General features: G+C 41.9%; 4 protein-coding genes and 2 long non-coding RNA genes across 13 annotated transcripts in view; 3 read left to right on the top strand and 3 right to left on the bottom strand.

The window, feature by feature from the left end:
• The window catches only part of LOC112846008 (uncharacterized), a 3,467-nt gene extending 1,339 nt beyond the window's left edge, over positions 1-2,128 (top strand). Inside the window, exons 2-3 of the mRNA XM_025905207.1 lie at positions 1,601-2,004; positions 2,087-2,128. Of these exons, the coding sequence (XP_025760992.1) occupies positions 1,601-2,004; positions 2,087-2,128 (446 nt within the window). The remainder of the gene's footprint in view (positions 1-1,600; positions 2,005-2,086) is intronic.
• Positions 2,129-2,412: 284 nt separating this feature from the next.
• LOC112846055 (uncharacterized) lies at positions 2,413-8,347 on the top strand. 2 transcript variants are annotated; one of them, XM_025905304.1, is made up of 3 exons: positions 2,413-2,554; positions 5,165-5,553; positions 5,720-8,347. In XM_025905304.1, the coding sequence occupies exon 3, from the start codon at positions 5,964-5,966 to the stop codon at positions 7,713-7,715; it is 1,752 nt and encodes a 583-aa protein (XP_025761089.1). In that variant the 5' UTR covers positions 2,413-2,554; positions 5,165-5,553; positions 5,720-5,963; the 3' UTR covers positions 7,716-8,347. The 2 variants fall into 2 exon arrangements, 1 of the variants encoding a protein (XP_025761089.1); XR_003218841.1 differs by lacking the exons at positions 5,165-5,553; positions 5,720-8,347 and adding an exon at positions 2,754-2,767.
• Positions 8,348-12,234: 3,887 nt separating this feature from the next.
• LOC102079456 (butyrophilin-like protein 2) lies at positions 12,235-21,174 on the bottom strand. 7 transcript variants are annotated; one of them, XR_003218869.1, is made up of 5 exons: positions 21,156-21,174; positions 20,696-20,865; positions 20,429-20,488; positions 18,496-18,837; positions 12,235-15,932 (listed from the first exon to the last, which is right to left on the bottom strand). It is a non-coding gene; the product is annotated as a butyrophilin-like protein 2 (long non-coding RNA). The 7 variants fall into 7 exon arrangements; XR_003218871.1 differs by lacking the exons at positions 20,696-20,865; positions 21,156-21,174 and adding exons at positions 19,111-19,250; positions 20,919-21,130; XR_003218868.1 differs by lacking the exon at positions 21,156-21,174 and adding an exon at positions 20,968-21,018.
• A 5,861-nt stretch (positions 21,175-27,035) lies between these two features.
• LOC112846007 (selection and upkeep of intraepithelial T-cells protein 7-like) lies at positions 27,036-28,556 on the bottom strand. The gene is made up of 3 exons (XM_025905206.1): positions 28,496-28,556; positions 27,613-27,625; positions 27,036-27,465 (listed from the first exon to the last, which is right to left on the bottom strand). The coding sequence occupies exons 1-3, from the start codon at positions 28,554-28,556 to the stop codon at positions 27,138-27,140; spliced, it is 402 nt and encodes a 133-aa protein (XP_025760991.1). The 3' UTR covers positions 27,036-27,137.
• An 11,713-nt stretch (positions 28,557-40,269) lies between these two features.
• LOC112846061 (uncharacterized) lies at positions 40,270-41,124 on the bottom strand (the record flags this gene model as incomplete). Its single annotated transcript, XM_025905315.1, has 1 exon — positions 40,270-41,124. A coding segment is annotated over exon 1 (855 nt), but the record flags the coding sequence as incomplete, so codon positions are not given.
• Positions 41,125-49,314: 8,190 nt separating this feature from the next.
• Positions 49,315-63,641, top strand: LOC109201233 (uncharacterized). The gene is made up of 3 exons (XR_002061252.2): positions 49,315-49,326; positions 54,425-54,426; positions 63,491-63,641. It is a non-coding gene; the product is annotated as an uncharacterized LOC109201233 (long non-coding RNA).
• Positions 63,642-72,089: the final 8,448 nt, after the last annotated feature.

The following is a 72,089-nucleotide window of genomic DNA, read 5'->3' as shown; positions in this document are numbered from 1 at the left end:
GTGTGATTCAGAGTCCAGGAGGGGATGAAGATGACTCAAGAAGACGCCACGCGTTTGAATCTAGAAAAGAGCGAGAGGAGATGCAGGAGCAATGGCTTCAAAGTGGAGGAGAGCGTGGAGAACATTCGATGGTGAGAAGAAGTCAAATGAAAGTAGCGGAAAACCCCCAGAAGGGGGTCATGGGACATTCCAATTATGCATTAGAAATGCCCCTAGTGGTCACAGCAGGGGGTGAGAGAAGATATAAACCATATGGAGTAGGGGATGTTACAGCTCTAGTGGAGATGCTCCCACCCATCATTGATGGAGGGGCGGGTTGGCTGAGACAACTTGATAAAGTGACATCAGGCACACAGCTCGCCCTGGGGGATTTTCGAGCCATAGCTGGCCGGTGTATGACAGTCACTGCGCTGGAGGAAATCCAGGTACTGGCAGCTGTCATCACTAGACCAGACTCTACACCTTTTTTTAGAGTGCAGGAGCAGATTGGGAATGCTGTGCGTCAACAATATCCAACCCCAAATGCGGCTGCCATTACAAAGTTGCAATGGAAGCCTGATCAAAACCCTAGAGATTATGTAGAGCAGGTGAAAGAGAAGTGGATGCAGAACACAGGTTACAATCCTTCTGCACGTGGTCTTCACCAGGTGTGGTTTAGAAAGGCAGTATTAGAAGGGATACCAGAACAGGTAAAAGAAAAAATTTTAGATGTCCCTGATTTAGAAGGAGCAGACGCACATCGCTGGGAGAGACATTTGGTGCATTATTTGGATAAATACAAGCGAGGTGAAGATAAGAAAAAAGGGGAGTTGGAGGAGATTCAGGGACAATTGCTTAAGCTGAACTTGGGAGAAGCGAAACAGAAGGTAAGTGAAAAGAAAAAAGAGAACAAATTAACTGATTCATCAAAGGTGATGGTAGCTCAAGGCTGCCCACCTGAGTCTAATAGACCTGAATTTAATCCAAATGTTTATCCAATGAATCCCTGGACACATTATGATGGTTTGCAGAGTCCACCCATGGCCAGCTGGGGAGGTAATGTGTGGGCCGGTAGAGGAAGGGCAAGAGGCCGTGGTGGCTCGGTGAGTGCGAGGGGCGCCTGGGGCTATGGAAGGGGTGCGCCTGGAGCGGGTCGTGGGCCTAGAGGTGTCTGTTGGGTGTGTTATCAGCCTGGGCACTGGGCAAAAGACTGTCCACAGCAGCCACAAATTCAACAGCAAATGGGCCCGCCTCAAGCAAGAAGTACTACCAGGCTCCAAACCCACACATGATCCCTGGACCAAGACCTCAAATGCCGACCTGGGAGGCCGGCTGGAACAGCCAGGACTGGCAGCAGTGACACACCCACAGGGAGGCCGAGGAGAGGGGGGAAAGGCAGACCCCTTACTCTCACTGACGGTGAATGGACTGACTCTGCCGTTCCTTGTTGATACGGGAGCTACTTATTCAACCATCCAAGAAGTTCCTGATAACACTAAATTATCTGGGGACGAGGTCAGCGTGGTCGGCTTCTCTGGGGTTTCAATGACATTGCCAGTGACTGTTCCTTTAAAGACTGAAATTGGAAAGCAAGGAATGGCACATCCATATGTCATTTCAGCGCAGGTGCCTGTGAACTTGATGGGGCGAGACCTGCTCATCAAACTGGGAGCTGTGATCATGTGTGGGCCTGATGGTTTAACAGTGACTCTGAAGGATGGCACACAGCTTCCATGTGTGGCCACAGGTACGAGAGGACAGTGGCTGCTGTCTGAGGACATTGATCGTACAGCAGAAATCTACTGGGCCCGGCTGACGACCTCTAACGGCATCCTGGCACACTTCCAACTCTGGCGGCCCTGGATCATGGCCCTCGACGTGTATGCTCCACCCATTGACCCATACCACGTGGCACTCTTTTATGATCGCGAAAACACTGAGTGGTATGAAGATCTGTTCCATGAATTCCTGGAGGGGAAGGCATGGCAGGTCTCTACCAGAGATATTTATGTTGGACCGCAGGGGGTAGCAGCCCTGGTCCATTTGTCGGAGGAACAAAAGAGCTGGTTCCGAATGGGTGATGAATCTGTGCCTCATGTGTCTCTAGCGGTTCATTCTGGACATCAAGCGAAGGACTTGGGTCCCATGATGCGTGTGGCTTCACGAGCAATTGATTGGCAACTCACACAGATTCCTGATGTTTCCTTCTCCCCAAGTACTAAAACATATAGAATTTCAGCATCTCACACAGATGACACTATGTTGGAACATCGTCACATTCGTAGGACACATGGCAGGGAACTGACAGATCATCCAGAGGCCGTTAAAGGCCTCTCACAGTTGCCTCACACACTGTGGTCACAGGGGCCTACGGATGTTGGCTTAACCACCTGTTCGCCTGTGACCTTTGAACTTAAATCTGACATTCCAATATGGCGTCTGCAGTACCGACATTCACCACAGGCAGAGGAAGGCATTGCAGAGACTATTGAAGGGCTGTTAAAGGTGGGGGTGTTGGAGCCTTCCACGTCTCAATGGAACACGCCTATTTTGCCAGTGGAAAAGCATGGCACAGGTAAATATCGTATGGCTCATGATTTGCGGGCCATTAATGCTATTTTGAAAACTAAAACTGTGCCAGTTCCTAATCCATTTACTGCATTGACAAATCTCTCCCCAGATCAGCGTTGGTTTACATGCATTGACCTGGCAAATGTCTTCTTTTGTTTACCTTTGCACCACTCTCTGCGTGATGTGTTTTCTTTCTCTTACAGGGGTCAACAGTTAAGGTATACTCGGTTGCCACAGGGATTTGCTCTGTCACCGGGGATTTTAACCAGGTGTTGAAGCAGACGTTGGAACCGTGTGTGATGCCGGCTGGCTGCACTCTGGTTCAATATGTTGATGACCTCCTGATTGCCGCTCCCACGGCAGACGCTTGCTTTCAGGCCACCATGACCGTGCTTAGGAGACTGGCAGAGGCGGGCTTTAAAGTGAGTAAAGACAAATTACAGTTGGTGAGACCACAGGTGACTTTTTTAGGGAGAGAGGTGAAACAGCATATGGTGGGGATGATGGCTGCTCATAGAAGTGCCATTCTCTCCCACCCGCGGCCGGAGACTGTGAAAGAGATGCTTTCCTTTTTAGGTCTCACAGGCTACGGCCGGCAGTACATTCCAGACTATGTGGGCCGCACTAAGCCTTTGCGTGACTTGGTGAAGCAGCATGGAATGAGAGACCTGACTGCTAAGTTGAACTGGACTACTGAAGCTGAACAATGCTTTATTTCTCTGAAACAGGATCTTTCTCGAGCAGTAGATTTAGCTGTGCCAGATTACAACAGGGACTTTTTCTTAGAAGTTTCTGAAACAAAAGGGGTGGTGAATGGCGTTTTGTTTCAGAAAAAAGGGGGAGGTAGACAGGTTTTGATGTACATCAGTGTATGCTTAGACAACATGGAGAAAAGGCACCCTACATGCACTCAGCATGTAGCTGGAGTGGCAAAGGCCATCCAGAAAGTAGCACATATAGTTAGAGGACACCCACTGAGAGCGTTAACAACACACAGTGTGGTGGCTTATGTTAACTCACAGGCCTTCACCATGACCCCACTTAGACAACAGAGGCTCAGCAAAGTGCTGGAGGCCCCAAATTTGACTTTTACACATGAAGGGATAAATATGGCAGACCAAATGGGGTCAGGGGAACCGCACGACTGCGCTCAGGCGGTCTGGAAAGAAGAGAAGACAAGACCAGATCTCAAAGCGGAAGCCATGGAAGGAGCAGAGGATCTCTTCACAGATGGCTGTTGCTTTAGGGACGAGAAGGAGGGGCTCAAGGCAGGCTATGCAGTGGTAAGTAAGAGAGGGGAGCAGCTGGAGGTGATCAAAGCAGCAAAGTTGGAAGGGCAGCAGTCAGCGCAGAGAGCAGAGGTGATTGCACTGATTGAAGCCCTTAAATATGCTCAAGGAAAGAAGATAAACATTTACACTGATTCAGCCTATGCCTTTGGAGCCGCACATGTGGAGCTGGGTCAGTGGAAAAGAGTTGGATTCCTCACTACCAATCAACAACCAATCAAACATGAGAAGGAGATGAGGGCGCTGGAAGAGGCGCTGGAAGGACCCCTGGAGGTGGCAATAATAAAGTGCAAGGGACACGACGATTCGGCCACCTGGGTTGCTCGAGGTAATCGAGCAGCAGATGAAGCAGCCAAAAAGGTGGTTGGTTACACAGGGATCAGACAAATGGTAAGTATGGGAATAGATTGGGAAGAAAATCCAGGGCTGGAACGCGAAGAGATCATAAAAGAACAGGGGAAGGCCTCTCCAGAAGAAAAGTCACTCTGGAAGGAGAGAGGAGCCATAAAGGTAAGCAACATTTGGAGGGGGCCAGATGGAAGACCAGTGTTGATGGCAGATATGGCAGAGAAAAAGATCAGAGAAGCTCATGGCCTTGGGCATGTGGGTGTGGCCCAGATGGAGAGGAATCTCTGTCATTGGTGGCACCCATTCCTGAAGGACATGTTAAGGGAGCATGTGCGAACCTGCCTTATCTGTGGCCAACACAATCCTAAACCCACAGTGAAACCAGAGATGGGTAAGTTTCCCCTGGTCCAGAGGCCGGGGCAGGAAATAGTGATTGATTACACAGACATGGTGACACCAGCGAGGGGCTTTAGATACCTGCTGGTATGTGTGGATAGTTTGACAGGGTGGCCAGAGGCGTGGCCAGCCCGGAGAGAAGACAGCACAACAGTCATTAAGTGTTTGATAAATCATTACATTCCCTGGCATGGATTCCCAGAGAGAATTAGATCAGATAATGGGACGCATTTTAAGAATAAACATTTGCAGGAAGTGGAATCCATGCTAGGGTTGCAACACAGGTTTGGGACCGTTTATCATCCACAGTCTCAAGGTAAGGTTGAGCGAATGAATCAAAACTTAAAAAATAAATTGGCTAAGATCTGTGCACAGACCAAAATGGATTGGGTTGAGGCGTTACCAATAGCGCTCATGAGCATTAGATGCTCAGTAAATCAGTCTACCGGGTTCACTCCTTATGAGCTGTTCACCGGGAGACAATTTCCTGGACCCACTGCAGGGATACCAGCCTTAAGACAAGAAATCCCTACATTTGAACATTTAAAGCAGTTTAAAGCACTAAAAGCTCTTGTCTTAAGTTTTACATCACAGGTGACTGCGGGCCAAGGACAGGAGCAGACGGTGCCAGACGCGAAGTGGGTGTGGCTGAAGGTTTACAAACGGAAGTGGAACGAGCCCAGGTGGACAGGTCCGTTTGAGGTGGGGACCAGGACCTCACACGCAGTTCAGCTGAAGGGGAAAGGTGAAACCTGGTACCACTGGAGCCAGTGTGCTGTAGCTGAAGAGCCTAAGCGGTCGGAGAGGCTCTTGGCAAAAGAAAAGAGGGGGAACTCGGCTGAGACCCCTCACATGGATCCCAGCCCAGGGACAGAATAAATCCCTGATCCATGCAACGACTGAAGGGTAGTCTACCCCGGAAGTCGAAGAAAGAAGAGCAACAGAGGATCGCATAACCCAGAAGATAAAGGTGGTTTTATAAAAATAAGTGAAAAGTGAAAAACTATATTGGATAAAGAGGGATAAGACAAGAAAAAACAAAACAAAAACAAGATGGGGTTATGGGGAAATTGGAAAGAAATGGTAGTGTTAGGAGTGATGGCTGTTGTTATTGTAACTGTGATTTTTCTTTTAAGTGAATTGCCCAGAGACAGACCCGAATCCACTCTGGCGACTCCACCATCACAGGCCACGGCGAAGCGAACCAAACGCAGTGAAACAGGTAAATCAGATGAGTGTTTGGATTATTATGGCGGTATAGAGTTGGACTACATTAAAGGGTCCACTACCTCGTATACATTCGACCTTTGTGCTGTCATTAAATGTAAAGGCTTAAACAGTTCATGGCGGGGATATGATGTCTGGGTAGGTTACAATCCAATGGTAGATATAGAGTGTAATAATCAGAAGCTTAGCTACCCCTATCACACTTATTGGAAGGGCCCGTGTGACTACTGGTCTACCATAGTGGAGTATTCTGGCACGTGGCGCCCGTACAAGGACACCACGTGGCAGAAGCTTGGGTTTCAGCGGGACTTCTCAGCTGGGCAGAACCCGTTGACCCTCTCACTGAATCGTTGGTATGACACTGTGTGGCCCGCCCGATCTGTGGTGTATTTATTTATAGGGGCAGATGTCTCAGGGAAGGATCCATACGGTTTGGTTAAAATTAATTTTAGAGATTTTGCACACGGTGTGGTTGAAATAACTGTATCAACACCTCCCCCACCATTGCCACTTTCTGAATCGGGCCCACAAATAATCGAGGTAGATTATACAAGACTAAAACCTAAACAGCTCATTTCAATGGCTACTGGCTATCGTGAAAGCAATTTATGGCTAGACTGGCTTATCCAAAATGCTAGGGAACAGAATGTTTCAGATTGTGTGGCGTGCACAGCTGCCCGCCCACATCTTTTCACAGAACCGGCTCCTTTACATCCCGAAGACCAGTGGGGATTTGAGTGCATGCTCAGACTCACTAGAGAAGCGGTTTCTGAAGGTAATTGTACTACATTAGCAAGTTTGTTTCCACCAATAGGTAATGATACTGTACTTGGTCCCTTCACGCCAAGAAGAGCCAACTACACGTGTTTTAACTTTACTGTGTTCTTCCCTGACAGACATGAGCATGAGGCCGGGGAGATTAACGCTGATTGGTGCACTGTGACGTACCTGGCCAGAGGAAAGTTATCAAGAGACACCGGCACCGAAATAGGCCTGTGGGCACGTGCTGGTTTGTATTATTATTGTGGTGGGTATAGATTGTATGTTAGAATTCCTAGTGGGACTTCTGGTCTCTGTGCCATGGTACGTTTAGGTGCACCTCTTGTTTTAGTAGGTGAAAAGGGGGTGCGGCTGGCTAAGCCCGGCACCGCTCAATTGACAGCCAGGCAGAGACGTCATGTGTTGGCCAAACGGTCACCAGGATCGTTTGACCTTACAATAGGATCACCAACGTATATAGATGCTATTGGAGTGCCTAGGGGTGTGCCTAATGAATTTAAGTTAGCGGACCAAATTGCTGGAGGATTTGAAAATCTCCCAATAAATTCTGCATTTTTTCCAGTAACTCCAAATAAGAATGTGGATCATATTAATTATGTGCATTATAATGTCCTGAGACTGGCGAACCTTACCAGGGACGCGGTTGAAGGGCTTGCTGAACAGTTGGGTCCAACATCTTTAATGGCAGTACAAAATCGGATGGCGTTAGACATGTTGTTGGGAGAAAAAGGGGGCGTTTGCGCGATGTTTGGGGATATGTGTTGCACCTTTATTCCAAATAACACAGCTCCGGATGGCTCTGTGACCCGAGCGCTGGAAGGCCTGAGGACGTTGTCCATCACAATGCATGAGCATTCAGGAGTGGATAACTTGCTGGAAGAGTGGATGACCTCTGTCTTTGGGCAATGGAAAGGTTTTATTATGTCAATTATGGTTTCTTTGTCTGTTTTTACTGCAATATTAGCAACGTGTGGGTGTTGTTGTGTGCCTTGTATCAGAGCTTTGCTTGTAAGACTCATCAATCGTGCTGTGGGAGAATCTGATACAAAGGCAGACACCATGTTGCCACTTTTGGGAAATGGGGAGTCACAGTATGAAAACATTATGGTGAAAGATTTAGTTTAGTTTTATCTGCCATAGGGCAGATAAAAAAGGGGGTTTGTAGGGATGTTTAGCTTATTTTAGAGTTTAGACATGTAGGAATGTTTAGTTTGCTTTAGAGTTTAGAAATGTGTTAAGATAGAATGTAGAATTATTGTAGAGACACTGACACTGCCCTCAATATAATAAAGGCCTAATTGTGTCGTGAGCTTAGAAGTAGATTTGTAACTGGATAACTGTGGTCTGGAGGGGAGATGGTATTTATGGCCCCTAGGAAGAGACATACCCACAGTGCTTAACTGATATACTCCCACACCTATATGCACACTCACACACGTGCACGCATATATCAGGTATGCACACACCGTCACTCACGAGCACTCACATAGACACGCGGGAACGCGCACATGTAGGCATTCACGTGCTCGCACACACACAAGTAAAAGTAGGTAAACATAGCACTTAGTTTATGGCACCTCGTAGAGGGATTAGAAGGGGGGTCACTTATACAAAACTGCATGTAACGGACAAAGGGGTTGAGATCTGCAGAGAAAGTCCGGGGTTCTGTACATCTCCCTTCTAGAAGGTATAATCAATAAGTGTGTATGAATAAAGGTATGGTTAATTGACTACTGAGTCCCGGTGTTCTTTCTGGAAGTCTGACGAATATACGAACCGGGGTGAAACTGCTTTTCGCAACACTGTACATTGTCTTGAACATTTCTGATCAAGTGTACCACAGTGGTTTCTACAAATAACTTGACAGAGGATTCACTAGCAGTTCAGTTGCCATGTCAGCAACATTCCCACATTCGGCCATGCCATTAGGCACGTAAGCACCAAGAGCAGGACCCAGTGACATCAAAGCGAATGCTGATATGCACAGTTTTGGTCTACACTGTCAGTCCTGATGCCATGTCTGGGGACATTTCTGGATCTTTCTGGGTCTGCTAAATCACCTTCAAATTCAAAGATGTGTCCTTGGTTATTCAATCACTGGGGGGAGCAGGAGAATTCTAATCTAGGCGCCAGGTCATCATACAACAGCTGTAGGGAAAAAAAGTACATCTCTGCTACCCTCTCCAACCCATTGTGGGAATTCTTCAATACTGCAGCAGGAAACTCCTTATTTGTTGATAGGGGATGCTGTTCATAAGGCCGATGGGTGACAGAATAATCGTCTAACTAGGGTGGTGGATTTCCTTCGCTTTGAGTAGCACATTTGCAGAGAAGTTGAACTGGCTATGCATGATTGCTTTTAGCGAGAGCAACTTCCACAGTTTTGGCACAGACTTGTTCTGAACTGCTGGTGAATCCTCTGTCAAGAAATTATAGAAACCACTGTGGTGTATTTGATCAGAAATGCTCAAGACAATGTACATTTCTGTAGTGGGTTTACCAAAGACAGCACACAAGAATATATAGATGCATGATGAGTGGTATCTGGAATATATTTATGCTTGTCTGCATGTGTGGTTATACATCTGAACATAAACTCCCGAAATCCTGGAAGTTTATCACTAGACACAGTTTATATCTATCAAACCGTTTCCGACTTGAGTTGGTGGCTCTGCTCTCCCAGCCACAGGATGCCCATGTCGGCAACATTCCCACACACACTGAATGGTGCCTTTAGGCATGCAGTGGTCTACACGGTCAGTGCTTCATAAAAGTTAGTTTCTTTTTTGAAGTTTTATATGTGAGCTCCATAGTGAAACATGAACCCAATCAGGTCATATCAGTGAGCATTTATCAGGTTTAAACTGTGACAGAAGAAGGTTACTGACCTTGGTTTGTTGTGCAGCTCAGCAGTGAGATCAGAACTAAAGAGAAATGACACCCAGGTTGATTTGAGGTGAACATAAAGAACAACTCCACACAAACAGCTGACAAACACACAAACTCGTCTCTCTGATATATCTGCAGATTTTTTTAGTTGAAAAAAAAAACAGCTGGTAGAAGAGTAAAAGTAAGTCTTTAATTAAGTTTTTATCCATTTATTCACTGCCTACTGCGTTTCCTCGACTCCTGAGCAAAGATAAAGAGTCAGTTCAGACCTGCAGTTGGTCCTCGTGGTGTTTTGAACTTGAATTCAGCCTGATTTGTTTTTCATGTCTTCTCCTCCATCATCAGTTATCAGGAGAGATGGGCAGTAACGCGTTACTGTAATCCGATTACTTTTTTCAAGTAACGAGTAATGTAAGGGATTACTATTGCAAAAACGGTAATTAGATTACCGTTACTTTCCCGTAGGAACGCTGCGTTACTGCGTTACTAAAACCGTGAGTTTTTTGCGAAAATGTCTCATGATAGTGACGTAAGCGAGTGCGACGTTCGTGGCAACAGCTGTGTGCAGATCAACAATGGATAATATATCAAGTGTGGGAGAGAGTATGAGCGTGCAGTGTTTAAAGTGTGGAAGTACTGACCTTACTTTGAGTTTGATTCCATAAAAAGTGACAGAAACATTAGCATCCGTTGTGCGTGGGAAGAAAACTTCTTTTTACAGCGAAAAAACCCCTAAACTTCCAAGCAAGCAGCGAGTGCGCTACGACTGTAATGGGAAATTCACAGAGAAACTCGCGGATTCTTCAACTGACCGCCGCGGCACACCTGCACCAGGGCAAACCTCCGCCTACCCCCGTCCTGCTTTACAGGTGAAAATAGAGCAACAGGACCGCTAGTCTTTGATTTTATTTATTTTCTGCTGTGTTTTACTTGCATCTATTTGAAAGAGTGAGTGTAAACACAAAAAAATATTTTATTTTATGTGCTGGAATGTGCAGAAAATAGGTTTAAATGTTAAACAAATTTCTTCCAGTCAGAGAATGTTGCATATAATTTAATTTTTGCTTGATGCATAAAGTTAAAAGATTAAAACTAATAAAACAAGTTTTAAAAAGACACTTTTTCATTTGATTACATTTTGTATGATGGATTATGCAGAAAAAGTAGAATTGGGCTGAAAGATCTATCGCTTTATCACCTATTCAGGTTGTAAATCGTGTTTTTAAAAAGTAACTAACTAAGTAATTAATTACTTTTGAAAATAAGTAATTAGTTGTCAATAGAAAATTGTATTTTTTAGTCAGTATAAGCTTTTAATGATATAAGTTTGCTTGTGATAGAATGCTGCATGATGATCATTTCCTTGCTTAGAACTGGTTGTTCTTTTCATTGTTCAGGACTGATTGTTCTTTATAAAACATGTTCTGATATTTGTATCTGAGTCTTCTCACAGCGATAGTAAGAAGTCAAACAAGCAGTTCTGACCTCGCACACACACACACAATCACATATGCACATGCTCACGTCAAATGTATTCATTTTTCTTATGTATAAATAAAGACAAGTGCAAGAACAGAGCGCGCATCACAGGGCCCCCACTCTGATGTGAGCGTTCTGTGATCGCCCTTGTATACAAGTAAATGCTGCAGCGCCTGTGTGTGTTTCTCCTCTTAGACTCTTAGCTGAAGAAGTGTCTTTGGAATAAATCTCTTGACATTAGTAAAGTAACGGGATTACTTTTGGGGGGAAGTAATCAGTAATTAGTAACTGATTACTTTTTTCAAGTAACTTGACCAACACTGGTTATCAGGAGAGCAGACAGTCAAAGTACAAGAATTCAAACAAACACAGAGATTCTACTTACAGAGCAGACACAGCACAGATGTTTCCTTCATCGTCCTTCTCACTCATTTGAGCTTTTTTTCATTTCTCTCACTGACACCAAGTAAAGCCCGCCCTCTTCCTCTGAGTACCAGCTTTTCTATTGGTTCAAACACAGAGGTAGAACACAAACATTTTCCTTTGTTTAAAAAACCCTGAAATTAAAAGATAGTGGCTTAAAGCTTCTATGCAAATAAAGACCAGGAAAACACAAGTATATACAGAAAATCCACTGTTGTCTATAAGGTATAACATATATACTAATGTTTGCACATAATCTGATTATATTTAATATCAGTGATGCTCTCTATCATTCATTATTTCACATAAATGAATATAAAGAATTTCAAAAAGGAAAGAGAATGAAGTCATTTCTGCTCTCAATGATCTGTAGTTTGGTTGATGAACGAATCCATGTCCATGTAGTGGACGTCCTCCTCAGTGAGAGAGGCAGATATGAGCTGAAACACAGGAATCAAACCAGGGACGCTGCTGTTATGGAGCTGAACTGGAACCATTCAGACACTGAGGCCCTCTGAACACATTTTAATTAAAGCTGTGCAGAGACACACTGATGACTGACTGGAACACTATGATTCACATTTTACGTATGTGACGTTGTCCATCACAATGCATGAGCATTCAGGAGTGGATAACTCGCATTAATGGTTTATATATGGCCACTAGAGGGAGATGTTGGACTTTAAACACTAACATGGATACAAGCAGATCACCAGTGATGCTTTCAGTTTCTTTTGGCATGCTGAGCATGTACTGTTCCTAATAAAATGGCTGTTTACTTTATTTCAAATATAGTCAGAGTAACAATGAGATCTGGACTCTTTGACTGAGTTCAGTCTACTTTCTGATCAGGTTAGAATACTTCTACTATAAACTGTTTATTCCGTAGTACAGTGAAGATATTTCATAAACACAGTCAGCATTAAAAAGTACTTTCTGCTTCCAGTCTGTACTTTGCTGATCCACACATGTGCTGTTAAAAAGAAAAGATTGAGAGCTGACATACAAAGTAAGAAATGGAGTTTATCTGACATGTACAGTCTACAGTCTGTGGGTGGAGGATGATAAACAAAGATAATTAGCATTAGCTGATAAATTAGCAGTCCACACGCTATGCTCATTCTCATCCCATGGGGACAATCTCAAAAGGATTTGAATGTTTTTCTTGGTTACCTCTGTTCTTCCTGCCTGCTCAGCAGTTTATTTGGGCTGATTCTAGATCACAAAGCATCTGGATCAGCTGGTTGAACAGGTCTGAAAACTTTTTACAGCCACATAAAACAAATGAATAATGACTACAAACATTCTGTGCCAATATATGCAAATCTTAAGTATATTTAAGTAATGGACAAAGTCATGGATGAAAAAAAAATAAATCATCAGAGTGTAAACAGCTCTTGAAATGTTCTAGTTAAATTAGCAGACTGAAGATCCTTTCTCATGCAAGGAAGAGTTACAAAAGTTAGTGGGATCAGGCTAATTGGTGAATTTAAATTGCTCATAGTTGTAAATGTGAGCGTGAATGGTTGTCTGTCTGTGTTGGCCCTGCATCAGGGTGGCAACCTGTCCAGTGTGTATGCTTCCCCTCACCCAATGGTAGCTGGGGACAGGATCCAGCCCCACCTCATGTGGCCACGACAAGAATAAGTAGAAGAGGATGGATGGTGTGTGGAAAATGTAATGATAACCTGCAACACACCCAGTGAGCTTGATTTGAAGTGGGTTTAATAAACACATAGCAATGTGGAGAGAGCATCCCAGTGAAACACCAGGACCATCTCTGGATTGTGGCCAGCGCACTTACATCTTATATACAGACACACAGACAAAGAACATTCCTCAAACTCTAACATGTTGGCCCACTATGTTTTTAGCATCTCCCATTACAATGGCCTCACTGTGTGTGTAGAGCATAAAGCCCCTCTGTAGTAAACATGCATACAACTAAGTGAGAAAGTGAAATTACTGTTAATAATGTGAAATGATTAAATACATGATTAATACAACAGAAAAGAAATCTGCTTCCACAATGGAAGGAAGATTTAAATAAAGCTTCAAGGATCGAGGGAGGAAACGTCTGACTCTGCAGCTACATTTAACACATTTTCCCTTTAGTTTAATGACAGTGTAACACTCAGTCATTGAGTTACAACTGACAAAGGGATCCTGAACACTATCAGATTATTGATGAGCTATAATTCATAGTATTTTATATGTTCATAATCACATAAAATGTTTCTGTTGTCAGTTGGCTCAGTTAGTATTTGTAAATATTCTGTAACAGCTGATTTCTACATGAGGTTTGTGTGTTTCAAGCCTCACAGAAGAAGCTTAATGTTATAAACAGCTGCTGAACATGAAGTTAATTCAATTTTATATGTATAGTGTCAAATCACAAGTCACCTCAAGGTGCTTTATATGGTATCATTGTGGGTAAAGGTAATACAAAAAAAAATATCAAACACACACACTGATTCTGATTTCATGAATCATTGGGTGAGAACACTGAACATGTGAGTTCATGCAAAACAGTTTTGTTCTTCCTTTAAACAAATTTAATGAAATTTTCACAGACGAACACACACAGTAGTTCACAGAGTCACACTAACACAGTCTGAATATGTTTCATGATAATGTTAAAGAGAGCAAGCACCACACAGGCTCAAGAGCCAGTTCTGTGAAAGTGTGGATTAACAGAGAGAATCGGACTCAAACTGTGCTTTGGATGACAGATGGCAGAGGAACCACAACAAGACCTGAAAGAAAGACAGACTAGAGGGAGGGAAAGACAGGGACAGTGCTGTATAGCTCTAATTTCAGAGAGTGTTGCATAACTTTAATATTATTTCTAGCAGTTAGTAATGAATCCATTCACTCATTAACCTCACTCATAATTTCCTCAGGGATTAATAAAGTATTCTGATTCTGATCTACACAAACATAATACAAATCAAATAAACCAAAACATTTCCCAAACAAAAATAATGAAGTTACATAAAACATTATTTAAAAAGTGCAAATGATTTCAAAATAAATGAACATATCTTTACAGAGTTTGGCTGAAACACAGTTTGGCACAGGTTATGATCAAGTTTTCACAGATCATAACCAGCTTGTGTTTCTTTTGCGAATGCAAAACTCCAATCAGTGACTCATGCGCTGGTCCCTCCTTTTACAAGACTTCAACATACAAATTAGTCATAAAAAGGGCCTCGATAATGTCGCCGCTGATGCCCTATCCAGAGCAGTCTAAACAGACAGGAATTAAACAAGCAAGGAATTTTTTAATTCTTATGGTGGGGGGGTGTTATGTGCGCGTGTTGTTGGTTTGTTTGTTTATTAATGTGTGTATGCTAATTCACCTGTGCAGGGGCTCGGCTGTGATTGGTGGACGGAAGGCACGGCCTGATGTAACTGGCTCCGGCTGTGGACGTAATCAATAAAAGGACGACGGAAGAGCCGCGGGGTGTGGAAAACTTCCCGTGTGCTTGCCGCAGGTCCAGATGGAGCGGCTACAGTTATAGCTACCTAGTTGAATTCAGCCGTGTGTGTGAAGTGTGGAGCAAGTAAGGTTGAGCTGCCGATTATTTTGGGAAGCCTCGTTTTCTCCTGTGTTGCTAGACCAGGGAGGTCAGACTGTGTCATTTCTTTCTTTATTTTCTTGAAGAGGTCAAAGGGGAACCGAAGCCTAGGTTGGGTTTTGTTTGTTGTGTTGGCCTTAGCTCACCCTGAAATCATACACTCCCGCTACCGCTGTATTGAGTGCCATTGCTGTGAATAAATTATTCTTAAAAGTCCGATGCTGTGGCTGTGTCTGTTTGGGCATGGGAAGTCGCGGGACACCCCGCTCTTGTTACGGTCATTTCGAGCCGGGTCGTAACACCTTAACATAGCGGCTACCATGAATGCCATGTTAGTCATAACACAGGAATCTTTTTAACTTATGTACTTTATACTGTTTGGTTAACACACTCTGAAACCTCAGGATGCAGAGAACACAATTGTTTTTCAGCTGATATCTGTTTTTGAACCAGTTTGGCAGCATAACAGTAACTTTTGGAGTTTTGCACCTGTGGATTAATACATATTTGTAATGCTAAAATTTCAATTATTGTTGCTATGCATGAATTTTCAAATGCACTATTTTACAACAAAAGCAGAAATTTAAAAAAAACGAACTAAATCATATTATTTTTTTTGGTTGATTAAGATGCTAAATTATAGTGATTTACTTGTATTCCTGAGCAAAGAAAAATTATTTCAGTAGTTTATTGTTATGGTTAATTAATTTCTGATTTCCCTGTGAAGTGTGTTTGTTTCAATATAAATAGGATGTCTGTCTGTACCTGAATGTTCACTGACAACACAGAGAGTCTGAACAGCAGCAGGAGACACAGAGTTCATTTCAAACAGGCTGCAGTTCATCAGGACACTGGTATAAATCCTGATTCTGTTGTTGTTTATGTCTTCTGTAGATCAAAAATCCAACAACAGCAACAACAAGAAGAAGCACAGCAGAAACTGACAGACCGACTTTCCATCCTGATTGACCTGCCAGTAAGAAACAGAGGGGAGGTGTTCAGAAAAAATAAGCATTATTGTTGTTGTTCATGTAACAAAATTGTGGGTGCTACACACCAATTGTGCTGGAATAAAATATAAATAGCAGACCGTAGGAATATATACAACAATAAGAGAAAGGAACATATTAGAGAACAAAATAGTTGCAAAGTGCTTGAAAGAATTGCAAAGAAAAGACTGTCTGAATAGAGTTCATGTGTGAGTGGCTGAGTTATGGGGGTTAGACCGCTCACATTGGTGAGGTGGGTCAGCAGGACTGGGGTGTGGGGGGACAGTGTGATAGGCCCAGAGGAAGAAGCTGTTAGTGAGGCTAGAGGTGTGTGACCTGACTGAGCTGAAGTGCCGACCAAAGGGCAGCAGGTCGAACAGGTGGTGAGCAGGGACAAGGGGTCACCTGTGATGGCCCGGGTTTCCTGAGACAAGGCGATCTGGTGATGGTCTCCAGAGGTGGCAGAGGGCAGCCAATGATTTTTTGGCAGTAATAACAACCCTCTGCACAAACTTCCTGTTCTTCCTGTGGGTCCAGGTGGGATCAGCTGAGATGTGGGTGCCCAGAGACCTGAAGGTGGAGACCGATTCCACCCATCCATCCATTTTCTTCTGCTTATCAGGGGTCGTGGGGGCAGCAGCTTAAGCAGAGAGGCCCCAACCTTTTTCTCGCTGGCTGCTTCCTCCAGCCTTTCCAGGGAAACACCAAGGAGTTCCCAGACCAGCCGAGAGATATAATCTTTCCAACATGTTCTGGGTGCCCCAGGGCCTCCTCCCGGTGGGACATGTGGTGTACACGTGAAAAGTGGAACGAAAATCATACATGATTCCAAACAGTTTTTACAAATAAACTACTGCAAAGTGGGGTGTGCGTAATTATTCAGCCCCCTGAGTCAAGACTTTGTAGAACCACCTTTTGATGCAATTACAGCTGCCAGTCTTTTAGGGTATGTCTCTTACTCCCAATATTCTCTAAGGCTACGTTCACACTGCAGGTCTTAATGCTCAATTCCGATTTTTTGATCAAAGCTGATTTTTTTGTCTGCTTGTTCACACTACAAATAAAATGCGACAGCAAACGCGCTCTAGTGTGAACGCTCAAAGCGGCCCGCATGCGCAGAAGAAGACGTCACACACAACGCGCTCTGTTTAGACCCAGAGCAAACAATATTGTTTGATGATGGCCCTTAATATAAAGACTTGTTTCACACTTTACGTTAACTTAAAGCAAAATTGGGAAAAGTTATTTTGTTATTTACATATGGCCTAATAATGATCCTTATTGCTGTTTTAGAGGAGCGGTGCTTCAAAGGATAGTTGCAGATTTCTGTCAGAATCTGCAGATTATACAGTACAAATAAAATGTTCACGTTTCTCCAACGTTGTCTTCCAAACAGTTTCACTGACATCTACACTGGATGGCCAGGAAGCGTTCACAATGTCTTCTCCGGCGCTGATAATTGGCGTCTGTCTTGTGTCAGTGACGTAAAAGACGGATTTAATGCGACATGACCGTTCACACAGCAGTCGCTTTCTAAAACATCGGATATGTATCGGATTCAGTACCACATACGAAAGTGACCCAGATCGGATTTGAAAATATCGGATTTGTGCCGTTCACACTGCCATACCATGATTGGATATGGGTCGCATGGGGGCGAAAAAAATCGGATTTGATGCGCTTTCGCCTGCAGTGTGAACGTAGCCTTAGACAACCTCTGAGGCCGTCACAGAGTAGCTGTATTTGTACTGACATTAGATTACACACAGCTGCACTCTATTTAGTCATTAGCACTCATCAGGCAATGTCTATGGGCAACTGACTGCACTCAGACCAAAGGGGGCTGAATAATTATACACACCCCACTTTTCAGTTATTTATTTGTAAAAAATGTTTGGAATCATGTATGATTTCCGTTCCACTTCTCACGTGTACACCACTTTGTATTGGTCTTTCACGTGGAATTCCAATAAAATTGATTCATGTTTGTGGCTGTAATGTGACAAAATGTGGAAAAGTTCAAGGGGGCCGAATACTTTTGCAAGCCACTGTACTCTGAAAGCAAAATTCAGGCCCTAACTTCACAGAGGCACAGTGCTCCCAACTACAGTGCACCTTTCTGTGTTTTTGTTTCTTTATACCTTTTTATTGCATCTTCCTGCAACACACTGATCACTCTCAGTTGTCAGGAACTAATAGACATCGACCTCAGCCTGAACCTAGATTTTGAATTGGACAGACAGCATCGCACCTGTATCCCCTCTTGGTAAGGAAAGTAGTGGTGTGTTTTCTTCTTATGTGCTTCAGATTCATAACAGTAGAATTATAGACAGTCACTGTTCACCAAGCTTACACACTTAAGAGGTCAGTGCAGGCCCTTCTATCTACCTTGCAAGGTAGCGGTAGCAATAAGTACCATTTTTTACATTCCCCCAACTCTAGCATTATCTCAGCACTCAATAACCTCCACTTTAAAATCAGTCAACAGCAACCAGGAAGCAGCTTCACCTCTGATCACAGACACACTGAACTCTACTCACTCACCTGGAGGAACAACATGAAGGTAGACACTGGTGATGAGACTTAAACTTTCTCTTTGTCTCTGAACTCGACACTCGTATGTTCCAGTGTCATTAATCATCACATTCTTCAGAATCAAAGACACGTCTCCATCCTTTGTCTCTCTGTCCCGCAGATCCACCCGGTTCTTAAAAGATGGATGTTGCCCTTCTTGATCAAACTGCCCATTCTGCTGCAAAAGAACATGTTGTGGCTCCAGGTCAGCTCTGCTCCACTCTACAACTATGATCTTGTTGTTGTTGTTGTTTGGAGCTCGACATGTCAGAGTGACGTCCTGTCCACACTCAGCTGTGATGTTTTTCTGGTCTGAAACAAGAAACAACACAGGAGAAAGGTGAAAGGTCAAAGTACAAGTGTCTACAGCAGCCAAACAAATAAAAACACACCAACACATCACTTTTAATTTAAACCCTTGATGAGCTGGGACAACATCCTCATTTAGATTTGACAATGCTGGATGGATTTCTCAGTTTAGATCATGCTTCATAATAAGTGCCCAAATGCAGGACTTGTTTCTAGAAGGATGTTAGTTAGAGTCATCAGTTCAAGCAGATGATGTTCTTTAGCATCATTTGTCACCTTTGTAGCAGCTTCATGTTTGTTACAGTTCAGCCATGATTGTTTGTGTAACTCCTGCTTATATGTTGTAGATTGCAGCTGCTTTAATCCACAAAGAGCAGAAAAGCATCAGAAGCAGCAGCAGGTCAGCTGATCACAGCCTGAACACAAAGAAAACAAATCTACTGGGGCTCACAACACTGGTTATTATGGGACTCTTTTAGAGGACACTTTCCCCACACTGCACAGCTACACCTGAACTCCAGCTTCCTCCACCTAAAACTCCAAATTTAACCCTTATTATTCATAAACAAACATAATGTGTGAGAGAAAGCAGCCTCTCATTATAAGACACTGTGAGTCTCTGCATGCTGCCTTTATGGAGCTACAGCTGTTTGTATACACTGAACAAAAAGCTTTGTAGCTGTATACTGACTCCTGACACTACAACACATCACACTGACACACACAGCCTCCTGTTTCCTTCTCACACACAAAGAAACAGTCAGTATGAAAACTGGTCTCAGGGAAATATGTATAATATGCAGCCATTACTTCCTGGTTTATGCCAGAGTTAAATCTCACCTGCAGAGACGAACACGGCAAACATCAAAGTGGAGCAGAGTGACGTAATTACAGCAAACATTTCCATGTTCTCGATCTGACTCTTAGCTTTTTCTAAATGTCTCAGTCTGTCATGAGATTAAAATTTAGGCTTAAAGAAAGCCACTGTATCAGTAACGTTTGTTTTCAGGAAGTTGTGTCATTGTGACGTTTGGTACGCTGCACTGCGGGGTCGAGCAGAAACAAGTGCGTCACAACAGAAGAGGTGAAGTCGAAAGAAAGTTTTATTGCTTCAGTTCTTGAACCATCCTGGCAGGAAAGATCTGAACCTGTTTCATGTGTCAGTCGTCATGTATGAACAGTTTGTGTCTTTGAAGCAGACGTTTGTTTTGTCTCTGCACCGAGTTTGTTTCGCACAGCAAGTTTCAAGCTCACATCCTGCTCCACCTCTTCCTGCTACGATTTAGCTTCAGCTCCGAGGTCGGAGGTCTGTGTCTGCCGAGCAGCTTATCAAACAACACCGCGACATAACTCTGACTAACCTGAGAACCAGCAGCAGCTGCACCAGTTTACAAAACCAGTAGCCTGTGTAAATCACCAGTTCATCCAGTGCTGTCCAATTTAAAGAACAAAGACTCACCAGTTTCAGAATTTGAGGTTTTCTGCTAAATTTCCTCCTTTTCTATGGAGGTGAATTGTAAACTGAAACCTTCAAACAGATTTTTTTAGCTTAAAAGAGTGAAAGTGAGTTTTAGAAACAGAAAGAAAAACTTACTGTTGTTCTGAAGGACGCCTGGAACCCTCAAAGGCCTCTGTGGTCATCAGGGTGGAAAATCTGAAAGAAAATAAAACACACATTAGATTTCTGTGTCTCTGTCACAGCTGCATCACAGACACGGACGTCCACACAGACCCACCCAGCCTCGTGTCTCCTTCACACACACAGACAAACTGAATCAATATGAAAATAATTCTTTAAAAAATATTATTAATAATTTAACCAGAGTGACACTCAGTTTGTTTTCTAACAGTTAAATCTCACCTGCAGAGACAAACATGAAGACTCCATCAAACATCAGCAAAGTGGAGCAGAGTGACGCAGTTACAGCAGACATGTCCGTGTTCTCTGTTTCTGCTGATCTGACTCTTAGTTTGTCCTAAATGTCTGAGTCTGTTGGTATTTTCACTCAATAACTGAACCTGAGTTTAAATCTGACCACACAAGATTAAATTTAAGGTTTAAAATAAAGCTGAAAGTCACTGACTGTTAGAACAGATCTGTCGTTCAGCCGCTCGGTCAAACTCCACACTTACAGGATGCAACGTCTCGTACGGAAGTGACGTTGGAGTGACGTTTGATATCTTGGACCAATAAAATGTGAGTTTTCTAGAAATGACGTAATGTTTCAAACGTTACACGGTTAACATCCACTATAAATGAACTGAATCTTTTTACCTAAAAGACTTAAAATGATTTTTAGAAAAAGACAGCAAACACTTACTGTTGTTCTTATGAGATCTGTTAAACCCTCAAACGCTCTTCTGGTCATCAGGATGGAACAAAAATCCATATAAAGATAAAAAGTGTGAGGTTGGTATAATCCATCTGCTCTTTCTGTAGGTTAAAATGAATCTGATTAAGGTTTGTTCAACACAATCAATTGTGAACAAAAACACTTTGTAGGTGAGCTCAACTCTACCACAAAGCTGAACCAAATGACTCTTGTTTCGCTTTGACATCCTGTTTTACAGACACGTCTCAGATGTTTCTGCTTAGCAAAACCAACACACCTACATTTGACATATGCAATGTGACAAAGGGTATTACAGTAACAGGAAATGAACATGAAAATAGGTCAAGGTGTAGAGAAAACCTTCCACTCTGTCTGTCAGTAAATTGAGATAAACTTGTTCTAATGAATAAAGTCAAAGGTCATGACCTCCTGCACAGCTGTTTTGCAGAACTTTGTCCACCTTTGATTGTCTTTAAGTTGTGTTGGAGCCACAGAGAGCAAATCTTTGTTCTTTATGAAGAACCAGTGAGGCTGTTTGGACTTTCCTATGAAACATCAGTGCAGGAGTCTCTCAGTACATCTGTTTACAGTGAGGGACAAAGAAGCAGCAGAAACACACACAGAGAAAACATGTAGAGACAGGCAGCAGCAAATAGTCTGCAGAGAGAGAGCATGCAGCGCTGCAGCACTTCCTGGAAATCAAGTGACTGCAATCACCTAAAAGGCCAGAAGCTCATTTGAAACACTCAATGTTGTTCTGAAGTTTCTCTGAAACCTTCAAACACTCTTCTGATCATCAGGATGGAACAATAATCCACTTAAAGATAAAAAAGTGATTTGTACATCCCATCTATGTTTCAGTAGATCAAAAGTAACTTACTGAAGTTTTATTCCACACAAGCAAAAAGCTTTTCAAAAATTAAATAGTTCAAAAATGTTTTTGAAGAAGTAACAAGTTCAAATCTGTGGGTAAGCTGAACTCTCCTCCAAGTATCCACAGACCAAACTACCTCTTATCTCCCTCTGACATTATGCTCATACAGTCCCGCCTTACATCTGTGTATCATCAGTGCCCATCACATTAGCAGCCACATCCCTGTTTCCTCCTGCTGTAAACTCACATATTTGACAAACAAATCCTGCATATGCAAAGCAAGGAAGTTAAATTGTTTTGATAAAACTGGTAGATGTGCAGAGACAACGCCCTGCTCTGTCTGTCTCTTACTATAGATCAGCTATTTCCACTGAATTAAAGGTCATGACCTCCTGTCAGAATACAGGAAAACATCACGAGTCTGAGAAACTCCAAAAAGCAAAAGAACAAGATCTACATCTGAGACTCCACAGGCCTCAGTGAGCAGGTGAAATGTTCAAGTTCATGACACAGTCAGAAAAAGCCTGAAGCAGTGTGGACTGTTACCAGCCTGTTCTCTCTGACAACAACATGCAAAGCTGCGTCTGTTCTGATCTACATGCACTCTAAATGCTGACAGTGACTTAGCTAAACTTTATCCATGGAAGGCAACAGATGCAATCAGAGAAGAAAAGTCTGCAATCAGTGATGCTGTATTCAGTTTATTTTTTAGTTACCACGGTAATGCAGAGGAGAAACAACACCATTATTCCCAGTACTGATTAATATCCTGGGGAACTGAGAACTCCCACTACACTAACATGATAACACAGAGGAGGAAATGTGACTAAGTTCATTTCCTCAAGTCAAACATTTACAAACTAAACATGAGAGAAGATTATAAATATCATGTTTTCTTCTAATCAAACTAAACGATTTACTGATGAACAAAATTCATCATTAACTACTCTGATAGTTTGTTAAAGACAAAAACAGATTTCATGTATTGCAGAATGTGAAGTTTTGCTTCTTCTCCTGATCATGTTTCATCCTGTGAGGCAACAGCAAAGACAGAAATATATCAATAGGACAAATGTGATGAAACTCATCGAAGAGAAGAGAGGAGGAGCACCAAGAGGAACCATTAAATCTTCCCTTTGTTTCTGTGCTGACAGTAAGTGAGCACAAAAAGATGATGTGCTTATGGTCATCGAACAGTCAGTGAACACTTTGGAATCAGTCACAGGAAGAACTGTTGGATTCTGGAAATTTTAAGTCATTTGTGGTCAGGCTGTTGGAAGTGGAGATGCTGAGGCCACAGCAGCACCCCAGGTGGATGTTAGAGGCTGTGCAATGAACTCAAAGATGTATTTCCTCTGTCATCCACCAGTGGGAGCTGCAGCCCCTCAGCAGCTGCACTTCCTCTGACCTGGTGACCTTTCAGTGTAAAGATGGCTGCAGTGTGAACAAAGCAGCATGCAGGTGAGAAAGACTAGTGCTAGTTGGATTTAAACAAACGAGGGAACAGCTGGAGAAAAAGAAGTGTCAGAATTTTCTTTTTATGAACTCAACAAACTCATTTAGATGAACTGATTATACAGAATCAGGACATTTCAGCAATTCTACATCTTATCGTACAGCACAGTGTTGATTTCCGTTTGTTTGAAGTAAAGCCTTATTCATGTAAACATTACGCTGAGAAAAACACCTTTATTTTCTTTTATAGCTCATTATAGATTTTATTGTTTCTTGTTACAGGAACAAACTCAGATCTCAGTTTGATCTCTCAGTCTGCTGCAGGTAGACATTTGTCACATAACAGGAGCAGCTTCACATCACTGCTTACTCCACAGGCTGAAGTGCAGAAATCAGTGATCATGCTGTGACAGAGAAGTCTGCACCTCTGAGGTAAAAAAAACCCCTAAAGTGTCTGAGGGTGAAGGTACAGCTTTCCAAAATGTTTCCTCAGGAGTGAAGACTGATATTATTACTGCAGTGAACATCATCCATCCTGTGAGACATTCACTGTGGCACAGAATATGAAGTAGTGGGAGAGACAATTCTTGATGCTGATGCTCTGGTGCGTGTGTCAAAAAAAACCCAACACACTGCTTCAGAAGCACTAACTCTGCTCCAATTCCTAGGCTGCATCCTTCAGAGGACCCAGCCCACGGCTTTCCAAGGCCGGGTCCTTAGAAGACCGAAAAGATTGGAAATGTGGGGCTGTGAAATTGGATGCTCTACGCTTCAGATTTGTCTCACTGCTGTCTCGGTGGAGTTTAATAAAGTCAGCTGTCTGCTCCTTGCTATCTAAAATATAACAAGATATTCAAGGAAATTCTTGACCATCTCACACTTCTGTTTAATCAGTTTTCTGTTTGACGTTTATTCAGCTGTGTGAAAACTATAACTTTAATCTCAGCCAAACCGATTTACTCGGGAACAAATAGAACACTGAAAAAGCCAAACAATAACATTTTTTAAGTTATCTGAGTGACTTATATATCTTATATACTTATATTTCATGTTTAAGCTGAGTAGCGAAAGACCGCAGGGATCTGAAAATGATGTGCTAGGAGTCCGGTGTTCTCACCGACTCTAGTGACCATCGACCTCCCGGCTAGCTATCGAGCTGGTGGGTAACAGACGTCTCTGAAAACATCGGCGCACTTTTGCAAATATGCGATGTCTTGGTAAACCAAGCAAATATTTGAAGTTTACAGAGCTACTTTCTCGCCTGAAAATATAGTAAAAGTTTATTTTGTGACCCAGAAAGAGTAATAAGAGTAATATTAAAACTAAGTAGTGGGCGCCATTGTTGGAAACTGGAATTGGCTGGTCCACGCTATGAATTCTGGGATAGGTTGGGCCACGAAGGACACTCCTGACCCATCCTTCAAATCTGGGGAAAAGGAGGACTTATTTGTCGGCCGCATTTGGAGCAGCCTTCAAATTGGGACAGCCTTTGTCATGTCAATGTGACGTAATCGGCCTTCAAATGCAACCTCCGAAGGATGCAGCCTTTTTGGTTTTGGGACAGAGCTACTTTGTTGAGGCTTGATTTGTTTGGCCAGAGTTACCTAATCAGTGTGATCCAATCCAAAGCTTCATTTAGAACATAACTGATTACCTGATTATATGATACCTGATTCAATGGTTTATAAGGAAGTGAATCATTCGTGGGATTTGTGGAGAGTTTAATGGTGAGAGACAGCAAAGCACTGATTATTCTATTGAGAGATGTGAAGCCAACGAGAAAGAGAGAAGGTTCGATCATGTGGGAGTATTTTGAGTTGATTTTGGTCAATCGGGTGGGTTTGCCATCTTTCTGTTCTTGTTGTTTGCCTTTGTTTTGTGTGTTTTTATTCTATCTGAAAACATGAAAAACTTAAAATGTCTCAACAAAACATATCTGCTTTTCATTATATAAATATTAAATAACTTTAGAAAGACTTCCATTTGACTCTTTAAATTTAATATAATATATATTGTATTTTTAAAATAATTTAAAAATGTAATTCTACAAAATATATGACAATTTAATTTGTTTATTCTTTTTAGCTGGTAGTCTGTGGGACCCAGGAAGACCGTATACCTGCATCTCTACCAGTTTCTGTGCACTCCAGCCTCTTCTGTTCAATGTGAGAGGATTTTTCTCTAAAGCAGGAGAAATTATCTCCAAGAAAAGAAACAGACTCAGCCATCGTACAGAGGAACAAATTCTCTTCTTAAATAAAAACCAAACCTTAAATGCATTGTGTTTTCATTTTACAAGTTCATAAGCATTTTCCTTTCTAAGGTCCTTCCTTTACAATCAATTCTGCCCCCAGGTCAGAAATATGTGTAAGAAAATTGGCCTAATATCATATAATGTCATAGGCAGGGATAGCTCAGTAAGTAGCGTGGTCGCACCATGATTGGAAGGTCGGGGGGTTCGAATCCACTGAACGGCTACTCTGAGGCACCTCTGAGCAAGGTACCGTCCCTACACACTGCTCCCTGGTGCGCCTGATTAGTGGCTGCCCGCCCATTCACTGAGTGAATGGGTTAAATGCAGAGAGAGTGAACAGAGTTTACTGATCAAATCTATTTATTAAAAAAAAACAGAAAATTTTTCTCTCAAAAAAATACTTGTTCAAAGCAGCACAACGGTGGCCTAATATCAGACAGAGTTGTGAAATCCACTCTGCAGAGTGGGCAGTCATAATGAAGCAGTGCATTTTAATTTGTAGATTCAAGCTGCTCTTCATACATTTGGCCACCAGATGTGAGCAGAGAGGACTGTGTTGAAAAGTTAAGAGTAATAAAAAACATTTTTAACACAAGCTTCGATGCTTCAGAAAGCTTTTGTTTGGCCATCACTAGTAAGAAGAAACCAGCTGGAGACCAAGCTGAACCTGATCTGCAACCAACATGAGAACCATCCAAGATAAGCTAAGATAACAGAATGCTTGATGTCTTTGAAATAAATAAAACTAAGTAAATGAGTTTTTCTCCCCATCAACAGATCCCATGAAAACTGTGAAGATGAACAAACACTGTAGTTCACAGAGTCTCTGACAGACAGCACAGAGACACACTGACACAGTTTGAGCAGGTTTGATGATGATCAGAGAAATTTATCATCAAACCAACTCTGGACATGTTTGATGTCTGTCTGCTGGATAATCAGATCATCTGTCTGTACCTGAATGTTCACTGACAACACAGAGTCTGAACAGCAGCAGGAGACTCAGAGTTCATTTTAAACAGGCTTGTTTATGTTTTCTGTAGATCAAAAACCAACAACAGCAACAACAAGAAGCAGAGCAAAAACTGACAGACCAATTTTCAGTCCAACAGATCCATCCTCCTTCCCTCCATCCTCTGTGTCTCCTCTTGTCTGACCTGCAGGTGAGAAACAGGTGTGAGGTGTCAGCTGTCAGGTAGGTGATGAGTGAAGAACAGAACAGAATCCATTTCCTCTTCAAACTGCTGTCAGACATTATCTACTGCACTCTGATCACATCACTCAGACCAGCTGCTTTCTACAAAGTCTCATCAACAACATCTTTAGAAACAAACATCAACAACCAGGAAGCAGCTTCACCTCTGATCACACACACACTCAACTCTACTCACTCACCTGGAGGAACAACATGAAGGTAGATGATGCTGATGAGCTTCGAACTGCCTCCACCTCTGGGAATGTCAACACACTCATTTGTTCCAGTGTCATTAATCGTTACATTGTTCAGAATCAAAGACACGTCTCCATCCTTCATCTGTCTGTCCTGCAGATCCACCCGGTTCTTAAAAGATGGATGCTGGTCATCTGAGTGAAAGTGACCATCACGGTACAAAAGCACATAATTTTTTCCCAGGTCAGCTCTGCTCCAACGTACAGCTGTGTTGTTGATGTTTGGAGCTCGACATGTCAGAGTGATGTTCTGTCCAGACTCAGCTCTGCAACACAGAGCAGAGAGGTTAAAGGTCAAAGTACAACTGTGCACTTCTACAGCAGCCAATTAGAAACACACACACAATATTTAATGTTAACATTTATAAAAGTACAGCATATTAAAAACTGGACAAAACTATACTATAACTTACTGCTGCTGAGCATCTATTGACCAAAACACTGGCTTTAGAAAACAGAAAACCTAAATACAGGAAGTGCTGAGTGGACTGTACCAAGTATCCAACATCATGGGGGTATTATTCATAAATGATTGGAGTAAATTTTATTCTTTAAGAAGTGTATTTAAAATTCAGTGTTTCAAACAGCTCAACAAATATCAGGAAACACAGAAAGTGTTTGTGGGCAGTTTCAGTCAGTAGAAGGACATCAGCCAATGAGAAACCATGGTTTCTGCTCATCAGTGAGAAGGTTTATAAAACCATTTTCATATAATTTGATCTTCATCATTCTATAGAGAAAAAGATTATTCACAAGTGTGCAACACTCAGAAAAACTGCAAGAAACCCAAGAGCTACGTCTCAAACTCCACAGCGTCATCAGCACAATAGAGGTTGAAGTTCAGCACAAGTAGAAAGAGGCTGAAAAATGCAAAGTTGAAAGTGAACAGTCAACGGGGCAGAGACTCATTTAGCCAGATCCCTCACTACTGAGGCTGACTATAGGGACATTTTATTTTTCACCTTAGACATGAACTTCAGCTTCCCTCACCTGAACATTGTGACTCTGCCTGCTGCCTTTATGGAGCTACAGCTGTTTGTATACACTGAACAAAAAGCTTTGTAGCTGTATACTGACTCCTGACACTACAACACATCACACTGACACAGACATTACACTTCTTTGTGAGATCTGAAAATCACCAACATGTTAGGTCCACACAGACCCCACCCAGCCTCGTGTCTCCTTCACACACACAGAAAGACTAAACCAATACTGAAATTAATCCTTTAAAAATTATTATTACTAATTTAACCGGAATAACACTCAGTTTAGTTTCTAACAGTTGAATCTCACCTGCACAGACGAACACGACAAACATCAGTGTGGAGCAGAGTGACGCAGTTACAGCAGACATGTCCGTGTTCTCTGTTTCTGCTGATCTGACTCTTAGTTTGTTCTAAATGTCTGAGTCTGTTGGTGTTTTCACTCAATAACTGAACCTGAATTTAAACCTGAACACATCAGATTAAATTTAAGGTTTAAATGAAGCTGAAATTTTGTGATTCAGCCGCTCGGTCGGTCTGTACATTCCGATTCAATGGCTCGTATAGAAGTTGTGTTGGAGTGACGTTTGATATGTTGGATTTTCAACCAATGATTTAATATTTCAGGCTTTACAGGGTTAACATCCACTAGAAAGGAAATGACATTTTAAATCAGGGGGAGAGAACTCCAGGCCTCGAGGGCCGGTGTCCTGCAGGTGTTAGATGTGTCCTTGATCCAACACAGCTGATTTAAATAGCTAAATTACCTCCTCAACATGGCTTGCAGTTCTCCAGAGGCCTGGTAATGAACTAATCATTTGATTCAGGTGTTTTGACCCAGGGTGAGATCTAAAACCTGCAGGACACGAGGCCTGGAGTTGCCCACCGCTGTTTTAAATGAAGTCTCATTTGTTTCTGAAAGTGTTTCTCTGTTCAAACATTTTTGTGGGTGGATGTCAGTCAAACTGTAACCATGACAATTGAAACTTTTTTTCCTAAGAGACCTAAAATGATTTTAGAAAAACACAGGAAACACTTACTGCTGTTCTTAAGAGATTTGTTAAATCCCCAAACATTCTTCTGATCATCAGAATGAAAGAAAATCCATGTAAAGATAAAAAGTGTGAGGTTGGTATAATCCACCTGCTCTTTCTGTAGGTCAAAAGGAACTTACTTAAGGTGTATTCAACAGAAACAATTTTTAAAAAATATTGAACAAAATGTTCTCTGGCTGAACCCAACTCTGTACCACGAAGATGAACCAACTGGCTTGTTTCGCTTTGACACCCTAATTTAGAGACGTGTCTTAGATGTGTCTGGTCAGCAAAACCCTTCAACCTACATTTGACTACATATGCAATGTGACACTGATATTACAGTAACAGGAAATGAATTTATTTAAAAGAAAACAGGTACATATAGAGACAACTGTCCACTCTGTGTGTGACAGCTTTTCTTAAATTCATTACATATGAGTTGTTTTCACATTAGTAAATCTAATGCTTTATACTAACTCCACCTGTATCACTGTTTTTGGATCTTTGAAAGGGATATTGAGTTGTTTGTTAGTTCATGTTTAATTTTTGTTTTAAGGAATATTTTATGTTGACAGGACAGCAGGATGGCTCAGTGATTAGCACTGTTGCTGCACAGCAAGAAGGTCCCCATCAGGGCGGGGTCTTTCTGTGTGGCGTTTTCATGTTCTCCCCATGTTTGCATGGCTTCCTTCCACAGTCCAAAGACATGCAGTTTGTGGGGATTGGTTAATTGATTAATCTAAATGCCCCATAGGTGTGAATGTGAGTGTGAATGGTTGTCTTTCTCTGTGTGTTAGACTGCCGACCTTCCCACGGTGTACCCCGCCTTTTGGCCTATGACAGCTGGGATAGGCTCCAGTGTCCCTCCGCAACCCTAAAAAGGATAAGCGGAAGCAAATGGATGCAATATTTTATGTTCTAACTTTATCGTCTTCAGTTATTTATCTGATCTTTTGTGCGTCTTAGTTTTTTTCTGTTTTATTTTGTTCTGTTATTCCTTGTCTCTTGGGTCTAGTTCTACTTCGTGTGTCTCATCGTTTGTGATTGGCCCAGCTGTGCTCCCACATGTTTTCCTGTGTGTACATGTTGTCTCAGTCTTCTCTTGCTCTTTGTTGTGTTCTCCCTCACGGCTGTGTCCCATGAAGATTATAGTTAACCTTCATGTGACACTAACCTAGTTAAGATAGTGATGAGTAGATGATGTCTTGGAGTGTGTGGGACATTCGATTTTCTGTGTCCACACTGTGTTGGTGTGACACTCAAGAGCGACATCTGCTGGATTAAAAAAATCACTGCAGATAACCTGGATAAAGACTGAGCATAACCAGCTACATAACCAGCTTATGATAAAGTTATAACTGAATGAAAGGTAGTGTATGTGTTTCAGGTCATTTGATTATAACAAAATATTATGACTGACTAATCATAATCTAACTAATCACTAATACAGTATCTCAAATGTAGACTTTTAAACTTTGTTTCACTTTAGTATAGGTGAAAAATGTTACATTAAAGGTGAAAGTTTTGTTTATAAAGTAAAGTGCTCGTGACAGTGGCGTGTGCTTAACTGCTCGTAATATAGGGGAAAATACACATTTACCTACAGAAAAAATAATAATTTACATTAATATGATATCAAAACAATCTCAGACTGGAGAAAATGTCCTTTTTTCTCGGTGGTTCTGTTGTAGTGTTTGAGAAACGAGCCAAAAACATGAAGTCAAACAGCTCAAACAGCCTGATGTCCTCCTCAGCATAAATGCAAATGAGTCAAAAAGTTAGGCTTCAGAATTTGGAGCCTCTCCACCGCAAGACCCAGCAGCTGCACCGGTCACATGATTTCTCTTAAAGCGATACACGCATCAATGTGAGGTTTCACCCTTAGTGTCTGAAACTATTAGTGATGCTTCATTATTGTTTGATTAATCACTAATTTGTCCTTTTGTCATATATTATTTTGTACTTTAGTTAGCACTAGTGAACCAGTGTTGAGCCGCTTTCTAAGCTTTAATGAAAATGAGTTAACTCATTAAAAGCTTTGTTTTTGCGACATCTAGTGGCGAATAAGGAAAGTAGTGTCCTAATAATCACGTGCTGAGTGTAACTTGGGTTTGTGTGAATGATATACATAAAGATTTGTAGAGATTGGTTAGTTGATTCTTTCAACTTATGTAATGTAGCAGCTGGAAGAAACCGTGCTTCAGACAAGAAGCTGTGCTGTGATGGTTTGGTGTGCTTGTGTAACTAGGTCATGGTATAATTATGTACATGTACATGGATGAAGGTCCTCTTTATTATTTAGCCTCATAAACATACTTGACTGATGTTAACATTAATGTTTAAAAAAAACGAGCGCGAGTCATACAAAGAGTTTGTTTTTATTGGTTATTTGGCTGTAGGTTTTCCTTGTGTGCAGTCTTCCAGCTGGTATGGTTTAATTTCTGCCTTGGAAAAGACATTTCAATTAGTATGGAAATTTTGGTTAAACTGGTGAAAATATTGCTTTCATACTTTATTGATGTGTAACCTAATATAGTATGGTATGGTATGGTATGGCCTTAAGGGCCAGTTAGCTCCAGTCTATGCAGCCAGTTATTTTCATTTTACATGTACAGTGAGATTGTAAATTGACCTCCTTGTTTTCAAGCCCTCCATTTTGGTCATTAACTGAGCAATTAATCTCACTGTGAGGAATATAAAGAGAAAAACTTACCAAACATTATTTTAATACAGTGAGTATTTTTGACTTCTTTAAATTTCTGAAGCTAAAACCACAGTGCTTTTGCTGATTCTAGTTAACTAACCCCTGAAACTGGTGAGACCTGTCACCATTTTTTCTGGTTTGGCTAAGAATAGTCTTCTTGTTGTGAGAACGTGTTTGCTTTGTCATGATGTGCCAGCATACACTGAAAGAAGATGGCAGCTTTGTGGCTTTGGGTGTTTCCTTTTCACACACATTCATATTAATTCTAAATTGGCAGTGTTAAGGGTCCGAAATTGAGGACGAGAGTAAAATAATCATGGTCCAGAAGAGGTTGATCGAACAATTGATTTTAATGAATGCACGCAGCGTGGAGAGGTGCAAACTGCAGAACAGTTGTACATCTCTACCCAAAATACACTCTAGATTGCTTTTATAACATCAGGGTATTGTAACGCCCCTTCTTGCGTTTACAAGCACATAATTTGCATGTACAGAACATTCATGTATTTTAAGAATTAACTGCAACATAGAGGTTCCTCTTTCTGGCATCCTCTTAAGAATATGGTGATGATCTAAGGCCTTTGAGGTCACCATGGGCTGGACATCCTGCTGTCACCTGTAACTAGGCAAACTCAAATGCAACAAGAAGCTGAATACATTCAGGCCTTTACTCAGCTACTTTTGTACTGTAACAATATACTCAGCATATGAGTTATGATACATATATTTAACTCAATCATTTTAAAGTAGTTATAACTGCACCTGTAATAAACATGTTAATATTTGATTATGATAACCCCTATAATATAAATTATAACATAATGCCAGCAACTTCAATAAACACTTTGATGAAATGATAATTACTGCAATGATAAGATGATGGTTATGTAAAATAATCCCTGTAATTTTCACAATTCCCTCTCTTGACGTCTTCCAAAGACGTCACTACACCATTCCCAGGTCCACTACCTTCGCTCTGACCCTCTCTTGCCATCCCCTGACTTAGCAAATCAGACAATAACCTCCTGTCATCTAAGTGGTCCGGTAATAAACACCAGCTCCCACTCGAAAACACTTCATGCTTAAGTGGTCTCTGCTCCTTTCCTGGGTCCCTCTCTAGTGGAAATCTAGTGGAATGGACCCTCATCATCAATCACTAAGTAAACTGAATTGGCGCAGGTCTCAAATAAGAAGTAGAAGACACTTGGGCCCTCACTCAGGCCTGCTACTAGATTTATGTGTATTGTAAGCATGCATGCAATTAACCTGCTATGTTCTCATCTTCCTTCAACATGTATCACCTGGACACTCTCACCAGTGAAGCTTAAAACCCTTTTGGATGGAACATCAACTCCAAACAAGCACAGATATGCAATGTGTATAAAATCAACTAAACCTGTGAATAGAATGAATGTGATGACAAACATATTCAATGCAATATGAACCCTGTAAACAATATTACTGATAAAAATAAATCAAACAAATAACTTAAGCTGTGTGACGGCACCTTGCGTTTACACCAGGCTGTGAGCTGCCCTAAATCTACTTGCTACATCTAGTTTAATTTTTTCAATCCTAGTTCAAACTATTCCTGACTTCCCTCGGTACACACTGTAAAGTGTAAAAGATACAATTAGCTTTCTCCTGGTAAAAGGTCCTACATTATTTTCTCAACCTTTGGAAACCTCCTCTATCGAGTTAACCCCTTTCATTTTTCACACTTAGGCCTGATTTCTTCGCCCCCTTTAACGGGTAGCGCATATCCGGTCTGAACACTGTGTTTGGGCAATTTACGAATTGTTGCAGGATTTCTATGTTATGTAAATTTCCTCTCATCCCTTTTATGCTTCCATTATAACCTATGTCTAACAAGCTTTTGATCTTCTTTGTAATATAAACAACTAGGTGTATTTGTGCTCTGTTTTCCTCCTTTCTCTGGTTGGTTCCGTTTGGTCTGGGGCTTCCAGGATTCTCGCTGTGGTCCTGAAATCTTCTCCTGTAAAAGATAGAAAACAAAAACCTCTCTCTGCTACACCCCACTAATCTACTGTGTTCATCCAATGTTCCTTTAATTATTCAAACTTGGTTCACAATATCATGTTCTGGGCTTTATCCTTTTTATTAACTTTACTTAATCTCAATACTCTTTATGTGTGTGAGCAACGCTTTTAGTTTTATTAAACACACCCCGGGTAAAATATACACCATCCCCATGTCAGCCTACCTCTCCTCTAGAAAGCACGCTTCAAAATTTCTATCAGGATTTACACCTCTTTTTGCTTCAAGCATATACCTAACATGCAAAAATTACTGTTACTGCCAGTTACACAAGTTTCCATTATTTACAACATTTTGTTTCACCCGTCTCAGCCTCACATGTTTCCTATTCACTTATTACATACTTATCTTTAACACCTTTTACCTCATTAGTTGCTAAGCAGAAACAAAGCAACATGTGTTTTCACCTTTGCCCTATAAACTAAATCTATGTCATATTTGTGTCTGTAAGCATGTTTTGCATTCATTCATTACACTCCACGCCATCCCAGCAAGTTAAGAGCTATACAGTTAAAAGCTACAGGCCTTTGGCCTCGCCTATTTTAAATAAAGCAGGAGAGTTTCATTTTACTTTAAAAATAACTCTATTTAAAAATAACAATGTCTGCCTCAGTTTTACCATATCTAAATTATCAACAACCCCAAAAGTCATAAAATGATCCTAGAACCCATTTCAAAGAACCCATTACAAATTACCTCTTAAATTCCCCCTTTATATTTGGACACACCAGATGTGTCCAAATAAATAAAAACTCAAAAACTCAAAATGCATCACCCGGGCTTAAGAAATTAAAGGAAAAAGGTTAGTCATATCATCTCTCAGAACAGCTCAGCAATCCTCCTCTCCGGTGGATCTGCTCCAGCCCTGAAAACCTGTGCTTAAGGAATAAAATCAATTTAATCATCATATCAAATCTTCTCAAACTCCTTGGTCCATGCAAAAGTCTGGATCCTTGGAATTTCCTGGAAACAAAACCTATACTTTACATTTCATACTCAACTCTCCCCATTTATGATCCAATCTGTGTTACAACAAAGAAAACTTAAAACAGAACAGTTATCAATCATGTGTTTCTTCAGTTAATAGTAACATGAGTTATATCAAACAATGTTTCCCTTTTAGCATTTAGCATTTTATAACGTAATAACATAATCCAACCCCAGTAAATAAAACAAAAATTCCCTCCAAGCAAACATCAGCATCCCCAGAATTAAATCTTCCACTTGTCCTGCTCATGGCAAAAGCAAAACGAAGCATCCCCTTTCTTTTCCTCACATGGTAAATTGTCTATCCACATTTACTCGTTCCCACCTTAGTCCAGTCATTCACATTCACTCACATGCATTCACACATGATATTTTTGCTGATCTGCAGCCTTCCGCGCACGTCATCAGATGCTCCACATCAGCAAAATGAGCTCAATCATTTGTTTTATTTCGTTTTTCCTTTTTAGGAAAATAGTTCTCTATACTTTTGACTGGATTGACTCGCTGCAATCCTTACTTGGTAATTTGTCCGCGCCGTCAGTTCACTCTCTTCCAGGCCTGCTTAGAGCAAAAATAAGAAAAAAGAGAGCTGATTATTAGCTCATCAAAGTACAAAACAAAATCACCTGACAGGTTTTTTCTAAGTGCACTGTTATAAAAACTATGGGCCCTTTTAGACATGTCCATGTTTATCAAAACTCCCTCTATTAAAATGAAAAACAACAGCCCCAAAAAATCTTAAACCATCTTAAATTTCACCCGTTCAACACACCGAAAACCTTGTCAAAACTGCACCGTTTTACACACAACAATGGTCCCCTTTACAACAATGTATCTTCACCATACTTAGATTCAACTTAAGATATAAACACGTTACAACAATGTGTCAACACTAATTTATAAACCTCTTAATCAAATTTGCACCTCTAAACAGTCAACTTCTCCTTTAAGGCCTCAATCACACACACACAGCAAGCTCCTCTGTCCACATTCACACGAGCTCTCAAACTTTTTCCATACTCAGCCATATCTCAACAATTTAACTTGGCAAGAGAAATACTTTTTTTAAACCTCATGCCACTATTCAATTATTTTCATTTTCTTTCTATACTAATCACTTGTTTTGATCACTCAGTGCAAAAGCACTGCTAAGTCACCCTTTTAAACTAGTTTAATCAGTTTATTCAACATTCACACCATTCTATCACTCATACAAGTAGCAAGCTGATCTTCATTGCGTATGTTTGTGTGTGCTATTTTGCATGGCTTCACAGTCTCACAGACACTTTCCCATTCTCCAGTTAAAGAGTCAGTTTTCTCCGTCCCCCAATCACTAACCCAAATTTTACTTCCCCACCTTAAATCACAGCCCTGCTGGTCTTCCACCACCAGTTAGGGCTTGCTGTCAGGTTCCTGGACACTGTAAACAATTCAACCAGAAACTTGCCTTAACATATCCATTCATGTTCACCTGTAATTTCGTCCGACTCCTGCATCTGGAGAATTGGTCTGGGTCTGCTTTACTCCTGAAAATAACAAACTAAAACATTTTCATTATTATCACGGGTGGCTAAACGACCCATTTCTCTTTTCCTATTCAAAAATACCAATTATGTCATGTATGTAAGCGTGTTCTTCCTTGCGTTATGTGGTCATGTAAATGCAGTGTAAGCTGTTCTCTTCATTGCATCCTATATATTCATATTTAATTTATTCATTTCAATTCAATTCAATTCAATTCAATTCAATTTTATTTGTATAGCGCCAAATCACAACAAAAGTCGCCTCAAGGCGCTTTATATTGTACAGCAGATAGCACAATAATAAATACAGAGAAAAACCCAACAATCATATGACCCCCTATGAGCAAGCACTTTGGCGACAGTGGGAAGGAAAAACTCCCTTTTAACAGGAAGAAACCTCCGGCAGAACCAGGCTCAGGGAGGGGCGGGGCCATCTGCTGCGACCGGTTGGGGTGAAAGAAGGAAAACAGGATGAAAGACATGCTGTGGAAGAGAGACAGAGATTAATAACAGATATGATTCGATGCAGAGAGGTCTATTAGCACATAGTGAGTGAGAAAGGTGACTGGAAGGGAAAAACTCAATGCATCATGGGAATCCCCGGCAGCCTACGTCTATTGCAGCATAACTAAGGGAGGATTCAGGGTCACCTGGTCCAGCCCTAACTATATGCTTTAGCAAAAAGGAAAGTTTTAAGCCTAATCTTGAAAGTAGAGATAGTGTCTGTCTCCCGAATCCAAACTGGAAGTTGGTTCCACAGAAGAGGGGCCTGAAAACTGAAGGCTCTGCCTCCCATTCTACTTTTAAATACTCTAGGAACAACAAGTAGGCCTGCAGTGCAAGAGCGAAGTGCTCTAATAGGGTGATATGGTACTACAAGGTCATTAAGATAAGATGGGGCCTGATTATTTAAGACCTTGTATGTGAGGAGCAGGATTTTGAATTCAATTCTGGATTTAACAGGAAGCCAATGAAGGGAAGCCAAAACAGGAGAAATATGCTCTCTCTTTCTAGTCCCTGTCAGTACTCTTGCTGCAGCATTTTGGATTAGCTGAAGGCTTTTCAGCGAGTTTTTAGGACATCCTGATAATAGTGAATTACAGTAGTCCAGCCTGGAAGTAATAAATGCATGAACTAGTTTTTCAGCATCACTCTGAGACAGGATATTTCTAATTTTAGAGATGTTGCGCAAATGGAAGAAAGCAGTCTTACATATTTGTTTAATATGTGCGTTGAAGGACATGTCCTGGTCAAAAATGACTCCAAGGTTTCTCACAGTGTTACTGGAGGCCAAGGTAATGCCATCCAGAGTAAGAATCTGCTTAGATACCATATTTCTAAGATTTTCAGGGCCGAGTACAATAACCTCAGTTTTATCTGAATTAAGAAGCAGAAAGTTAGCGGCCATCCAGGTCTTTATGTCTTTAAGACATTCCTGCAGTTTAACTAATTGGTGTGTGTTACCTGGCTTCATGGATAGATAGAGCTGCGTGTCATCTGCATAGCAGTGAAAATTTATGCTATGTCTTCTAATGATGTTGCCTAGGGGAAGCATGTATAATGTAAATAGAATTGGTCCTAGCACTGAACCCTGTGGAACACCATAATTGACCTTAGTGTCTGAAGAGGACTCTCCATTTACATGTACAAATTGGAGTCTATTAGATAGATATGATACAAACCACTGCAGTGCAGTACCTGTAATACCTACAGCATGTTCTAATCGCTCTAATAGGATATTATGGTCAACAGTATCGAATGCAGCACTGAGGTCTAGCAGGACAAGCACAGAGATGAGTCCACTGTCAGAGGCCATAAGAAGATCATTTGTAACCTTCACTAAAGCTGTTTCTGTGCTGTGCTGAGCTCTGAAACCTGACTGAAACGCTTCAAATAAGCCATTCCTCTGCAGATGATCAGTTAGCTGTTTGACAACTACTCTTTCAAGGATTTTTGATATGAAAGGAAGGTTGGAGATTGGCCTATAATTAGCTAAGACAGCTGGGTCTAGAGATGGCTTTTTGAGTAAAGGTTTAACTACAGCCACCTTGAAGGCCTGTGGTACATAGCCGATTATTAGAGATAGGTTGATCATATTTAAGATTGAAGCATTAATTAATGGCAGGACTTCTTTGAGCAGTTTTGTAGGAATGGGGTCTAAAAGACACGTTGATGGTTTGGAGGAATTAATTATTGAAGTTAACTCAGAAAGATCAATTGGAGAAAAAGAGTCTAACTTAACATTGATGGTACTAAGAGTAGCTGTAGATGATATTACATCTGTGGGATGATTATTGGTAATTTTTTCTCTAATGATAAAAATTTTATTTGTGAAGAAGTTCATGAAGTCATTACTAGTTAACGTTAAAGGGATGGTTGGCTCAGTAGAGCTCTGACTTTTTGTCAGCCTGGCTACAGTGCTGAAGAGAAACCTGGGGTTGTTCTTATTTTCTTCAATCAGTGACGAATAGTAAGATGTTCTGGCTTTGCGGAGGGCTTTCTTATAAAGCAGCAAACTATTTCTCCAGGCTAAATGATGATCCTCTAAATTTGTGACACGCCATTTCCTCTCCAGCTTACGAGTTATCTGCTTTAGGCTACGTGTTTGAGAATTATACCACGGAGTCAGGGACTTTGGATTTGAGGCCTTAGTTTTCACAGGAGCTACAGTATCCAGAGTCGTACGTAGTGAGGAGGTAAAATTATTAACAAGATAATCGACCTCTGTTGGAGTAGCGTTCAGATAGCTGCTCTGCTCTATGTTGGTACAGGGCATTGAAGATGATAACAGTGGGTGGATTATATTCTTAAACTTAGTTACAGCACTTTCAGAAAGACATCTACTTTGATAAAGTCTACTCTCCACTGCTGTGTAATCAATTATTGTAAATGTAAATGTTATCAGGAAATGATCAGACAGCAGAGGGTTTTCAGGAAACACTGTTAAATGTTCAGTTTCTATGCCATATGTTAAAACAAGATCTAGAGTGTGATTAAAGTGGTGGGTGGGTTCTTTTACATTTTGAGAGAAGCCAATTGAGTCTAATAACAGATTAAATGCCATGTTGAGGCTGTCATTTTTAGCATCTACATGGATGTTAAAATCACCCACAATAATTATTTTATCTGAGCTGAGCACTAAATCAGATAAAAAGTCTGAGAAATCAGAGAGAAACTCTGTGTAAGGCCCAGGTGGACGATAGATGATAACAAGTAAGACTGGTTTCTGAGTTTTACAGCTGGGGTGGACAAGGTTAAGCATCAGGCTTTCAAATGAATTAAAAGTCTGTCTTGGTCTTTCGTTAATTAATAGGCTGGTGTGAAAAATTGCTGCCACACCGCCCCCTCGGCCTGTGCTTCGAGATTTCTGGTAGTTAGAATGACTCGGGGGTGTTGATTCATTTAAACTAACATACTCATCCGGCTGCAACCAGGTTTCTGTAAGGCAGAGTAAATCGATTTGTTGATCAATTATTAAGTCATGTACTAACAGAGACTTGGAGGAGAGAGACCTAATATTTAATAATCCACATTTCACTGTTTTACTCTTTGGTTCAGATGTGGATACTGTATTGTTCTTTCTTTGTGATTTTTTATGTTTAAGTTGTTTATTGCTGGTTTTTGGTTTGTTTTTTGTCTTTTTGGGAGCTGACACAGTCTCAATGGAGATGGGTTTTTGGGGGGGTAGCAGGAGGAGAGAAGCTGCAGAGAGGCGTGTAAGACTGCAACTCTGCTTCCTGGTCCCAACTCTGGATAGTCATATTTTGGGGGGTTTAATAAATTTGTCCATATTTCTAGAAATGAGAGCTGCTCCGTCCAAAGTGGGATGGATGCCGTCTCTCCTAACAAGACCAGGTTTCCTCCAGAAGGTTTGCCAATTATCTATGAAGCCCACATCGTTTCTGGGACACCACTCAGACAGCCAGCAATTTAAGGAGAACATGCGGCTAAACATGTCACTCCTGGTCTGATTGGGGAGGGGACCAGAGAAAACTACAGAGTCCGACATTGTTTTGGCAAAGTTACACACCGATTCAATATTGATTTTAGTGACCTCCGATTGGCGTAACCGGGTGTCATTACTGCCGACGTGAATTATGATCTTACTGTATTTACGTTTACCCTTAGCCAGCAGTTTTAAATTTCCTTCAATGTCGCCTGCTCTGGCCCCTGGAAGACAATTGACTATGGTTGCCGGTGTCTCTAGCTTCACATGTCTGAGAACAGAATCACCAATTACCAGAGTTTGACCCCCGGCGGGTGTGTCGCCGAGTGGGGAAAAACGGTTAGACACATGAACAGGTTGGTGGTGTACCTGGGGCTTCAGTTTAAGACTATGCTTCCTCCTCACCGTCACCCAGCCGCCCTCTTTCCCCAGCTGCTTGGGGTCTGCCGGGGAACAGCTAGCGGGGCCTACGCTATCTTCGGCTGCACCAGCTACAGGGGCCTGGCTAGCTACGGGTGAATGAAGGGTGCGAAGCCGAGTCTCCAATTCAGTAATCCTGGCCTCCAGAGCTGCAAATATGCTACATTTATTACAGGTATCATTACTGCTAAAGGAGGCCGAGGAGTAACTAAACATCTGACACAATGAGCAGGAAAGTGCAGGAGGGACAGGTGAAGTAGCCATGGTGCTAACGAGTCGGCTACGAGCTAAGCTAAGCTAGCGAAACAGTAAAGAGACAGTGAGTGAATACTTTGGCTATAAATTAGGTAGTGAGTACACAGAAAGGGTGATTCAGATGAAGCACGTTAAGATTATACTATGAAAAAGGGATGTATCAAAAGATTTAAATTAAATTGCTAAGCAGAAAAGCTACCCAGAAACACCACTGAGCTTTAGGTTCAAACTATCTCACTTCTGATTCATTTCAAAAATAATCTCACATGTAACAATTTGTATGTGTGTTTTCTATTCATTAAGGTAATGACAATTATTTCTTTCATTATTCTTACCTTTTCTAATATTTACCTCTTTGTTATGCTATGGTGGACATCCCTAAACAATTCATGAGTTCAGGTTTCAATTTTCAATTCAATTATATCCTATATTCTCGCAGTCAAACTCGTCCAGCTTCATCTCTCACTGGTCCTCTCTGCACAATGTCCTGTTAGGGCTTCAAAGCTCCAGCAAACACAGTCTCAACTCAGCTGCTGTCTTCTTCTCTGTTTCTTTACAGTCTTTCTTTCAGATTTAGTCCCAGCATGACAAAATATGACACTCAATGTCCAGTGCTCTTCCACAATTCTTTATCCCACTGTTCAACTGCCCAGCCTGTATTTTCACAGTACATATTGCATTACTCTTACATGCTGCTGCTGGTCGTCAGTCGTCATCAGTGTTAATGGATCAGTGGCACTGCCGTTTGCCTGCTGTATTCAAGTCCACGATGTTCTATCGGTCTTCATCAGGCGATTGACTGTCCTTTGAACTTCTTCTCCGCTTCAGGGACAAAGTGAGAGATCCAGCCGCACAATTTCGAGCCAAAAACTGGCTTCTTCTCCCAATTCTTTTAATCTACTTTTCTGCTGCTGAACTCAAGGTTCCAAAGTTGAGAGACGCCCACCTGTATTGACACACTAGAGCATACAATTAGTATTATATTCATTTTTTTATCTTAAAACCTCGATTTGCTTCATCTTCTTAGAATTTAACTCTGTCCATTTCTCTGGGTGCTCCCCTGACATCCTCAGTCACACACACACCTTCCTGTCACACACACAGCAGCACAGTATTTCCTGTTTCTCTTTCCTGTTTCTACAGATTAATCAAACACTTGTTTTTTTCATATTTACAGTCTACAAACCCTCTTTTAGTTTTACTAAGTCTTGGTCTAAAAACAATACACCTTCCTTTCTTACACACTTTTAAATGTTCTAACCTCTTTCAGACACCATAAATCGTCTCACACACCCTACCTTTTCTCTCTCAAACTTCTCCCTTTTTCACTCACTCAGACAAATCATGCAGAGACATTCAAATCAAATACTGACAGCATTCACATGGTTAAAATCACTCGAAATACGCTTTCATACGAATATTTTGGACATGCCTTCCATAATCAGAAAGAGCAAGTCAAAGAAAAACAACTGAAACCTCTAATCATCCTCACAGCTTCTCACCACACACACATAACTAAAAAATAAAACACACCAGCATTTATTGCTCAGGAGAGGTTACTGCAGAAAAGATATATAGTGGTCTTAGGTACTGTACAATGCACTCAATATATATATATCAAACTCAGTCAATTACTACACATCCACCATAATGAATTCAAACTAATTTTAGAATTCTAATGAGCAAAACCAGCATCTCAGTCACCGGCATTTGAGGACATCTACAAACAATAGTTATCAAGCTAGATAACACACAAAACCGAAAGCAACAATCCTCTCATGCGCTCCGCAGCAGCTGCCTCATTTACATGAACACACACAATCTAAAAATAGAATCAACAGGCAGTGCACTGCTGATGCAGAGACTCCCTTCACACAAAGATTTCTTATTTCATATTAGAAAGACGTCTTTTAATTTACAACTGCACAGATTTTTAGGCCTTTATAAACTTCCTACCGAATTTCGACAAATTTAATAATAACCGCCCAGCGGAAAACTCCCTGAGTTTTTTGCGACCAATTTAGCCATTATCCCGTCCCCGACGGTGGCCCGATTGCTAGTGCCCTAACTGAATTTAAAAGCGTTAACCAACCCAAACTTTGCCTAAAGCTCTATTTTTGGCATCTCACAGCCAAGGCTTTCTCGAAATTTTAAGTTAAGGTTTCACGCCCGAAACCGGGTTTCTACTGGCCAAAAAAGTGCAAACCACCGTCCCGGACGGTAAACTGACCCAGTCAGTGGCTATTCTGGACCGTCCTCAGTTGTCCACGATTGCCAATCGAACTATCCCGTCCAACGGAAAATCCTGAGCGTCCCCAGAAAATTGGGAGCGTCACCTCCGAACAATGCACTTGTTAGACTCCCAGAGTCCCGTTCTATACAATTTAATTATTTTGAAGACACCCCGAAAATCACAAACCCACCATATCGGTGTCCAAGCCCGGCTTTATAATCAATTGAGACTTTAATGTCACCAACTTCACCAATTACCTATTATTCTAAATTCTCTTTATTCTAAATCCTCTTTATTCTTTGTTTAGCAGTCCAACTGCTTTTCCTTTAATCAGTACTGTCACTTAACCTTACATTACCATTACTTCAACTTCAATTCTCATGAGATTTTCACCAAAATCAAAAACAGACCTTTACCAGTAATTTCAGTGAGTAAACTTTTAATTTTGTAATATCCAATTGGCACATTTTGGAAATACTTCAACAGGTAGTGCCTTACCTTTGAATAAGCCGGCTTATGTCCACTCACTTCGACCACTGACTCGTGTCTGCTCGTTCGAGCGCCTCGGACCCTCTCGTTCTCAACCTCCAACTGTCTCTCCTCAACCCTGGCCAATGCACCAAATGTTAAGGGTCCGAAATTGAGGACGAGAGTAAAATAATCATGGTCCAGAAGAGGTTGATCGAACAATTGATTTTAATGAATGCACGCAGCGTGGAGAGGTGCAAACTGCAGAACAGTTGTACATCTCTACCCAAAATACACTCTAGATTGCTTTTATAACATCAGGGTATTGTAACGCCCCTTCTTGCGTTTACAAGCACATAATTTGCATGTACAGAACATTCATGTATTTTAAGAATTAACTGCAACATAGAGGTTCCTCTTTCTGGCATCCTCTTAAGAATATGGTGATGATCTAAGGCCTTTGAGGTCACCATGGGCTGGACATCCTGCTGTCACCTGTAACTAGGCAAACTCAAATGCAACAAGAAGCTGAATACATTCAGGCCTTTACTCAGCTACTTTTGTACTGTAACAATATACTCAGCATATGAGTTATGATACATATATTTAACTCAATCATTTTAAAGTAGTTATAACTGCACCTGTAATAAACATGTTAATATTTGATTATGATAACCCCTATAATATAAATTATAACATAATGCCAGCAACTTCAATAAACACTTTGATGAAATGATAATTACTGCAATGATAAGATGATGGTTATGTAAAATAATCCCTGTAATTTTCACAGCAGCCTGTTTCTCATCAGAGGTGTTAAGAAGAAGAAGAAGAAGAAGAAGACGAAATGTGAGACCCCGCTGCTTTAAAATAAAGTCATCACTTATTCTCTTATTTCACCATTGCTGTAGTATAATATTGCAGTTGTTTTAAAATGTAAGTTAAAACTTGTTGTTTTAAATTACATTTACAAGAGATACACAAGAGTGATCCAGGCATAATCTACCTAACAGAGAGAACTGTAGATGTCAGTTGTGGGCAAATTGTCGTCAGACCACAGACCACATTCCAATATCATGAGGTAGTGATGATATTGCAAATATTCCACCTTGTGGTGTAGTTTGAACAAATTGTTTTAATAACCCTCACCCTACAAACATTATGGTTGAGTCAAAAACCAAGTCAAGCTGGCTGTAGCTCAGGTGGTAGAGCAGGTCACCTACTGATTGGAAGGTTGGTGGTTCGATTCCTGGCTTCTCCTAGTCTGCATGCCAAATATCCTTGGGCAAGATACTAACCCCAAATTGCTCTCTGATGCATCCATCAGAGTATGAATGTGTGTGAATGTTAGCTAAAAGAAGTACTTAGACAAATGTGAATGCACAAGTTGTGTAAAGCGCTTCGAGTGCTCAGAAGAGTAGAAAAGCGCTATATAAGAACCAGTCCATTTACCATAATAATAATTTTAATCTGAGGATAAAACACATGTACAGTGGCTATAAAAAAAATCTACACACCCATGTTCAAATGCCAGGTTTTTGTCATGTAAAAAAATTACAGCAAGTCAAATAGTTCCAAAACGTCTTCCTCCTTTATGTGACCTCGAATGTACAATGCACCTGAAAAACAAACAGAAACTTTTAAAGAGGGGGAAAATAAAATAAAAAAACTTAAAATAACCTGGTTGCACAAATATGCACACCCTTATTAAACTAATACTTTGTTGCAGCACCTTTGCCTTTTATTTAATTCACATATAAAACTATGAATTGTAATTTTAAAAGCATGTAGAATAGCATATTTAGGCAAGTATATTTCTCCTTTTTTATCAAGAAGCAAAGCCAAAAATAATAATAAAAAAAAAGAAACAGGGCAGGGTTCGGTGGTTGAATCATCCGTCCCCACCAATGCCAAAACCAAATCTACGCCCTGCTCTGGATGGACAAGAGACTGTTTTACGTGTCGGTTTGTGCAACAACAACTGTAAAACCAGCTCCGCTATTTGCTTGTTCTTTTGGGTTTTTTTACAAAACCTTTCACAATAAAAGCACCATATCATTTTGATTATTTTCAAAAACAAAAGCATTAAATAACTATAAATGGCGCTAACATTCCAGCCCCTAATTGTTACTGATGAGGCATGACAATTACACATTAACACAATAAAGTGTGCTTTAATATCAACAATCAGAATTTAACTGGCTTCACTAAACACTATATGAAACACAAATAATATGTCTTGAACATAAATCTGTTACACATGAGGCTAAGATTCAAACTGTTGCCTCCATTTCAAGCAATAAACATAACTTGTCGATAGGCCCCTCCAAAACGCTAGTTTTGGTTTTGACAAACACACGTCTGAAAGGTCAATGTGAATCAGCAACTGTTCTCTTCTTGGAACTTCTTGGAGCATTGTCGTCAACTAAGATTTCTCTTAGTCACTAACCACTTCTGTGTTTCTTGTAGAAGGGGCAAATACTCTTTAGTCAAACGCTTCCAAAAAATGCCTGACAGGTATTCTCTTTGGAATAATCCAGGTGGCAGTACTGGCTTCTCTTTAAGAAGAAGTAGATGATTGGGTGTAAGTGCGTCTAAATCATTGGAGTCATTAGACGTTCTGGTAATTGGCCTGCTGTTGACAATTGCCTCAATGAGTTAGCAACATCCCCCAAGAACCCGAAGAGTAGAGTCCTGGCCCCTAGCCCTCCCAGTGTAGCAGAAATGATGACGGATGATGACGGCAGCAGCAGCCGTTCTTCTCTGGGCGAATAGCTTAATGTTGTTCATGTGTAATTTCCGTTGAGTAGGCTAACCATATTGTTAACTTAATGCGTGTAAGGTGAACTAGCAAACACCGTCATAGTTACATGCGGCTGTCTTCTTGTTTGATGGCAGATACTCCCTTCACCCTGGCCAAAAAGGCTAAAATGACCAAAGAAAAAGTGGAAAACAGCTAAACATGAGAGGTTTTTGGACAAAGTTTGTGTTCTCCATTCTTTAAGCACCGGTTTGAGCACCATTTAAGCACCGGCACCATTTCAAAACTACCTGTTTGGCACCGGTATCGGATAAAACCTAAAGGATACCCATCCCTAGTCAGGATGCTCTCGATAGATCAGTGATGAGGATGTCTGAGGACAGGTGGTTCTTTCTCAGAGTCCTCAGAAAAGAAGAGGCGCTGGTGGACCTTCTTGACCAGCTTGGGGCAGTTGGTCATCCAGGTGAGATCCTTGGAGATGTGGACACCCAGGAACTTGAAGCTGCTCACATGATCCACAGCCGTACCTTTGATATAGATGGGTGGATGTGGGTAAGCATTCCTCCTGTCGCTCCTTAGTCTTCTCTGTGTTGAGATGCAGGTTGTTGGTGTCCCACCAGTCAGCCAGACGATCCGCCTCCTCCCTGTCGGCGGTGGAAGTGGAAATGTGTGGAAATGGAACAATAAAAAGCAACAAGAAACAGGAATCTTCACATGTTCATAAACCACAAAAGCTCATTTGGATCTGGAAGTAGGCAGGTTATGGAAATGACAACAATTCTACATTTCATTTTACAGCACAGTGTACATTTTAGTTTGTTTTAGCTGAAAGTGCATTCACCAAAAATTATATTAAACACATTTATTTTCTTTATGTGTAGTTTTGGAGTTCCAGAGGGTTCTGTACTGGGACCAATTGAATTCATCTTGTGCTTTTCCCTCGCAACTATTTCATGCTTACTTGGACGGTTCTGAGATCAGATGAAATACAAAATATACCCTTATGAGGGATTTTGTCTATTTAACATAAAAAATCAGGTTGAAATTGATTTTTTTATTGCTGATTTGAAATGGGACATTTAGCATGTCGAGAAAATGAACTAAGCCCTAACCCTGCCTGTAAGTGATGACCTAGTTGACAGAGGTTAAATTGTTGCCATTATTAAAGCTGCTCTGCTGTAACACCAGGTTATACCAGTAGATGGGAGCAGACTTTAAGTGTGATTCATGTGCGTTTCTAGTGTCACTGGAGGAACTCTGTGCTGGTTTAGGTGATGTGTTTCTGAAAGATTTCTGGGATAAGTTACATGTTCATTTATAGTTCATCAAACAATAAAATAAAGGCCTAGCTTACAAGGAAATATATTACTTGTACTTCCTACTTTTGCCTATGTCATTTGTGGCACATTGCAAACATGTAAAGACAATTTGTTAGTAGCAGCAGCGTTTTAAGTTATGTTTAGCATGCAATGTAAAGAAATGATGCTGCTGATCAAAAGCTGGAATGATGGCATTGATATTATTGATCGGTTTCTGAGGGACTAAGAAAAATAAATAAAATCTCTTCAATCTCAAACACAAATAAATTATGCACTGCAGCTTTTCTTTGTAGTTTGTCACCACTGAATGATGTCCCTGCTGATTTTAGTCTGTGGTTGCGGAGTGGAGGTGTGTATCGGTTAGCCACAGTCGAACTCAAACAAATCATCTTTTCCATCTGACTCTTGGTGAAACCCACAACCACATGACAAAAACAACTAAAAAAAGAAAAGACTTTTAAGTGAATACCATGTTCGCCCATCACCTCATTTACATCACCTCATTGCTGCCAACCAAAAAAAGCCTGACAAAACATTTATGCACAGTCGTACTGATCAGTGGTGAGTCTGCAGACACAGAAACTGTGCTCTGGCTTCAGCGAGCAGTGGTGCACAGGAACCATTAGAAGACGGGTCCACTGTGGTCATAAAGGTATGGACTTGGTCAACAACAATAGTCAGGTAGGCTGTTGGGCCTACGATGTGGAAAGTAAATAAGCAAATCAAATGAGTGATTTGGTCATTTGATATCTGTGTTAATGAGCAGTTGAATCAGTGTACCTATGATAGGTGAGCGTGTAACAAACCTTACATTCTCCTGTCCATCTCTCTTTTAAAGAAACTGGTCAACTTTCCATGAAACCTTTTTTTCTGACAGAGAGATGAAAAGTCTGATATTATTCAAAGATCTGAGGTTATGTCATGATGTGGTTTGGTTAGCTTATCTTGTGATGGCTGGAAACTGAATGAGCAGCTAGCTTGGCTTCGTCCAAATATAAAGATAAAGAGCAGCTGTACCTGGACCTCCTTGCTCAACGTATCTTCAGTTCTCACTGCAACTGGATCAATCTCTGCAGAATAAAACATTTAAATTACTGCAGGTAACACAACTGGAATAGAAATGTTATGCTGACTCACTGAAAAAAATCAGATCATAAAAAATTAACAGTACGACTGAGTTATTTTTAATATTGAATGAGAAATCTTTTCCACATGCACAGTGCAAAGAGAACTCAATGGTTGGGACTAAACAGCTGTGAAAACCATTTGTTGGAGATGCTGATCAAAAAAGAAAGCTTTAGTTTGTTAAGGAAATTGAATATTGGACTGTGGACTAATGGAAAACGGTCATGTGATCTGATAAGCCCAGATGTTCCTGTATAACGGGCACATTAGTGTAAAAAGAGGGGCTGTTGAAGTGACACCATCATGTTTTCTGTCTACTGTAAGAGGATTGGGGTTGCTTAGGATGAGGTTTAGCAAAGTTATGTGGCCGATCATGGCTCAAGAGTTGGCAGTTTGTCTTGTAACTGGAAGGTTGCCGGTTCGAGCCCTGGCTTGGACAGTCTTGGTCATTGTGTCCTTGGGCAAGACACTTCACCCACTGCCTACTGGTGACAGCCAGGGGCGGATGGCACAATATGGCAGCCTCGCTTCTGTCAGTGCGCCCCAGGACAGCTGTGGCTACATCTGTAGCTTGCCTCCACCAGTGTGTGAATGAATAGTGGAATTGTAAAGTGCTTTGAGGGTCTCGAAAAGTGCTATATAAATGCAATCCATTATTCTTAGTAGTAAAAACAATTAGGTCAGGGCCGGTTTTTACATAAGTGGATTTTTTTGCCTTACCTAATGGCACATCTTCCAAGATGACAATGTCAGGATACACTGTTAAAACCGATGGTTGAGGGAGCATTAGAGAAAGAAAGAAAGAAAGAAAGATAGATTTTTTTTTTTTAACAACACTGGGACTCGGGGTCCGTGAGCAGTGTGGACCTTTAGTATTATTATTATTGTATTGGATGTATGTTTGCTGCACTGTGCTCTTGTGTTCCTTGCTGGTGTGTGTACATGTGTGTGTGTGTGTGTGTGTGTGTGTGTGTGTGCGTGCATGTGTGTGTGTGTGTGTGTGTGTGTGTGTGTGTGTCTGCAGGTGTGGCTGGAGGATGAAGGACAGCCACACGCAGGCCTGATGGGTGTGGCCCTGCCAGCTGCCGGTCACACCTAGGTTCTCACACACCTGCTTCTGATCAGGCTCGTCGGGGGAGCTACTTAACAGAGCGATGGAGCTTCCTCCGGCGCAGGATCGTTGAGTTAGACTCCATGTCAGTATTTAAAGTGCTGTTAAGTGTATGCCTGTTGGAGTTGGTGCCGTAACGACTGCGTTTGTTGTTTTTCCTCAGGAGGAGAGAGGAACACAGGACAGCAGGACGCACGGGGTGTGCGTAGGCACAGGAGCGGAGAGCACGGAATACCAGCACTTAGGAGAAGGTGCAACACAGGAGTTGAGGGAGCACATTGGAGTTTTATTGTGTGCTGTACATTACCCCACTGTAAATAAATGCACTGTTCATTGCACTAAGTCCAGCGTTTGGGTCCTTTCTCCAACATCCCCACAGCTTGCCCTTGCAGACCGTGACAAATAACCATCTCCATTTCCCTAATTTCCCCTCAACTGTCCCCAACACCCCTTCCCAGTTCTTGTTTACCGTATCCTCATCCCCCAAGTACACAGCCAAATACTTCAGACCACCCCTTTTCCACTTCAAACCACCTGGAAGTTGCGGGAGTCCTGCTGCAAGACCCTCACTCTTAGCCCAATTTACTCATGCAGCTGAAAATCTGCAGAATTTTTCAACAATCATTCCCAACTTATTGACATCTTTTTGACTTCTAACAAAAGCAATAACATCATCAGCATATGCAGATGGGTTAAAAGGCATGTTAAAACCTGCTAAACTCATCCCAGCAATAGAACACCTAACATTATGTAACATCGGTTCAACAGAAAGAGCATACAACATACCAGAGAGCGGACAGCCTTGCCTGATTCCTCTGGTAACTTTAAAAGGTTTACACAAACAGCCGTTTATTTTCAGTACACTTTCAATGTCTTTGTACAACAACATAATCTTGGCAATTAAGTCAGTGCCGAGACCAAACCTCTCCAACACACTCCAGAGGTAACGGTGCTCAACTCTGTCAAAAGCCTTTTCTTGGTCCAGAGAAATCCAGAGAAACCAATATCACATCCCAATGAACTGGAGACCTCCAAAATATCTCTGACTAGAGACACATTATCGACAATAGACCTGCCTGCACACAGTAGGTTTGTGTTTGATGGACAACTTGATCCATCACCTTCTTCAGTCTGTTTGCCAGCACTTTCGACAGTATTTTATAATCAGTGCACAATAAAGAGACAGGCCTCAGATCTTGAAGATCACCTTTTTTAGGCAGCAGTGTTAGAACCGCTCTTCTGCAGCTCTGAGGTAAAGATCCTGTACAAAGCTCAAAAACCTCCATGACATCAACACCCAGGTCAAACCAAAAAGCTTTATAAAATTCGACTGGAAGTCCATCTATGCCAGGGGCCTTCCCTCCTTCCATACTTTGTAAGGTAGTATTAATCTCAGTCAATGTTAGAGGCTCCCCAGCTCCTTGTGAAATCCTCAGAAATTCTGGGGAGCCTGCTGCAGAAGGCATTAAAAGCTTCTCCATCCTCCAAGTACTCAGAACAATAAAGCTCAGAGTAAAAATCTGCTGCTCTCCACCTGATGTCACCATCCACTGTCAAAAGATCCCCAGCAGATGATTTCAAACCATGTCTGAACTTGCTCTGTCCTTTCTTTTTTTCTAGCAAAAAAAAAAACATCGTAGGAGCGTCCATCAAAGAAAGGTTTTGAAACCTGCAACGAACCAGTGCCCCCTGTGCTCTAGAGCCCAGCAAGTCAGCCAACAAAGCTTTTTTAGAATTGAGATTCTCAAAACAACCTCGGTTTCCTGTGGAATTTGCAGACACCTGCAGCTCCACTATTTCAGTCTCCAGTTCTCTCATAGATTTGACAAAATTCTTTGATTTCAGTTTTGTCCCGGTCCCACCACTGCCTTAAACAAAGAAAACCATCTTTCCTGGATTTAAACAATCTCCAGGAAAAGCTAGACGCTGTCTTGAAATTTGCATCTAGCAACAAAGCAGTGTTAAAATGCCAGTAAGCAGAGTTGTGCTTAAGATTTGCAATAAAAGCATTACAAGAAACAAGAGCGTGACCAGAGAAAGAAACAGGATGTATGTTACACTCTTTAAAAATTCCAAAATGATGTCTAAAACAGTATATCCTGTCCAATCTAGCTGCAGTTAAAACGTTTCCTCTACACCTAGCCCACGTAAATTGTCTTTTTTCACTGTGCATTTCCCTCCAAACATCAACTACAGACTGTGCTTCTGTCAAACGCTTTAGAACTGTCTGTGGGACACATGGGGTTCTAAATGATTTCTGTCCAACTGATCATTTTCTGTACAGTTAAAATCTCCAGCCAAAAAAAGAAACTCTTCTGGATCACACATGCACAAGACAGCCTCAAGCTTGCGTTAAAAAAGAACTCTCTCTGGCCCCAAATTTGGAGCATACACATTCACAAACACAATTGTGAAACATTCATACTTTGCCTTCACCACCATTAGCCTGCTCTTTACCACCTCCTGAAAATCACAAGACTCTGGTAGAAAGTCTTTCAAAAAAAGGAGCCCCACTCCATCACAGGCTCTACTTAAATGACTCAAAATAACTTCACCCTCCCAATCCCTCTTCCAGTCTGTCACATTTAAACAATCACTGTGTGTTTCTTGGACCATTAATACATTTATGCGCCTTAATTTCATTAACTAATACACACTGACTCTCTTCCTTATATCTCTGGCTCCATTCAGGTTTAAAGTAGAGACTGTGAAGTTACTCATCACCAAAGATACAAGGATAAATAAAGATAGAAAACACAAAACCTTAGATGCCATCATACTCCTCGTCATTATTAAATTCCTGCTTAAGTTTTGCAACTATCTTTCTCAGTCTATAGACTTCTTTGTCGATATAATCACCCTTTCCTTTATTGCTCAACTGTGATCTCACATACAACAAAAACAACTTCTTGTCTGAAAAGAAATCCTCTATTTTCAAATTTTTCATATTCTTTGTGACCTTGAGAAAGTGTTTAACATTTTGCACCCTGTAACCTTTCTTCTGCTCGCTCTATAGGTTGAACTTGCCAGATCTTCAGTCCAGCCTTCCTCTTCGCCTTCATCCTCTTCTTCCATATCACTATCAGAGTCTACCTGATTCTGTCCTGAGCTTTCCAACTCCATCTTATCCACAACATCATTCCCAATTTGAGAGCTAGCTACCTCAGGATCATTTGCACTTGTTCTCCCTTCTTGAGTCTCCCCTGAGCTCTCCTGCACTACACCTGTGTTATTCTCCTGATTATCCTGTGAATCTACTACTGTTTGACTTTGAGTGTGGACAATTTGCTCTACATTTTCTTCTTCTGTAGTCTGCTTTTCCTACACTGCAGCTGCTTTCTGACCAGGTTTCTCACCACTTTGCTCTCCTGTTTTGTTTAATCCATTGATCCCCAAATCTCTGGCTTCTGCTGTTCTCTGCTTCTTCTCTCTTCCTTCCACCCGAGTTTGTTCCAAATTATTTGAAGAGACATTTTTTGCAGGACACGCTCGAACTAAATGGCCAACCTCACCACACCCAAAACACACCAACGCCCCCAAAGTCACATATAATTTATAGTCAAAATCATCCACTGGCACATTAAACACTACATTTAGGTCTTCATCCTTTTTATTTAGGGACATAAGAACCTGTCGCCTGTGTGAGACAAAGTGCTTTAACAGCAGTGATTTGCAACCTGATGACAGTTTTCTGATCAGAGAAATTATTTTTCTGTGCCGAGACCACTCTCTAACCAGTAATTCATCACAGATGAACAGAGGAATATTTGCAATCATGACTTTTTTAGCTGGAGTGCTGAGAGAAGAAACCGACAAAAAAATGTAATTCCCAACAATACCCTTCTCAATCATTTTATTCACCTTCTCCACACTGTCAACAAAAATCACCACTGCGCTGTTCATCGGAGCAGGAGATTTAATGCTGCTATGACCTACAATTTCACCAACCGCCAGACCACACTCCTCTACAGAGCAAGGACAAGTAGGTAGGTATGATCTTAAAACCACGTTGTCTCATAAGGTTAGTGAGGTCCATTTTGGCGATATGAACGCCAACCGGCAAAAAGCCGGTTTTACGCATGCAGCAAAATCAGTAACGCTTCATTCAATACCACGCACAGTATAAAAATCTAAACTCTAATATCAGAAAAAAGACATAACAGACAGAAAAGTAAAGTTGGAAACAAGTCCTCAATCACTCAGTCAGACTCGCCACACACTCCACAACAACACTCCCAGCATGCAATGCAGAAAGGTATGGCATGGCATGGCAGTCACAGGCAATGGAGTAGATGTTGGCGCTGCAGGCGATGGTGTGGAAACAACAGCAACAACTAACAAGATGGCAAGTGTGGCAGCCTTGAAGCGAGCTCCCCCAAGCAACAGCTGGTTTTTGTGTTTAATTTGACTTTTTCTTTATTTTTTAATGTGTAGCACATGTCTTCTTGTGTACAACTGACAAACCTTACTGGACATAAGAGATGGACTTTCTGGAGTTTTGCAACATGGACCTTCCGTTTGCAGACCCCCCATTCATCTCACCTGAGGCTACATCCTCGGGTATTTTTGAAAACTGTGATTTTCCGTTTTTGTTTTTAAAATCCTGTCTACACATAAACGCAAAAATGAAGGAAAATGCTGCTAGGAACATGCCAGAGCAACAGGTGGTGACACCGTGTTGGCCAATCAGAAGTCTAGGAGCCTGGGTGGGAAAGAGTAAACAAAGATGGTGCATAGAAGCAGAACTGAGTCCTATGTGTGGAGGGACAGTATATGTAAGCATTTAAACACTGCAGAGAACAAAGTTAACAGTAACAGTATTTTGTCTAAGCCTGCCACTGTAGAAATTCATTTCACCGAAACAATAATGTGGCGCACAGTGTGACGTCAAACTAGGCGCACACCTTTGACGCTGCGTTTTCTCGGTTTTCCTCATCCACACGTAAATGCAAAGAAGGAGTTTTCGAAAATCTCCGTTTTCAGTCACCGAAAATGCAGCTTAAGTGTGGACGAAAGATGCAAATGCATAGAAAAATCTGCGTTTTCAAAATTACCTGTGTACGTGTGGACGTAGCCTGAGATGCCTTTGTTCTGGGCCCCTGGGGGCCACAAACCCTGATGCCCAGTTTATTACTGGCTAATGTGCAGTCACTGGAGAACAAGCAGAGAACTCTACCAACACATTCATTTGAACACTCGTGGAGACCGGCTACTTGACCACTGTTACGCCTCCTTCCGGGATGTGTACAGGGCCCTCCCCCACGCCCCATCTGGCCAATCAGATCATCGCACCATCCTGCTAATGCACGTCTACAGGCAGAAGCTGAAACAGGAAGCTCCATCTCTGAGGGCGGAGCACACTTGGTTGGACCAATCAGAGTCCATGCTGCGGGACTGTTTTGACCACATGGACTGGGAAATGTTTCACATGGCTGCTGACGACATCGACGAGTACACAGACTCAGTCTGCGGATTTATCAGAAAATGCATGGAAGATGTTGTCCCTTCCAGAATAGTCCAATCCTACCCAAATCAAAAACCATGCACGAACAGCGATGTTCGAACGGCAATGGCAGCACGGAGCATTGCTTTTGCCTTCGCGAACACATCAGACTACAGACAAGCACATTACCAACTAAAGAGGATGATCAAAGCAGCAAACATAAGTACAGGGACAGGGTGGAACAACAATTTGACAATTCTCGTGGCAGTATGTGGCAGGGACTAAACACAATCGCAGACTTTAGAGCAGGGGTCCCCAACTCCAGGCCTCGAGGGCCGGTGTCCTGCAGTTTTTAGATGTGTCCGTGATCCAACGCAGCTGATTTAAATGGCTAAATGACCTCCTCAACATGTCTTGAAGTTCTCCAGAGGAATGGTAATGAACTAATCATTTGATTCAGGTGTGTAGCCCCAGGGTTAGATCTAAAACCTGCAGGACAAAGGCCCTTGAGGCCTGGAGTTGGGGACCGCTGCTTTAGAGAGAAAACCTGGACACCGCAGACCACGGCCTCTATGCAAGGATCTAAACGTATTCCACGCCAGATTTGACACCCGAACACCACAAGACCGAAGAGTGTGCGCACCGTGGATGACGTTAGTGTGCACACCGTGTCTGATGTCAGTGTGCACACTGAGGAGGATGTGCAGAATTGCTTCAGGAAGGTGAACACACACAAGGCTACTTGTCTGGACAGGATACCCTGCCGCATCCTCAGGTCATGAGCGACTCAGCTGGCTGGAGTGTTTAGACACATCTTCAACCTTTCCTTCTCTCTGTCTGTAGTCCCAGCCTGCTTCAAAATGGCCACCATCATCCCTGTGCCCAAATCCTCCACGGAATGACTGGTGACTGATAGCCCTGACCCCCATTGTGAGCAAATGCTTTGAGAGACTGGTCAGGTACTTCATCTGCTTTGCACTACCCGACTCACTGGAAACTCTACAATTGGCATACCGCCACAACAGGTCCACTGATGATGCCATAGCCCTGACACTACATACTGCCCTGTCACACCTGGAGAAGAGAGACACGTATGTGAGAATGCTGTTTGTAGACTACAGCTCAGCATTCAATACCATCGTTCCCTCAAAGCTGGACAGGAAACTGCAGGATCTAGGACTGAGCAGCTCCCTCTGCAGCTGGATCCTTCACTTCCAGTTTGACAGATGCCAAGTGGTCAGACTGGGCATCATCACCTCATCGCCCATCATAATGAACACTGGTGCTCCACAGGGGTGTGTACTGAGCCCTCTCCTGTACTCACTCTACACCTGCGACTGCACAGCCACTAACAATTCCAACATCATTGCGAAGTATGCGAACGACACTACAGTGGTGGGTATTATCACCAAAGGTGATGAGACAGCCTACAGGGAGGAGGTCAGCGCCCTGACCCACTGGTGCCGAGACAGTAATCTCACACTCAACGTCCCAAAGACAAAAGAGTTGATAGCAGACTTCTGGGGGTGAGGGGAAACACACACACCCATCACCATCAACGGTGCTGCTGTGGAGAGAGTGAGCAGCTTCTGTTTCCTAGGTGTACACCTGGTGGAGGAAAACAGTGAATACAGCACCTCTTCTTTCTCAGGAGACTGAAAAGATTCGGCAGGACCCCCCACTTCCTCAGGACCTTCTACCGCTGTGCCATTGAAAGCATCATCACTGGATGCATCACCACCTCGAATGGCAACAGCATCGCTTACAACCGCAAAGATCTCCAGAGAGTAGTGCGGTGTGCTGAAAGGATCGGGGCTCAACTGCTGTCTTGTCCAATTTGATTTTGTACTCTCTCATTATCGATTATCTCAGCTCGCCTTGTTTTACTCAGTTTTACTTTGGATTATTGTTCATACTTGTGCCCACGTGGCCAGGCGAGAGTGATCCTCTGCCCGTGTGTTGTGCTGCTTAATTGTAACATCTATACCTATCCAGCTGACTTGCTCCTGTTTTTATAGGGAGCTGTACAGGATTCTTCTTCTTGTCAGGGGCCACTATCAATATTTTAATTACTATAACCAGTACAGGCCACTGTTACTTGCGTGGTGCCAGCTATTTACTCTGGTATTTGGTATTTTCTTTTTAAGTAAGAGTGTGTGTGTGTGTGTGTTTTCATTAAATATTCAAATGTACACTGTCTCCTGACTGTGTGCAACAAGCTTGGTGTCCTTTCAGAGTTTTTCTTTGACTTTTAACATTTTGACTGTTGTGTTGTGTTTTTTTATTAAAGTGAACTGAGGACACACCAGTAGCCGTGGGACCTTTGGTGGTGGTTATTTTCCACACTTCCTTTGCTGTACAGCACCTGGGGTGCAAACTTGATTTTTGTGTGGTTTTCAGCTACTGGTAAGTCCAGTTCAATGTATGGTTTCATGTAATCCAGGACACTGTTAAAGAATAGGCTGTGCCACAGTCAGATTTCATCTTTTTTATCTGTTGTTTAATTGTGATAAATACAAATAAATTACATATTAATATTGGAGCCAATCTGCCTCGGTGTTGAGTCCTTAAACCTGTATCTTTTCTAGTTTTTAAGGAGATTTTATATTAACTGGGTGTGAAATACCCCTTGGTGGCATTGTCATTGTATTATTTTGATATAATCCTTGTTGACCACTTGGTCACATATGCTTGTGGCCACACCACCATGAGCACACCTGATCTCGATGTTATGTTTTTTAAATACCATCACCTATGTTCAGTGTTGGGGAGTAACGGAATACATGTACCGCCATTACGTATTTAGAATACAAAATATGAGTAACTGTATTCCGTTACAGTTACCGTTTAAAAAGGTGGTATTCAGAATACAGTTACTTTGTTGAAATAAATGGATTACACGGCGGTACTTCCCTGTTTCATATTCTCGCGGGTCAGGATTGTTTGGGTTTGTTTGACAGCTACGTTCTGTTGTTCCAGGCGGCAGCGTTACGGTTGCCATGGTTACAAGGTGATGCGCTCTCTCTCTGCGTGTTTCCTGGGTGAGAGAGCGCCTTTTTGTTGTTGTTGTTGTGCTAAGCTAATAGACAGAATGCTACAGGTATAGCTCTAAAGAATGTAGCATCATGGGCAGTGTAGTCCGTGCTGCAGGGAGAATGGACTACCATACCCGTTATGTGTCTGTGAGCGAGGGAGGGAGAGAAAGGAAAAGTCCGAGCTGTCACGGAGCAAAAACGGGAGCTGGAAGCATGTAAATATAATAATAACCACTGCAGCCAAGAAGAGTGCCTGACGAGCCCAGCTGTAAGTAAGCTATTAAGACTCAACTGTACACTGTGTTCGTGTTTTCCTCTGGAAAAAATAAGTTCCGTTGGAGCAGCCTTTCAACGCCTCTCTCTGTCTCTGGCAAGCAAAGTTGACCCAGACAACAAAGTAAAGCTATTTTTCGGCTACCAGCCCGACACGAACCCGACGTATTAGCCCGAGGTCCCTTTACTACTGTTCAGAGCCGCGGACCTTCAGTAACCGTAATAAATCACAGCAATAGTACATTCATGTTGTAAACAGCATGATAATATATTAAGTAATCCAAAGTATTCAGAATACGCTACTCTCATTGAGTAACGTAACGGAATACGTTACAGAATACATTTTGGGGCATGTATTCAGTATTCTGTAATGGAATACATTTTAAAAGTAACCTTCCCAACACTGCCTATGTTGCATAAATGTTTCCACTGTAAACCTTCACCAAGGTCCACAGAAGCAAATTTAACCACTCAGCAGCCAAACTGGTAATACCTGTCCTACATATGGGTGAAGCTCTGTGCGTTAAAGCTTAATCAAAATATCAAACAAACCAAACAGAAATTGGCTGTGTGCAGGCAGGCAGGACTCAGAGGCAAAACGTAAACTCAGCAAGACTCAGCTTTATTGCTGATAGCAACAGAACAGGAACTTCACTAAACTGAGAATCCAAAACCAAACTAAGCAGGCAGGCAGGCGAACAGACAGAACACAGTTAACGTGAGAGTACAACGCGACACTGAGCAAAGGCAAACAGAGGGATAATATACACAGGGAAGTAATCAGGGAATGGAAACAAGGAGGGAGACACAGCTGGGAGAGATTAGGACTAACGAGACAGGGGGGAGCGAGGCTGGACACACTGACATAAGACATAATCCTTCAAAATAAAACAGGAAACAATACACAAAGACGGAGACTAAGAAACACGGACTTTAAACGGGCAGAACTAAACCTAAACCAGAATAAGCTGGAACATACTAAATAATACTAATCATCATCATCAACATCATCGTCTCCTGACAATAGATCAAGATAATAACCAAAAATACAAAATCAAACCAAAACATGAGAACTCGAAATGTTGGGTCAATTTGACCCAGAACCATGACACTGCCAGAGCCAAAAAATGAACTGAAAAAAGTGCAATTACTCTAATGTCCACTTGAGGCTTCAAAAGCGAATTAGTCCCCACAGACAACCACGTTTTCCAATGCAGTAAAACAACAAGTACACGGACCATCATCTTTACTATGACAACAATGAGCTGAAAGTCATTGTTATCATAGTAGTGATAGTCTGAAAAAGGATGATAGTCTGACCTTCATCTTGGACCTCCCCACCTCCATGAAGAAAACACAACATTACCTCTGCTTCGTCTGTCTGGTTGTTTTTGATGACTGGATGTTTTGATGTTGTACTTGACATGAGTGAGGATGTCATCTTCTCCAGTTTCCTCTTGATCTCCTGAAGTGATCCAACATAAAAAAAATTGTTCAATTAAATATCTAAACAGAGATTACATTTAACAAAGCACAGACACTGTGCTCCATCCCCGCAATATGGACATCACAGAGTTACTCGGTAAACTGAGATTCATCGAGCATGGTGCTCAGGCATAGACAGTGTTGGTCAAGTTACTTGAAAAAAGTAATCAGTAACTAATTACTGATTACTTCCCCCCAAAAGTAATCCCGTTACTTTACTGATTACTTATTTTCAAAAGTAATTAATTACTTAGTTACTTAGTTACTTAATTACTTTTTAAAAACACGATTTACAACCTGAATAGGTAATAAAGCGATAGATCTTTCAGCCCAATTCTACTTTTTCTGCATAATCCATCATACAAAATGTAATCAAATGGAAAAGTTTCTTTTTAAAACTTGTTTTATTAGTTTTAATCTTTTAACTTTATGGATCAAGCAAAAATTAAATTATATGCAACATTCTCTGACTGGAAGAAATTTGTTTAAACATTTAAACCTATTTTCTGCACATTCCAGCACATAAAATAAAATCATGTTTTGTGTTTACACTCACTCTTTCAAATAGATGAAAGTAAAACACAGCAGAAAATAAATAAAATCAAAGACTAGCGGTCCTGTTGCTCTATTTTCACCTGTAAAGCAGGAGTGGGGTAGGCGGAGGTTTACCCTGGTGCAGGTGTGCCGCGGCGGTCAGTGGAAGAATCCGCGAGTTTCTCTGTGAATTTCACATTACGTCATAGTACACTCGGTGCTTGCTTGGAAGTTTAGGGGTTTTCGCTGTAAAGAGAAGTTTTCTTCCCACGCACAACGGACACTAATGTTTTTGTCACTTTTTATGGAATCAATTCAAAATAAGGTCAGTACTTCCACGCTTTAAACGCTGCACGCTCATACTCTCTCCGCACTCGATATATTATCCATTGTTGATCTCCACACAGCTGTTGTCACGAACGTCGCACTCGCTTACATCACTGTCATGAGACATTCTTGCAAAAAAATCACGGATTTAGTAACGCAGCGTGCTTAAGGAAAGTAACGGTAAGCTAATTACCTTTTTGCAATAGTAATCCCCAACTTAGCCAGCATGTACTGTACATGTTTGGTTGTAAGATTGTAACCCCTTTGTAGTGGAGATCTGTGTTTGGACATTGAGAAGAGGTAATTTCTACATCTCTTAGTGCTGTTTTGCCTGCGTTCTGCCTCTCTCTGTATGACCCACAGAGAGGGATTCGGTACCTCTGAACATGCTAATAAGCAAGACGTTTGGGCAAAACTGCTTTCCGCTGATTCTCTGCAGCTTTATTTCTCTCTGTGCAACATTTCCTAGCATTTGGTAGTTTGTCTGTTCAGTCTGCGTCTTTACTCAGAATCAATGAGATGTCACGGAGGTTGACACGCAACATGGCACCTGTGTTCGGCTTGGCTGCTGTTGCTGCTCCGTGTGTTTGTCGACTGCTTCAGCCGACACCAAAGTCCTTAGAAGCAAATTTAACCATTTAGCAGCCAAACTGGTAAAACTTGTCCACATATGGATGAGGTTCTGTGCTATAAACTTTAATCAAACTATCAAACAAATCAAACAGAAACTTCCAGAGATGAAAAAAACTGACAAAAAATGCAATTACTCTAATGTCCACATGAGGCTCCAAAAGTGAATCAGTCACCACAGACAACCATATTGTCCAACGCAGTAATCCAACAAAACACCAAGTACACTGACTCCCATCTTTACTACGGTAACAAGGAGTTAAAACTGTCTGAACCTCACCATGAAAAAAATCACAACATTACCTCTGCTTCGTCTGATTGGTTGTTGTTGATGACTGGATGTTTTGATGTTGTACTTGACATAAGTGATGATGTCATCTTCTTCAGTTTCTTCTTGATCTGATGAAATCATTCAACATAAAAAATTTCAATTAAATATCTAAGCAAAGATTACATTTAAGAAATTTGTTACTGCACAAACAGAAAACTCCATGGCTGCAATGTCACATTTTCAGAGAGGTAAGTAATCAATAAACTGAGCTCCATGCAGCACAGTGCAGAGACATATCGCTCACATACCCTATATCTACTGTATAGGTGGTGGTAACCCCTTTGTAGTGGAGACATGTGTTTGCTCATAAGTAAGAGAACATTTATACATTCCTTAACTCTGCTTTTCCTGAGTTCTCTCTGTACGACCCACACAGAGACATTCTCTGATGCTTTTTATCTCCTTGTATGACCCCAATGGGATTGGGTAGCTTGGAGATCATTTGGAATGCTAAATAGTAAAGTGGCAACACTACCGTGTTTGAAAAAAATAGACTGGGCTCAGTTCTAAAAATGAGTCAAGTAACATGCAAGCATGCATCAAGTAACAACCGCATACATAAAAGTGCAGGAAGTTTGATTGTCACCTTCAGGTTTCCTGTGAGCACATCGTTTCACCAGCAGAACCAGTAACACCATTAGAACCACAACACACACTGATCCAACACATGACAACACAGGTATGAGAGGGGAACCAGGGCTAGCGATGGAGCCAGGAGGAGAAGTATATGTAGGTGGCGGTGTGGATGTAGGTGGAGGTGTGGATGTAGGTGGGGGTGGAGGTGGAGGTGTGGTGGTGTGTTTGTCTAAAATAAAGCAAACACAGTCATTAAGTTGTCGTCACGTTGTGAATGTTGAAAGCTGCAGAAACACAGACAGGTGAGTGTGTCACCTGTGACAGTGATCCAGCTGGATGGAGACTCTCCATGACCGCTGATGTCACACTTGTAGAGGCCTTCATCAGACCTGGAAACATGCTGGATGGTCATGTGACCTGTAGGCTGCTTCCTGATGAGGGAGCCATCTTTATAGAAAGCAGCTGGGAGGTTGGAGGGAGTGGTCTTTGTTTTACAGAGCAGAGTGACGTCATCTCCCTCCATCACAGGGAGGACAGGACTCTGCAGGATCACTGATCCACCTCAACACAGAGACAAACTACAGCATTTCATCCATTTACACACAGCTTCATCAACACTAACTCCACACACTCAGCTTACCAGTGACTGTCAGGTTAACCATGTTACTGATGGGACCCTCTCTGGACTCACACCAGTAAACTCCACTGTCTGATTGGAAAACAGTGATATTACAGGAAGAACCAGCACCTTCTCCCCACCCATCTCCACACTGAGTCCTCTGTTGTTTGCTTGTGTTTCTCCTCAGAGTCCATCCAGCAGAGCTGTCGTCCTCCTCACAGCTCAGAGACACAAAGTCTCTTTTAAAGAACTGAGAGCTGCTGGGACTCACAGTCAGACGAGCTGTGAGGGTTAAAATGAAAAACTTATAATTTTATATGTGATAAAATGGTAAAATCAATGTTTTGCAGAATACTCATTTCATCAGTTTCATATGTGAGCTACATTCTGAAACATGAACCCAATCAGGTCATATCAGTGAGCATTTCTCAGGTTTAAACTGTGACAGAAGAAGGTTACTGACCTTGGTTTGTTGTGCAGCTCAGCAGTGAGATCAGAACTAAAGAGAAATGACACTCAGGTTGATTTGAGGTGAACATAAAGAACAACTCCACACAAACAGCTGACAAACACACAAACAACTGTGTTGATATAATGAGTGAATGATTTGAGCTTTTCACTGCCTGCTGTGTTAACTCGACTCCTGAGAAAAGATAAAGAGTCATTTCAGACCTGCAGCTAGTCCTGATGGTGTTTTTAACCCTGATAGAGCCTCTCAGTCTCGCTATTGTTCTCTAAAATCTAAAGAAGAACAATGGATTTGATCAACTGGTCCCTTCATGCAAGTGACACCCTATTCTCGACAAGAAGCCTAGGTTCAGGAGAGCCTGAGTATCCTGGAGGGACGTTCCCTGCTGGATACACGATGGACGGGTATCAGAAGTGACGCGTTGTGTTCCTGGTGGGACTGTCTATCGAGGATACTGAAGACATCTACCTATTAGGCACCATGATAACGGGGTTCTTGCTGTTTGGAGCTGGCTTGGCCCTGGCTTATCAGAAATTGAAGAAAGCTGTAACTACTGTTCAAAACCCACCTGGCTTGCAAATATGATCAAAAGTGTGGGAAGAGTGGTGAGAGCTCAGACTGTTCTTACTGAACGAAAATATGGGAAATATCTTGGAAGAGCTCACGGCTCTTAATTCACTAGCTGGGCCCACGTCCTCATTTCTGTTTCACAGCGTTTTAGTAGGAAAAAGTGATGCTTTGACATGAAATGAGCTGCGGTTTGGGGAAGGGCTCAAAAAGGGGACTGGTGATGGCTCCCAGGCCTGGCAGATCCACATTTACTAAATAGAAGTGAAGCAGTTGAAGTATGGAGAAGGAGGGAGGGAGGGTGGGGCACGTAAAGAGAACGATCAGCTTGCAGAACTAGGGGAGCCTATACAGATGACAGCCGGAAGGAGCATGTTTGGAGGCGTGATCCTGCTCCTGAAATTCCGATACATGATCTCCAAAAGAGAGATACACCTGAAGACCAGTGACGGACATTAAAACGACTGAAAAATTGATGCAGTTTGTTCACCCTAATTCACATAACCAACATCTCTCCTGTGGCTACACCCCCACCCCAGACAGCACCAGCTGCTTGAAGGTTGACAACAACATTCTTCCAAGAGATAGGATAACAAGACTGAACTGACTCTCTGCCCTATTCCTCAAGGCCACCTGCGTAGGCTGTGGACTTTTGATCTTTGATTAATAGGCGAAAGGACACTTTCTCAGGCTGAACTCAGGAAACAAACGCACAGTGATACTTATACGCCCTCACCATTGCCCTCCCTTCCACGGATCCAATGCCTCCTCCCACACTTACCTCCCACCCAATGGGGACAGCAGCTCAGCCGGAGGCGCGATGTGGTAGCAGCGTCCATGACCCACTGTGCTCATTGGCACATGCTGCTTGTCTGTGTTTCATGGTGTTATAGTGTGATGATATCTGTGCTTCTTTATGTGCTACAGAGTGTTTTGTTTTCTGCCAACAAGGGAGTCATTATGAGCAGAAATCCTTATTTTTTTCCCCTATGTGTTACATATTTCATTGTCTATCCTTTTTTGCTACTTAGCCAGACCTGTCTCCCCACTGTAATGTTGGTATAGTGTATGTATGGTTGACTAGGTCTGTCATCTCAGCTGCAGGCAGCTGCAACCGACAAATGCAGCTTATCCTTATTTCCCGACTTGAATTCAGCCTGATTTGTTTTTCATGTCTTCTCCTCCATCATCAGTTATCAGGAGAGCAGACAAAGTACAAGAATTCAAACAAACACAGAGATTCTACTTACAGAGCAGACACAGCACAGATGTTTCCTTCATCGTCCTTCTCACTCATTTGAGCTTTTTTTCATTTCTGTCACTGACACCAAGTAAAGCCCGCCCTCTTCCTCTGAGCACCAGCTTTCTATTGGCTCAAACACACACTCTTTTGTGTAAAGAAAATATCTTTTAAAACTATAACTGCAGTTCCCTGTTTCTTAATACACTTCAGTCTGTTCTCAGTGATCTGTAGTTTGGTTGATGAACAAATCCATGTCCATGTAGTTACGTCCCCCTCAGTGAGAGAGACAGATATGAGCTGAAACACAGGAATCAAACCAGGGACGCTGCTGTTATGGAACTGAACTGGAACCATTCAGACACTGAGGCCCTCTGAACACATTTTAATCACAGCTGTGCAGAGAAACATGAACAGGCCTGAACCCTGAACCGAGTATTGGGGGTTCAGGCGTGTTGGTCAAGTATGACTGAGCTTTGATTGTTTGGGATTTTCAGATCAAGTTGTAATAACTTTAATAAACTAAAGAAAAGCTGATCAATTTTCCAACACAGTGTTGACTTCAGTTTGATTGAACCAAAGGTTCATTCATCTAAACATTACAAAAACAGACAAAAACATTCATTTTCCTTTATGGGTGATTATAAATCAATATATAATGAATGACTAAGCCTTTATTTGTCACTTGCAGTTGCCTGCAGCGAAATTGGACCTTTTCAGACCATACATACATTACACAAACATTGGGACATTGGGAGACAGGTCAGAACAGGTAGCTTTGGATCCATCCATCCATCCATTCGCTTCCGCTTATCCTTTCCAGGGTCACGGGGGCGCTGGAGCCTATCCCAGCTGTCATAGGGCGAGAGGCGGGGTACACCCTGGACAGGTCGCCAGTCTGTCACAGGGCCAACACACAGGGACAGACAACCATTCACGCTCACATCCACACCTAGTGACAATTTGGATTATCCAATTAACCTATCCCCTCAAACTGCATGTCTTTGGACGGTGGGAGGAAGCCAGAGTACCCGGAGGGAACCCACGCAAACACGGGGAGAACATGCAAACTCCACACAGAAAGACCCCGGCCTGATGGTGGAATTGAACTCAGGACCTTCTTGCTGTGCGGCAACAGTACTAACCACCGTGCCACCATGGTGCTTTGGAAAACAATGAAATGCAGAATGCATGAGGGAGGAGGAGAAAAAAATAACTCCACTCAGACTGAGCTCCTAGAGGAGAACAGTTTGAGAACAGAGGAAAAAAAACACCTCAGCACAGAGAGCATGTGAATCTTCACACCTTACAACATAAAGGACGTGCATTGGAGGTGTTTTGAGAGGGGTAGGAGGGTGATTGTATATCTGTGTGTGTGTGTGTGTGTGTGTGTGTGTGTGTGTGTGTGTGTGTGTGTGTGTGTGTGTGTGTGTGTGTATCCTGTGTCAACTGAAGAGAGAGTGTCATTTCACCCACTTTTGAGAAAAAGTCAACAGGCCTCCATGTTGCGTTCAATAAGCAGTCTGAGTACTCGCAGCCCTTCCCATTGCTGAAATTATAGCCGCTAGCCTTGTGGGGTTTTAAACAGCTGTGACCACTTTCTTTATTCCTCAATAAGCCAGGGCCGAGCCAGCTCCAAACAGCAAGAACCCTGTTATCATGGTTCCAAATAAGTCAAGTCAAGTGGCTTTTATTGTCATTTCAACCATGTACAGTGGTACAGTACAGAGACAGCATGAGACCACATTCCTCAGAGACCCTGGTGCTACATATGAGATCTAATGGACAAACACAGGACTGTGTAAAGTGCAATGTGCAAAAAATTGCAAAAATAAACAAGACAAGATAGGGCAACACTAAATGGACCAGGATGCTCGAGTCACAAGACAGTGCAATGGATATGTGCGAAATGCTGAGTATTGTGCAAAAGTAATTTGGTGTCTGTCTCTCTGTGTGTGTGTGTGTGTGTGTGTGTGTGTGTGTGTGTGTGTGTGTGTGTGTGTGTGTGTGTATGAGAGTGAGATACTGCATTTAAGTGCTTGGTAGTGATGTGTATGAAGGTGTGCGAGTGTGTGTGTCATTCCAGTCACTGAGTGTTCAGGAATCTGACGGCTTGGGGGAAGAAACTGTGTGTGGGGTCCTCCACAATGCTGGTGGCTTTGCCGATGGAGCAGGTGCTATAAGTATCCGTGATGGAGGGAAGAGGGACTCCAATGATGTTCTCAGCTGCTTTCACTATCTGTTGTAAGTATATTGTCTTTAGTGTCCTCCATCGAGAGTGGCGCCAGGCACACACCACTCCCTCATCCATCCAGCCTAACAACCTGCATAACAGACTATATCAGCTTCTGCGTGGATAACACTGCTTTGACCAGGAAAGTAGACCAGGTTTAGGCTAATAAATTAAAACAGTTTTTTAACAGGTTTGAGTCAGAAGCCCTTGCCTCCCCCATACACCAGAGCTCTTCACACCTCCTTCATACCTCCTTCACACCTCTCTGCAACCCCCCATAGCACCGGGGATACCAGATGCAACTCACCTGCCCTCTTTTTCCTTTTCTTTCAACGACTCTACTGCCTCCTCCCCCCATGCCATTCATCAGGAGTCACCCACACCCCACACTGCAGCCTCTCCATCACAACTGACCAGGTACAGAGGAAGAGGAAAACCAGGAAGACCACGGGTCTGGACAGAATCAGCACCAGACTGCTGAGGGACTGTGCAGATCAACTCTGTGAGGTTATCACATACATCTTTAACCTCAGTCTCAGTGTGGAGCCAGTCCCAAAGACAACGCACCCCAGGGAGCTGAACCACTACAGACGTGTTACACTGACTTGACACCTGATGAAAACCATGGAGAAGATCATACTTCACCACGTCCGTCCACTAGTCGTGAGAGACCTAGACCCACTGTAGTTGGTCTACCAGCCAAACATCAGGGTGGATGATGCTGTAATCTACCTGCAGCATTGGGCCTTTTCTCATCTGGAGAGCACCGGGTGCACTGTGAGAGTCATGTTCTTTGATTTCTCCAGTGCCTTCAATACAATCCACCCTTCAGTGCTAAGGGGGAAGCTGCAGGGAGCAGGAGTGGACCATCAGTTGTCCTTGTGGATTGTTGACTATCTTACCAGTAGACTACATCTTTCACCATCTTACAATGATGTGACTGCAGCCATTCCCTAACTCTCTGTAAATGGTACACATGGCCATTGATCAATGGTCATGTCACCTTGCATTTTAATGAACTGTCACGGCTCGTGGGGCAAGCCATGTGGAATTTAATAATGACCCAGGATGCAGGCGGAAGATGAGACAAGGGAGCGAAACAGAATACACTCACATGAGACACAGACATTCAGAATAAAACAGGAGATGCACAGAGACATTGTACAGACACTAAACAGAGGAAAGAGAGAAACCAAACTAAAAATTAAAAAAGGTGCATCGTGAAATCAAAGACTACTAATACGAAACAGAAAACAATGGGTCACATACCCAGGACCGTGACAGTGCTGCAGGCTGGATGGATCCCTCAGACCCTCCAGCAAGGACAGACAAAGGCTGAACGGGACCCTTGGACCCTTGGAAAGACGAAGGCATTCAAAGGATGACACATGGCAATAGTTTTTAATATATTCCCCGCAGCGCTTACCTGGTCTTCCTCATACAATTGTTCATTTTGTAGTTATTAATGGATTTAATAAAGTAGATCTTTTAATAGTTTGTTGGTGCTACTGTTACATTTATAGAAAGTTTTGTAATAGCATTAAACCTTGTGAACTGACTATATACCTGAGGCCTATTGAAATAGTACCTCCCACGGGTCACAAGTACAGCTGTAAAATGTCAGATATCAGAATCAAACACACTGAAGCTTTTCAGTGTCATTTTAAACCACTGAGTGACACTTCTGCTGTCTTTAGTCTCACACTTTTCTGCACTGAAGAGAGGTGTGTCAGTTAACCAAAGCAAACAAGTCAGATTTTCCATCTAATACCTCAGCAAAACCCACAGAACCACACGCGGAAAACAAGTGAGAACAAACATTTATTAATCTTGTAGAGGAACTAAATTGTTACTTTAGCAACAACATCAAGATGTAACAAACATGAATAAAAAATAAATAACAGTGATCTTACTGAGGACATAAAAACGTTTTTAATCATACTGCTGATTTTGCAGCAACATACACTTTAAAAAACTCAGATAAAAAATAAGAGATGACGCAAAATGCATACAAATCTATTTAACATGTACATATCCTGTGTCTGTGGTGCTGGGGGGGACCAGTTAGACACCAGCGGTTGGACTCGTGGACTACTTCAGTGAAGAGTAGACAACGTTGGGCTCTCCGTTAAAGTCTGAGTACAAACACACACATACAGTTTAAACAACAGGAAACTAAGGAAAGCAACAGGAAATACTGAGAGAAATAATAAACTAATATGATCAATAACTAAAACTAAGGACTAAAGACTCAAAATACTAAGGAAATGCATGAAGATATAGATGTAAATGATAAACAAACATTCAAATACAGACTCCTTAATAATAACCAAAAATTCACAAGTTCAACTCAAAACCATGGCTACAAATTCAGGACCATGCCACTCCCAAATGATTTACTTCCATACTTAGAGTTACCGTTTTGAATGTAAAAGTGCATTCACACTTAAAGGTATGGATGAAATATCTTGATTGTTTACTAATAACTGTTTGGGGGGGGGGTTGGTGTGTTGGAGTACGCTGAAATGTTGGTGAACTAATCAAGCTATTGTCTGAAAAGACGATTGCTATAAACTGTGGCAACATAAAAATAAAACACATCAAGAGTAGCACATTGTATCCCTGCAGATTACCTACAGTGATTTCTAGACTTGTTTGAGGCCGTGCATGTAAATGTCTGGAAGCACAATGGGCGGTTTGGTTACTTCCTCTGCTGTCTCAGGAGGCCCAGATACCAGTGCTCAGCCTACTCTCAGTATCTTTTGGAAGTCCATAATGCTGTGCTGGATCACTTGGGCTATTCCCAAAAACTACTGTCACCACCTTTGCAGCTCTTGTCTGAAAGTGGGGAACTGACCCTTCTCCTACAAACAAAAGATGAAGACTGTAGCAATCAGGGAGCTGCAAATGGGAATGGCTGAGGAAGGAATGGACATGCTACAGCTAGATCCTAGAGCAGCTGGTACAGTGGCTTCTAATTACAAAGGTGGAGTAGATAGACTGACACTGGCCAGTTAGCCTGAAGACAGCCAAGACCTTCATAAAAGGGTGTGTATATTGGGACACCCAAAGGGATTATGGGCATTCCCAAAGGAGGAGGCAAGCCAGTGCTGGCCCCAAGAAAAAAGCCTTGTAACATCATATCACCCCATTAGAGCATTTTACTCTCGCTCTGCAGGCCTACTTGTTGTTCCTAGAGTATTTAAAAGTAGAATGGGAGGCAGAGCCTTCAGTTTTCAGCAGTGATGGGAATAACGGCGTTACAAGTAACGGCGTTACTAACGGCGTTACTTTTTTCAGTAACGAGTAATCTAACTAATTACTATTCCTATCGTTACAACGGCGTTACAGTTACTAACAAGGAAACGCGGTCCGTTACTATTTTTCAACAAACAGACGGTTGACGCTGTGTTCAGCTTACCGCATCTTATATCAGCTGCACGGAAGTAGCTGTAAGTAATCTGGACGCTACAGCTTTAAGCAGCTGCGCGCTCCCGCGGACGGTAATCACGATCACTGTCTAGCACAACACCTGGAGCTCAGGGGGCAAAACAATCGCATGAGTGCTGCTGTTTGACTGAGGAAGAATAAAGTAGTCGTGGTAAGTCAATCACATGACCACTTAAAGACAAAGCAACAAGGTGATATATACCAGTTTTTAAATTGTGTTGATAGGCCACGTAAAACCAGAGTCATGATAAACAATATTAATGCGGCGTTTTTTCCTCAAAAGTTTCGTCATGTTAGCGCTAGCAAGCGCTCTCTGCTTATGAGCAAAAAAACAAAACAAAATAGGGGAAGTTTTAAGATTGACGGCGAGAGACAGAGAGAGAGAGAGAGAGAACAGAAAAAGAGAGAGAGAGTTTTGAGATGTGAGATTTGTGACGTTTAGCGTGTTTGGAGTGTGTAGTTAATGTGTTGCCTTGTGTAGTTAGTGTGTAGTGTTGTAGATAGTTTTGTGTTGTGTGTTAGAACAATGAGGCGACTGCTGTCTCCAGGTAGAAACAGCAGTGATACACCTGCTGCTGTCAGACCTGCAGGTATCAGGCTGTGATGTTCTCCTTTGTAGTGGACAGAAATTATGTTTTTGGAGTGGCACAAATAATTTGTGTGGCATCTTATTGAAGAACAGCTGATTGTTCTGTAAATAGTTTGGAATGGTTATTTAAAAAAAGGGTAAAAGGTAAATGGCTGC

This window comes from Oreochromis niloticus, linkage group LG3 (assembly GCF_001858045.2).
Source record: "Oreochromis niloticus isolate F11D_XX linkage group LG3, O_niloticus_UMD_NMBU, whole genome shotgun sequence".
NCBI classification, from domain to species: domain Eukaryota; kingdom Metazoa; phylum Chordata; class Actinopteri; order Cichliformes; family Cichlidae; genus Oreochromis; species Oreochromis niloticus.
Note: the sequence above shows the minus strand (reverse complement) of the source record. Positions and strands in the feature narration are given on the sequence as shown.

Coding starts and splice junctions, on each gene's coding strand:
- LOC112846055 (XM_025905304.1), top strand. CDS start 5,964: ATGGTAGATATAGAGTGTAATAATCAGAAGCTTAGCTACCCCTATCAC.
- LOC112846007 (XM_025905206.1), bottom strand. CDS start 28,556: ATGTCTGCTGTAACTGCGTCACTCTGCTCCACACTGATGTTTGTCGTG.